We start from the raw sequence: 71,536 nt of genomic DNA, 5'->3' as shown, positions 1-71,536 counted from the left end.
AAAATGTGTGTGTGTGTGCTTCCAAGGGAAGGCTGCAATTTTTTAACCTAATTTAAAAAAATATAAACTGGTCTCAATTATTTTCTCTGTGTACAAATCTTAGCTAGTGACTGGATAATGGCTGAACACTCACCTAATGACGTAGCATCACTGAGGGGGCTCTGGGTGGGTGTTTCTGCCGATGGAACAGTAGTTCTGTCTGATGTTTCCTCATGTACCTGCACAATGGGTGTTTCCACAGCCATGGTGGTCACTGGGGTGAAGAAATTGAAGCTGAGTGACAGGTTAGTGGCCTGTTGAGTGGACTCCTCCCTTTCTCGGCTGCTCTGGCTGCGGAGAACTGACTTCAGGCTGTCCTTGACACTCAGGAAGCCAAACACCCGCTCTGTATATCCATCACCAAGGGGCCCAAGGCCAGCTGCCTCCATGTGTTGCTTTGTCTCTTGCTCACGCTCCCGCAGCATCACGTCCGACTCCAGCAGCACACTCCTATTGCTGTTACTAGCTGTCACCTGTACATGCAAGGACTCTGCACTCTGATTGGTCAGTTTTCCCGCAATCACAATCTCCGAGCCATTGAAGTAGTGGCTGAATAGGTGCTCGGTGACATATTCCACGGCGTCCTCGCTATACGCAAACCGAATGTCTGACAGGAGCGGTGTGCCAATCTCATCATAGAAGCTGTCAGGGAAAGAACAAAGCCTCATGTTAGGGATGAAACTAAAAGGGCCAAATATTTTATTTACAGAATATTTAGTCTGTGGTTCTATTCAAGTCATTTTTTTACAATGGCTAGGAAATGAAAACGTGAGTATTCTGTGAATGACAATGGAAAGAAACAGATTGAGAAATGAATGAGACAATAATAGTGCAGCATAAAAATAGTTATAATTCTGTACTGTATATTATTTTATGTTAGTAGCATAACTGTATAGTAACATGAATAATTTGTGAAATAGTAAAAAATATAAATCCCTATTATACACGTACCATTCGTGCATCTGAATTGTTTATATATTCTTATGGAAGTAGACTATGACAAGACTATCAGAACGGAGCCCCGTCATAATTGAGTGCTATTTAAAAACCATGTCAGTACAAGAAAGCCACAGACAGAGAGTGTGTACCCATGGCTACATGACTGTATAGCTGTTATCACAAGGATACACTGCACTGTACCTTGATTTTTGATGGCAACACAAAATGGTTGCTACTGATGAAGTCTTGTGACCTATCTGCCCAAAGTGGAAACAGAGGGGCAGTTATTGAGTGGCATTAGAGGAGAGAACATACCCCTTGAGCATGGCACTGGCATCTGCCTCCTCTGGAATACGTCGCATCGTTCCACAGTTTTCAAGTGCCAGCCGCTCGAGCAGATGGTAGTCTACATCGTCACCTAAGCCAACGGTGAAGACACAGAACTGCTCCTGCACCGCCGACCGGGCATTACTGAGGATCCTGGAAGGCCTAACTTCATCTACGGTGGGCCGTCCATCCGTTAAGAAGATGAGTAGCGATACACTGTTGTGATGCAGGTCTTCGCTGGAGAGATGGCTGCTTAGTAATGAGGACCCTGTTTTTATGGCCAAGTTGATATTCGTAGCTGGAGAGAGCAAGTAATTTTTTTGTTTTTACAAAAATGCTTTAAAACAGTTTAATTTTTATTTGCTACAGTCAGTCATCTAACACTGCTGTAGCTGCAAGCCATTGACGCATTTCTGTTACATGTAATGGTATAACATATCTATGGTAACCACACAGCAATGTCACAGGGGGACAGTCTTAGAACTTAAGTGTACCACATATTATGTGCATAACTGACAAGGTGCACCATAACAAAATAACAAAATCCAGTAAAAATATTTGCTTTGCAAATCTGTTACTGGACTAAAATTATAAAATTTCATTCTGTTTTAAGATGTAGTCCACACCTCCAGAGGGAGAGAGCAGATAGATGAACTTCTTGGCATCTCGGATGTTGTTTGGAGTGACTGGCACGAGCTTGTCAGGCTGCCACACCTTCATCCGACTGGAGAAGCTCACAAAGTTGAAGTGGTCATTTGGTCGAAGGTCCCTCAGGATAGTGAAGAGGGCTTCCTTTGTCTAACATGGGTGAGAGATAGTAAAGAAGAACGATGGCATTCAGAAGAAGCTTAACATTGTACTGAAAACTTATGTGATAATTACATGTTAAATGAAAGTTTATGGCCTGAATATGTGTGCTCAAAGTGCAATATTCTATACATAGATGCATCATCAAATCTCTGCTGGCAAGACTCATGGAAAAGTCCACATCAGCACTGACATAAACCAGCGAGGCTCTTTTTTTTCAGATAGAAGAGAGCTCACACTCACAGATACAAGACTGAAAAAAAAAATCACTTGGAAGCCAAGTCACTTAACACTAATGGAATGACAATGCACTGGCTTGTCGACCTTGATGGCCATGAAGGCCCAACCTACAGTGATAGAAATAAAATTCCATATGCATTTTTTGACACCACAGATTGGAAGGGGAGAGAAACTGAAAAGAACGCAGAATCACTGTTGGCATTGGGTTGTGATCTGAATGTCAGGGTCCTGGTCTGACAGTCCCACCATGCAGATATCAAAGCCCTGTTGTTCTGTTTTCTGCTGTGATAGGGTTCATTAGCATGAGGGGTTGGTATTATGCATCCAAGGTTTCCATTCCTTCAGCCTTTTAGGGAGATTATACTTGGATTAATGATAATGTTGTAAAATTGGGCCCAGTGGAAGTCCAGCACAGACAGTATTTATAACGACAGAAAGGAGGGAACTCCCTTTTACACAACAGCACGGTCACTCAGGGGAACGTGAACACAGCTCTTAGGGTGGGGAGCTCTTGCATGCTCTCATTTCTTATCTCTCTGTGTTCTCCTGGCTATGGCTTCTTTTGTACACAGAATTTCTCGGTAGAGCTCCGAAAGGCTAACAATCTATCACGGTTATGTCCCACCTGTCTCATTTTTGTTCCCATCATGGATGCACTGGTGTCAATCACAAAAACTACATTCTTTGGGACCACAGGAAGATCCTTCGGAGCGAAGTAATGCACAAAATGTCCATTCAAGACCTAAAAAAAAGATTGGAAAACATTAGTGAATTTTTTTTTTTTTTACATTAATCAGGCTCTTAACTTTACTCCTGTTATCCCCTTTTTTTAGTGGATAGACAGTGTTTGGTTTCAAGACCCCTTCCAAACTTATACTTGCACGGCTGGTTTCTTAGTGTGCTTTTGCTCAAACTCGGAGTATTGATACATTTTCTTGAAAGTGGACTGTGGATGGAGCTTCTAATGCTGAACAAAAATTTCTGTACGTACCTGTATTTCTCCAATCCCCAGGTCTCTCTCAACATCATACTGAACAATAAAGTCTCCTAGGATGCCATTGGTTGCAATTGTGGCCTGCTGCTCAATGTTGGGGCTGAAGGAGATATTGCAGAAGGTCTTATTCTGTTGGATCACTGTTGAAATTGGAGGCATGACTTTACCTGGTAGGGATGGGAACATATTTGAGTATTAAACAAAATATGGAGTTAGGAATTCTTACTAGATTTAAGAACTGATTACTAAAAACTGTACAGGAAGGTGTGAAGATACAGGAAGAAATATATCTTTTAATTTGTTGATTCTAATCATGGCTACTACAGAATCACACACTTGTATTTTGACACTTGCTCTGTCTGCACACCTCACTCCTATGCTTTACTACACCCTGGGGCCATACCCTGGGTGCCAGCCATGCTGCTGTTGGTGGGAGTCCGGCCATTACGTAGTGGAAGCACCTCCAAGTGTGTGATCTGTGACTGCTCTACAATGATGACATGGACAGACAGCCTCCCCACAAGCTGAAGGGGACGCACACTGGTCACATGTTCATATAGGCCATGCCTCCTTGTGAGTAGCTCCTCATACGTGAGCAGGAACACGGCCCTATTCCGCCCAGGGACCATGGCTGTTGCTCGAAACGTCTCCACCTCACGTTCACTGCTGGAAAATGCAAGTGACATCATCGCAGTGACATCATTACTAGGAGGAGCCCTTTCCTGGCTGCTGCATTTCCTAAAAATTCATAACATATTTTTCCAATCATTTGAAGAAAAGATGTTATATCTGCCCCAAATAACCACGCTTTGTTGTGGATACTGAAATCTGAAAGGCTTTAAAACATGGAATTTTTCTCTATGGCCCAGGAGTTTTGTACAGAGTATGATATAGTTTGAAATGCCAGTTTCACATTTTGTAAACAGGGTAGCCTACTGGCCTAAATAATTGAGTCAAAGGTAAAGGGAGAAGAAGGGTGGATGGCTACATTATGAAATATGGTTAATATGTGACTTACCTAACAGATATATAAAGGTGATTTATATTAAATTGTGACAAATATACAAAAAATGGAGAAGGTACAAGAAATCATCTGACTGCAGTACCCCCTTCCTTCTTGATCCTCTTTCAGGGTTTGACTGCTGCTCCCATTCTGCTGCTTTGCCTTCTTTTCCTTGGCTTTGATCTGACTGGGGTAGACTCGCCCTGCAATAATCCTGTAGCCAACAGAAGGAGGTGTCTTCACATCCCAGCTTACACGTCATGTGATTGAGTCTGACTCCAGTGTCACCAGAAAATCCAATCACTGACAAGATTCACCTTTTAAGAACTTTGAATATCTGCCCTGTATTACATACAGTTTTGCTTTGGAAACTGTCCAAATACAGAAAATACACAAGAACAAAGTGAAAAATTAGGTAACACTGTTTTGTGCCTTTGAATTTTTTTTGAGTGCTGAAGTAGCACACAGAAGACCCAATTTAGCACTCTTCACTGACCTTCTTCTGCCACTTAAGCTCCTCCCATTGCTCTGATGATCTAAGAGCTCTGCTACTGTCTGTTGTGTGGCTTCAAGTGCATTTTAAGCCACTTGATATCCCCACACCAGGAACTGTGTAGCTGTCAATACAATGTATTTCAAATAAGGCTATAATATACTGCATTTGCAATTTATGGTACTTAAAGTTTATATCATGAATATAGGGTAGCATGGTGGCCTGACGGTTTTTGGGTTCTGGATTTGCAAGTGGGCTCGAAGCTGGTTCAGTCAGTGCATTTGTATGTTCTCCATGCAGGTTTTCTCTGGGTGCTTTGGTTTTCTACCAGACCCCCAAAGACTTGTTTCAGGCAAACGTGCCTTTATGTGTGTATGCATAAGTCAATTTATGTGTATGATTGCCCTGTGATGGACTGGACTCCTGTCCAAAATATACCCTGCCGTATGTTGTATGCTTCCAGGATAGGCTCCAGACCACCACAACTCTGCACTGAATTATTGATGATGGATGGATGGATGGATGGAAATTGTCAGGGAGACAGTGATTGTTTAAAATTTTGTATTCTCATCATCATGGTTAGAAGCATAAATTATGTACTATCTTGGTACAAGTTCTGGGCCAGTAAGTGCTGTATCAGTCAGAGCCCAAGACTTGTAAAATGAAGGTTCCCAGTTAAAATACGCAGTCCTGTTGTAGTACCCTTAACCAAGGTACTTGTCCTAGTAAGAATATCCAGCTGGATAAATGGTTAAAATTTGTAAATTACTTCTGATAAAGGCTTCAGATAAATCAGTGATTTCACCTGCTCTGATAGGATGAAGTAATCATACCATCACTGAATTACAGGGTCTCGCTCACATGGTAAAGTTGGAGACGAATGCACTGGCGGGGATCTGCATCTGGAAGACTCCCTTTGTGGCAACAGATTGCCTGTTGAACATGGTGCAGGACACGGCTGTGAAGGCATAGCGTGAGATAATGGTGGTCTTCACAGACAGTTCCTGGATGAGCGCTTTAGTTTCCTGCAGAGTGGCAGACGCCACAGTTAGTGCTCCAATTTCCTCACCATCCAGCGGACATAGCTTGAGTACATAAATATATACCGATTCTGTATTTCTATTAATTTTGTACAGAATATGCAGTACATTGAACCCAAATTTTAAAGTACTGTGGAAACACTGTCTACATTCAAGAAGGGTCTGAAAGCTCACCTTTTCCGGACCCATTTCGCCCAAGATCTCTCCAGCTCATGTACGGTGTAAATGTTCATGCACTGTAACTTCATGAGCATCACCAAATAAAGCCTTTTATCAGCCACTACTCTGGCATTGTATTTGCTTGCTTGTGTATTTTAATATTTTTTTAAAAAATGGTAGGAGGGTATCAGGATTTGTCTATGCACCTACTTGAACGATGAACCTCAGTGCAGCAAGTGGTAGGTAACAAACTAGGCTTACTTGAATCATATGTCTGCAGCTATGTCTCTTTCTCTTAATGTAATGTATAAATTGTACTTTTGCTGCGATGTATATCGCTTTGGACAAAAGCATCTGCTAAATGAATAAATGTTCTTTTACACATTTAGCTGATGTTTTTCTCCAAAGTGACTTACAGTATTAATCTACCTATAACTACTTGCTCATTTGTACAACTGGGTAATTTTTACTGGAGAAGTTTAGGGTAAGTAACCTACTCAAGGATACTACAGCCACAGGTTAGATTCGAACCTAGAACTTTTGGGTCCAAAGGCAACAGCTCTAAGCACGATGGGATGGGATAGGATGGCTGTAGGAAACACACCTCGAAGACTAGAGACCATAGCTTTCTATTTCTATTTGGTAATATTCAAAAACGGGCTACATCTAGTCTTAACTTCGTCTTAACTTTTTGTCCCCTGTGCATTGAGCGCTACTGCTAGTGATTTTTAACCCTCAATAGCTGAGAAGTTGTGTCAGAACTAAACGTTAAAAATATGGTGAGAATAAGGATTTTTCCAGAACACTTGGTACGTGTAACGTTTGCTGGGCTTTACAAGCCGACCGGAGCACAGCCCTGAAGCAATAGGGCGCCGCAACGCATGCCAAGGGGGCTAAATATGAAAAAGAAAGAAAAAAAAAAAAAAAAAACGCGGTAAAAGGATGCGAGGGAAACGTACCTTACTGAGTAAGTCTCTGACCTGCCTCGAAAGTCGGCGAGGAGCCTGAGGTAAACAAAGAAAGCAGGTCAAGCGATTGAGTCCATACCTTCACCGCGTTCGAGAGCCAAGAAGCGCAAAAAACGTACAATGTCCACGGCCAGGGCCGAGAGGACATCATGATCATCCTGAGCAGCGCTGTCTGTCTGCTGACCCCACACCAGCGGCCCGAAGCACAGCAGGAAGTACAGGCGCATCTGTGGTCCTTTTCGCGGCGGGGAACAAAGCAAGGCGACCGTCCGCAGCCAGAGTGCGAGGCTGGATGTGGAGCGAAGTGTCACGCCGAGTGCGCGAGACCGAGCACGCTTGCAGCAGCGGCGGCACGCCCACCCCGCGCGCCCTTAGCGCCTCGCGCTCTAGCTCCGCACCGCGAAAGAGCCGAAAGCGATGGTTTTCACGTCAGCAAAACTAAGTCCTCGCCGTGAACACACGCACTGTTGTTACTCAGCGAGCAGCCGCCTCATGCGAAAGTGCGTGTTAATCGGCTGCATTCCGCAGGTGAGGAGTTGTACGAGCGACATAACTGCCGTTCGCGTTCCTCACATTTCTGGTCACAATTGCGATCATCAACCTGCAGCCTGCGCTCCTCCGACAGCCGAACTGTGGAGCTCAAACAACAAGTCACGAAGAATAATGAGTAAAACATCCTGCCACACACTGTCCACGTATATAACAGGAACGCTATGCAACGTATCCAAAACCAAATAACTCATTATTAACGTAATGTATAAGCGTTTAAGAGTCATTACGGTGTTATTTAATGACACCTAATATTTGGAAGTAAAATTTGAGTGCAACTCAGACGATCATCATCATTAGCCTAGGCTTCATACTCCTGCTCCTAAATTTAAAAAAAACTCTTAACACCTTTTGAAAACAATAAGGTCCATTACGTTATTTTACTGTTAATGTACCTTTGACTCGTAATATAAACCATGCATTATGTTCTAGGTCATTTCTATAAACCAGGTGCGTTTGATGCGTTCAAACCTTACTTCAGATAAATGTTATCTACAAAATATGCGATCCACTCTAGAATAATACAATAAACTGGATCATCGTCCGCATTACTGTTTTCTCCGGGTCAGCAAACCTGACAAAGTGATGACCTCATTTAAAGCTGAATTATGTGAAAGCAGAAAATAAACATGAAACAGCATCCAAGCTTCTGGGTCTCAATTCCTCCTGAATTACCTTTTCCTGTGCTTGAAAAAGTTTGGAGATACAGCAGAAATGTAGAGAATGGCAGCACCTCGAAGATCTCAAAACGGGATTTGATCTTTAAGGTTAGCTCTTCCCACCACAGTTGGGACTCACTCTCTGTGATAGGATGAGGAGTTTGGACATTCAGGAGGAATTCAGAGTACAGCCGCTACTCCTCCACATTGAGAGGACCCAGCTGAGGTGGTTTGGGCATCTGATAAGGATGCCCCCTGGGCACCTCCCTTTGGAGGTATACCAGGCATGGCCAACTGGGACGAGGCCCTAAGGTCAGCCCAGGACCCGCTGAAGGGATTATATTTCACAGCTGGCCTGGGAACGGCTGGGGATCCCCCAGACTCAGCTGAAGGAAGTTGCAGGGACAGGGGCGGCTGGGCCTCTCTGCTCTCCCTGTTGAACCACTACCCTGCAGCTTAACTGCCACGCCTCCAACAGCTGCGCAACAGGGAACACCTGCTTCGAATTAGCAAGCACAAGCTTAAAAAGGGGCTGTGGAACACAGCCCAATGTAGAAACTTGTTCAGCCTTATTGATCACTTGTGCTCCTTGTGCTGACTCACTGGTTTGCCTGATCACTTGCCTGTTTCTTGGATTACGGTTCTTAGATTTGCCCCTTTGGATTCTGTTTGTACATCGGTGACCTATTGTGCCTATTCCCTGACAATGTCTACCGAACCGCCCTTTAACCAAGCTTCCTGTGCCCCGCGCTTAGGTCCGATGCAACCACGCCGGGGGAATAGCATGACATTAACATCCTCTACAGATGTAAAGGTGACATATCTATGCACATTTTCCATGTATAGTTACTATTTATTTCCTATATTTACAGACTGAAAATGTAAACCAGTGAATCTGACTGGCACAAAAGGGTGGACACCCTTACAGGTGATGAATTAATAGTTTTTTTTTAAAACAATAAATTTGTGATCTATGGGACACTTCTGTACATTACACTAGAGAATACACAAGCATGGAACAATAAATACATCAATTCATTAATTAAAACATTACACTATAAACACTCACATAAACACTAATAAAAATGAAGATGTAAATAAATACAAGGCAATCATAATTTTTAAAATTTATTTTATCAGACAAGTCCTATGTCTCTTTAAAATATTACACAAGTCCCATTAATCACAAAAGTTGTAAACACTATAAAAATGTGTCAAACATTCAGTAACAATGCCTGTGCACAGGGAACACAGTGGCACTTGGCAGATTGCTGAGACCCCTAACCCACATTCAGGCCAGTTGATAGTGTAGTAGTTAGAGCCGCTGCCTTTGGATTCAAAAGTTGCATGTTTGAATCCTGTATAAATAGATGAGTAATTATAGGTAAGCTTGTAAGATGCTTTGAAAAGAAGCATCAGCTAAATAGATGTAGAAGGAGACTCTCGCAAATTTCTAGATCTGCAATACCTTCTTAGCTGTTATAATAGAGAGTGAAAAAAAACTTTTGGATGTTTATGAGAGCAATTTTCAGTTACCCCCAAAATGCCTGTGAAAGAATTTGGCTGCCATGTCATTGAATACACCCTTTTAGGTATGTGCAACCAAAATTTTTTATATTCTGGCATGACCAGAAGGAGTGAAAAAAATGTACTTTCTGTTGTATTACATTTATTACATTTAATACAAATTGTATTTTTGCTGAGATGTACATTGCTTTGGAGAAAAGCATCTGCTAAATGAATAAATGTAGTGTAATGTAATGTATTACACAATGGTGATATGTCTGGATAAATCTTGTGTAATCTGGACTTTGAATAGTGGAGCCTGTGCAAAACTTTGAACATAAAATTATGGCCTGTACTTTTAGGGCTTCAAAGCATAATTATGTCCCTGTTATCCATAAAATTAAGTCAGGTGAAAACAATTCCAGAACATGAAAACATACTCTTTACACTTGTAACATTATAGGATGTTGTAGGGGTAGCACAGTGAGTAGCTCTGCTGTTTCACAGTGCTTGGTGGTGTAAGAAAATGTGGGTTCAATCCCTGCTCAGTCTGTGTGGTGTTTGCATGTTCTCCCTGTGTCTGTGTGGGTTTTCTCCCACAGTCCGAAGACATGCTGTTCAGGTTCACCCCTAGTGTGTGAGTGACAGAGAGAGTGTGGTCCACTGATGTATGGATGAGTGACCCATTGTAAGTAGTGTATCTAGCAGTGTTATCAGCACACACACCTTGGTGAATAAGGTGTGTGTGCTGATAACACTACATAGAGTTTGCTGGAAGTTGAAAAAAAGTGTCTGCTAAATGTATGAACTCTCCTCAGCAACTGATTGAGGACTTAAAACTAACTGACTCAAGGGGCAAGAGAAGGCTATATAAAATGATATGTCCAAGGGTGCCCAAACTTTTGCATATTAGCACTGCAAGGACACAAATACAAACAGTGCAACACACATCGTTTTTAAAAGACAGTTTCATTGTTAAATCAGATCACTCCACATGCAGAACAATATTACAGACCTAAGAACCATGAAGATATTTTATCCTGGTCTTCATAGCTTACTTTAGCAATTAATAAAATACATAAATGCCAAAATACTATACATTTCATTAAATCTTACAATCCCATTTCAATAAAAATAAAAAGTACACTATATGATAGCGAGTATGTACAGGCTTGCCTCTTATAACAAATCACATTTGTTCATTTTACCTCATATTACCTGAAAGGTTTTAAAGGAAATGTTTTAAGGGCTGTGGTTCTGTGAACAGGACTTTTTCTGTGAAGTGACCCAGTTAAATCTGAGTCATTGACAAATCTGTCTCATCCTGTTATGTTGTTGCTTTATTTAGATCAGATTGCATTGCCACAGCCTTCAGGTATTTTCTGTCTTTATCAAGGGCAAGGTAGAAACAAGGCATTGAGCCTTTTGATTCAGTCAGTGCACTGCTTAACTGCGGTTACGGTCTTAATCTCTACATGTATTTGCTCAGAAGAAATCTAACACTTCTCCCTGTTTATTGTAGCACTTATACACCAAAATGCTACTGAGGTATAGAACCTCAATTGAAGGTACGGCAGGTGCATCTCATCTACAGTAAGGAACATGGATCCTCTGTTTTGTGATTTAATTCTGGAGCCATCTTCTCCGTCTGTGTTCCCAGCAATGATGTCAAAGCCTGAGACAAAGATGTGATCAACTGGTGCGTCATTTTACTGATGCTGTTGGGGAGCCATTGACTTCAACATAGACAAAACCGTGAGGAGCAAGGTCAACAAGCTGACAAGCAGAAGAGGTCATGAGTGTGAACACTGGGAACAAGCTAAGGGGTCAGCTGTATGGGAGTTGTATCTCTAGTCACCAAGCTTTTACACAGCCTCACACAAGCTTTACTTTTGGGCTGTTGGCCTACATGTCTGGTTAACTGTTTCAAAAATTTGCGTTTAAAAAGTTGACAATTTTGTATGTGCTCATACAAGCATAGTAGGGGGCGTGGTGGCGCAGCAGGGTGGCTGGGTCCTGCTCTCTGGTGGGTCTGGGGTTCGAGTCCTGCTTGGGGTGCCTTGTGATGGACTGATGTCCTGTCCTGGGTGTGTCCCCTCCCACTCCAGCCTTGCACCCTATGTTGCCAGGTTAGGCTCTGGTTTGCTGCAACCCCACTCGGGACAAGCAGTTTCAGCCAGCGTGTGTGTGTCATACAAGCATTTCATTAATAATGTTTCTATGCTTACTTTCCGTAGGGGTGCCGTGGCGCAGTGTGTTGGACCACAGTCCTGCTCTCCGGTGGGTCTGGGGTTTGAGTCCCGCTTGAGGTGCCTTGCGACGGACTGGCGTCCCGTCCTGGGTGTGTCCCCTCCCCCTCCGGTCTTATGCCCTGTGTTGCCGGGTAGGTTCCGTGACCCCGTATGGGACAAGTGGTTCTGAAAATGTGTGTGTGTGTGTGCTTACTTTCCCATAATTTTTCGCTGGCAAGTCTTAGTTTATGTACGCAGCGCTCAAGGAAAGCTAGCTGTGACATTTAGTTGGTGAGCACAAGAAACAAAAACAGGGGGTGTGAAAATGTTATGGTTCTTGTTGTCTGCAGCTGAGATGACTAAGAAGCTGATCTTCATATTCACGATCAGTGGTCATGCTGTGATCATACAGTAAGCCACTGATATCTCTAGAGCAGCTGTATGAATTGTAGTGGGGGAAATTGAACATATCATAGGTATTAGTTTCATTTCCCTGGATGGGCCCTGCTTGAGTATCTAATCAATATCTCTTGCATAGACTAGTGAGTTAGTTCTTAGTGAGTACATGTACATGTGCCTTTTATTATTTATCAAGTATGTAATTCTCTCAAACTAGTAACTTTTTGGCATTTAAATCACACGTTTATAACTGCATTTTTGATTAAATTCAAATCTTTTGAGTGTTTTTATAGATATGAAAATTGTGCATTTCATTTGGACAACCAAATTTGAGCTGAATGTGCTGCTTTTGTTTGTCATATTTCAGATATCTGACAGGAGTAGCTATATTGCGCTTACACAACCTCTACTAACTGCAGATGGGTTTATGTACATTTGTGTTTCTGGGTGTAACCTCTTGAGTTTTATGTCTGTGTTGCATCAGTTTTTGAAGATAAACTGTGTTCTTAACATATATGAAATGGTGACACTGGAAATCAACCATGTGATGAATATTTTATATTTGCTTTTGGAGAAAAAATTGTGATTCAATGTTTAATTCCATCCACTTTGCCAATGACATTTGACTTTTAACATTTTAAAAAACATTGTCTCAAATGCGAGGGGGGTGCGGTGGCGCAGTGGGTTGGACCGCAGTCCTGCTCTCTAGTGGGTCTGGGGTTCGAGTCCCGCTTGGGGTGCCTTGTGACGGACTGGCGTCCCGTCCTGGGTGCGTCCCCTTCCCCCTCCGGCCTTACGCCCTGTGTTGCCGGGTAGGCTCCGGTTCCCCGTGACCCCGTAAGGGACAAGTGGTTCTGAAAATGTGTGTGTGTGTGTGTGTCTCAAATGCTCCAGCTAAAACCCAGGGATGATGACTGAGTTTTGATTCTTTCTTTTTCTTAAATTAACCTTAATCATAACAAAAAATGCATACTGGAAATATATGCATCAGAGAAGTGTAGTAACCAGTTCCATTCACTGTTACTTGTACTCATGTTGTGTAGGTTTTAGCAGTGATTCTTTTTACTTTTACTCACTTTTGCTGACTTTTTTCACTCCTTGTTGCTTTTTTTTTGTTGACATTTAATATTATGAAATTCTCTCCTGATAACCAATCCTCACTTTTACTGTGAATAATAGCAACACCTCAGCTCACTTTTGCAGATTTTGTTGGCTTCAGTCACAGATTTCCCTTTAATTTTGTCATGCGTAGTCACAATTTTTACCAATGACTGTTTAGGAAAGGGCAATTTAAACATTTCACTAATATGATATGCTTTCAATTGGAGAGATTGAGAAGCATGGAGGAATTACTGAGCAGATTGGTTTAGAGTGAAAATCCATCCATCCATCCATCCATTCATCCAATCATCCATCATCCATCATCCATAACCACCTAAATTAAGTCTTTCTTGATGAAAAACAAAGTTACATCATTATTTTGTCATTTAGATTTCTCCCTTAACTGAAGTAACTATCAACTGTTTGAGCATTTACACAGGTGGGTAAATCCATTGCTCAGTTTATTGCTTAGCAGTTAGAGCCTGTGCTTAGTAATGGAAGGGGTACAGTGCCTTGTAATCATTTCAGCCAGTCAATGTGCTTGTAGAGCAGTGTAGGGAAATAAATGTAAACCAGTCACATCAAACATAACGCTATACTCCAGAGTATCACACATCATATATAAGTCATCATAATTACCAGCATAATACAAAATACGTTTAAAATGGTCTCCTTGCACAGAGACCAATTAAGAATCTGTTGCTGACCAGTCAGTTTATTGAGTTTTGTTCCCATCTTGACCGAAAACCTACAACATTCAGCAGCAGATGTCGTTAAGTTGAATAAAAGCCACAGATATAGCAACAAAACAAACTATCAAATGTTTTAACTTTGGACTGCATTAAAAAAGTAAGACTGTGTAGTCTCTACAAAGTCCTGCTGAACACCGGACTCCAGATCGCTTCTCATCTTCTTGCCACTTTAGGCCTGGTTTACAGTGTCCTCTTTGGTTTCCATGGTAACAGCGTGCCTCAGGTTACTAACGCTCTTGGAATCAGCACCACGAACAGCGGGCACGAGCTGTGCACACTGTGGAAATGTAGAATTAAGGCGGTTCCACACTCCTATTCTGTTTGGGTGCGCTTTAGTGACATCTACCGACTAAGCAGGTAAACAGAGGTTGCGCGCGCTCCACTACCAACACAAATTTCAGAAAGGACAAGAAAGAAGACGAAAATATGTAGTTCTGGGGGCAAATATCTTTTAAAAATCGTAACTCTACCGTTCATAAGTGTATTATTGGTCTAATGTACTTTATTTAGCCTGCAAACGCTACTGGAAAGTTGGGATTTAACATCTAATAATGGGACTGCCGCGTTCTACGACGTTCAAAGGGATGCAAATATTCTTCATGAATATGCTAATCACACACATCTCTCGAACGAGTGCAAAATTGCGGAGAGGACGTTGGATGCTCCCCTGCACTACAAAAACTGCACCTTGGATAGTATCGGGACAAATATTCACCTATGACTGTGTGACTGATTATTTAGCGGACACCTTCTCCAAAGCGACCTACAATATTAGGCACTTCAGAGGATTTACTCATTTACATAGTTGGGTAAGTAGGGGTAGGGTACCGTTTGTACCTTGCTCAAGGTACTGCAGCAGGAATGAGACTGGAACCTGGCTTCTTCAAGGGCAAGTTAGCAGCTCTGACCATTGCACTACTCTGTTTCACGATATTGTAACAAATGTTTATGTATTATCTATATGAATTGTAATTGAATGTTGAACTTAACCAGTGGCAAGTTTTCCTTTGCCCCATTTTGGTCTTGTTCCTGATTTTTATGGGCTCACTACTAAACAGGTAGTGTTTGTGTGCGTTATCCATACTGCTTACACATCCATTGTGATCCTACCCCAAGAGTGTTCAGGTTACACATGTACCCATGGTCTATAAGGTATATTGAGTACACATCCACCCTAAGTCCTGAGCGGGCAGGTGAGTGTCGTGGTTAGAGTCACTGAGTAGCAGCTAAGGTCTCTCCTGTCCACCTCCTGCTATAGTACTCCTGAGCAAGGTATTTACCCTCGAATGGGTCCATTAAAATTGCCCAACGGTTAATATAAGGTGAATAATTAAGTAGCTTTGTATAATATACAAATTGTACGTTGCTTTGAACAAGACAAAGGCCTCATGTAAATTAATAAGCGTAAACGCCTATACACAGACTGAACATGAATCGAACCTACGTCTGAGCGCACAGCCAAGGTCCTGTGCTGCCAGAGACCCCGGACCGAATGTACTATGTAGCAAGTGAAAACAAAGTAGTTTTATAACGTGTTTTCAAGTCAAAATGAGCAATTGCTTAGTAGGTTAATTAACAGCAGATTTAATTATAAATTTTACCAGCTAACTCTCCTCAGATTGCATAGTGTGGTTTCCATATTCAAATCAAGGTACTACAGATAAAAATGCGCGTGTATTTTTTAAAAATATATCAGTCAATTATTTTGCTTATGTGAATTATAGTCTCTCCCACAAGAAACACGAGCAGTGAAACAACAACCAAGAAAAACATAAAATTCCTTTATTTCGCTGTGTTTAGGGTCCCATTGTCCGCCAGGGAATATAGTCGTTGTCAAATTATCGAGTCACCACGTATGCGCATGTCCGATCGATTCTCCCGACAATCGTAACAGGAGAATCAAGATGGCGGCTCTTCCAGTAGCGTCAATGTGTTTATTCTTTTAGATATCAGTATTAAAAAGCAATAACTAGTTCTGTCATAAACTCCCATGCTTTCATCCAACATGAAGATAAAAAGCAACAATTGCAGACGGAACTGATTGAAAAAGGGCTTTTTCGACGTCGGCGAAATGTGTGACAGCTATGCCCGCTCGCTGCTGCGGGTTTCGGTGGCGCAGATCTGCCAGGCGCTCGGCTGGGACGCCGTTCAGCTCACTGCCTGCGACCTGCTTTCCGATGTCCTGCACCGATACATTCAGCAGCTGGCCAGGGGCTGTCACCGCTACTCAGAGCTCTGTGAGTGTTTTCCACTGCACTGCTGCAGCGTCCCGCCGTGTGTTTGTGTGCGGAGCAGGCGGACTCTTCCCTGAAAGGAATTGGGGAGTGAACTGCCCTTTCTCACCTGCCCCTTATATGTTTTGTTTATTCGCAGGCAGGGTTTGTAAGTGTTCATGAACTAACTTCTTTTTCTACCAGTCCAGTGTACGGGCCTGTAGTAATGGGCGGGACATGTAATAAAGGGGCGTGTCGATAGGGCGGATGTATCCGTGACGTCATTACGGGGCGTGTCTGAAGTGTGGATATTGCCTGGACGTCCCCAAGGGGGCGTATCTAGGGGGGCTGAGTGTTGCTCAGTTTTCATCTCTGGTTTGATCTCAGAGGCCCAGCGTTGCTTGGATGCTAGCAAGGGGGGCATGTTCAGAATCTGGGTGTTGCTAAGATATCGACAAGGGGTGTGTCTAAACGAGGGTTGTTCTTGAGACGTCATTAAGGAGGCGTGCCGCTTGGTGAAGGGGTCCAACGTGGTCAGGACAACTGAAACTGTTCTTAATATTTGGGGCTACTTAGATGTAATGTATGAATAATTCATATTATTTCTAGTTATTATGGACTCAGCATAATTTGAATTATCACTTTGTTCTTTGAATGCTGTATTTTGTATAGTATGGGCTGTTACAAGATTGTTAAAGAGGTCTTCTTGCTATTAATATTAATAAGATAAGCTTTTTAATTACACACTGAATGAATGCAGTTGTGTTCTTAAAAAGTTAAATTTGCCATTAAGCTTTTTTTATTTTGTGTAACTAGATTTGTTCAGTGTGTCTAACCTTTGGTTGGCCCATGTTTGTAATTATTAGTGACAAAAATAAAAATTTTGCCATTTCTTCAGTTAGGCCATAGGCCTGGAAGGTGCTATAATTAAAGTATCAATTAAAAGTCTAATTGAATGAGTGCATTTCAGGTTTCTGTTTATAGCTATATAGGGGCAGCTCTTCCAGTTGTGGTACCCTTGAGCAAGATACTTAACCTAAATTGCTTCAGTAAAATAACGATGCTGTATAAATGGGTAAATAATCGTAAGTAGCTTAACATTGTAAGTCTCTTTGGAGAGAAGTGTCAGCTAAATGAATGAATGTAAACTATTTGTTTTGAATGTGAGTGATCCAAGGCTTTAAACTCTCCAGACATCCTGTGCAAATACTGTAAAGAAACAGACCTACTGTTGACCATCTCCCTTGTCTTAGATGGCCGGACCGACCCAATGCTGGACGATGTGGGCCAGGCCTTCAGGATGCTGGGGGTGAACCTGAATGAGCTGGAGGATTACATCCAACACCTAGAGCCCGTGGGGTTCGCCCACCAAACGCCCATGTTCCCTGTCAGCAAGAACAATCTGCTGCAATTCCCCCAGCTTGGGGCCCGGGATGTCGAGGAGAGGAAGGAGTACATCCCCGACTACATGCCACCCCTTGTCTCCTTACAGGAAGGTAGTTTTTTGCACTGTTACCTATATTTTTGAAATAGGTTTTTATAGGAAGTATACCTGGCTGCCTTTACCTGTTTTTAATTATTGATACTGCTCAATGAAGGAGGCAGGGCTGGCTGCACTTTTTCTCACATTATCCCAATAACTGTTACTACTGTTACATAGTAACATGTGGGTTAAGGGGGAGTTCAGGATTTTTAATGGGACACTAGATACGACTTAGCTTTTTACAGCTGTTTTGCCTTTGAATGTACAAGCAGTAAACTGACAAACATTTAAATTTGTTTGGCAGTGCATTGCTTCATAAATCTGACAAAATCGAGTAATTTCTTTTCTGTTTAACAGGTAATTTTTCTGTCCCATTGCATTGTCAGTTTTATTGCTTTCTTCACCATCTCTGCAGTTCTTGTAGAATTAACCTTTGAAATTTGTCATTCTAAGTTGTAAGTGATCTTCTCTAAAAATGTTACTGCAAACAACTTATTTCAGCATTTTTTTTTTCCTTTTTTTGATGTTTATGGTTTGTGGCTTTTGAGGAGATCGGCATGCCACTGAATTTTTGTGGCTTGATTGACAAGGACGATGTAGCTGTTAAGGTACATAGAGGGAAGATCTAACACGCTGTTTGTTTTTACAAGGCTGAAGGCATGTGTTAGATGTTAGACTCTGTTAGGGACAGAAAAGCCTGGTCTCACATGTGGTACTGTATGGGCCCTGTTGTGTTTTGTTGTTTTGTTTGACCAGGAAAGGTTGTGGACATTGAAATTACTGTAAATCAGAGGTGCAGCTAAAGCCCACAATGGACAGGATTTTGCTTGTGGTGCTGTTATGTTTTACTGAATATAGAACATTGCGTCAAGTATGAAATTTGATGACTCTGTCACCAGGGGGCGCAGTTTCCTCAAGCACTGCATGTGTGTAAACTACAAAACTGGGTCTCCACTCTGACACCTATAGAAAAAAGTGCAAAATGGAGCAAGAAAAGTGCCTCTTAACAGTGAAATAATATATACCCGCACTGTTTTCTCCTAAAAGAAACCATGAAAAATGTCATAAATGTAGACCAATGGGATATAATTCGGTAATTTGAAAGCATTCAGACCTAAAAGCTCATGTTATGAAACAGAGGAAATATAAAATGCTGGCTCATACTGTATAAATCTGCTGTTTGGGCACAAACACACAATTCAAGACACTTGCAGCACTGAGGTCGGAAGCAAACTGTAGACCAAGATGAAAGAAATGCTCCCTGGAGGCGGACAGTGTGGGATGTGCAGAGCGTTAGAAATTATTCTTTTACCACATGGTTTTTTCCAAAGCAACGTACAGTTGTTATTGTGTAGTACTTAGCTGACACCTTTGTCCAGTGTCACTTGAAATGCTAGATATCTTAGCTTTTGATTTCAAGTTAAATTGCATCCTTCTGTATGTCTAGTGAAATATCTATGGGGTCAAAATGTTTCACAGAGACACGGGCATTAATATGAGCAGATGTGTATTTGTAGCAGACGGAACAGATTTGTATCTTTCCTTATTAGCAGAGAGAGTCCCAACCACAGCCAAAATAATGTGTGATTTCTGCAAATAGCATAGTGATTGCACTCCACATCAACCAAGTTGTCTGTTATTTCCAACTCTCTGCTGCCATTGCAAAGAAATAGTTCCACAGCACTGTTGCCTTTGTCACATCTTTATTTCTTTGCCTTCTCTTTCGGAAAGTTCTTTTTGAGGAACAAAGAGCACGTGTGAACCAAGGGAAGAGTGCAAAGCCTTTAATGCTGAGCAGAGTGTTAAAAATGTTGAGAGGTGCAAAATGGTAAAAGTTATGGTAATTTCTGGCAGTTTGTTGCATGCACTTTTGATAGAAGAGATGGTGCAAAGTGATGATTTCGTATGTTGATGTTCACTTCTCCAGTCCCACAGATTAAGGTTTGACTTTTCCCAAAACTCTGCAAAACTCCTGATCCTCTCAAGGTGTCCCTTATGTGTGGGTGTGCCCAGTGGTGCCAGTAGTGGGGAGGAATAATGCCCATCTCTGTGACACTCATACTGTTTCAGTAATGCCGCATTATCGCACTCACCCCCACTGGCTCTTATCTCCACGCTAGTCCCTCCAGAGGAAGACTTATCTACACCTTGTACTTTCTGACAGTTTCTGTTGGACAAGGTCGGGATCATTTCAGTTTCTATCTCTTCTGTAGATAAGACTGGGAAAGGAGAGGGTGAGAATCAGTGTTGGCTACCACATTTACAGCAATTGGTCATGTTTTGTTTGGGACTAATTTTTATTGAGTGTCACCTACAAATTCCGCCTTCTCAGTGTCCACTGGCTGTTGCTACCTGTCTGTTCTGTACATGCAGTCTATTACTTTAAAGGTTGTGTGGCACCTCAGCTGACTACAGCTTCATGTTCATTCACCTATGGATCAAAACGAACAGCATATTCAGAAGCATCCAGGCGCATCAAAGTGTCATGAATGAAAATATAGCTCCTGAGTTTACCGCCTTGCATCTCACATACAAGAACATTTTTGTTATCAAGGCTTCAACAGGTCATGGCTTGTTGGGTGGCCCAGAAATCGGAACCTAGCTCAACCGTTCTTGAGTCCTGACCCTCCACAACTTCTGACCTCCCTGTAGAAGACATGGGCAGGCTTCTTGGTCCACCACTGTCTGAGACAATCTTGTCTGCCTCAACTTGGGATTGTGGTGTTTGCAACCAAACGGGACTTAAGCAGTCATCTGACTGCTGCTGTGCTTCTTTCACCCTCTTTTTGTTCTGTTTGCTTCCTCTCACTCTTATTTCTAACCCTTCACTCTTCTCTCTTATGTTCACTGTACTTCTCTATCACTGTCCCTTTCTCCAGGAGCTTCTGTGGCTTTCAAGTTTTGGGTTTGAGTGAAAACTGTCATGTCTGGCACTGTCTGAATTGGACTGATCCGTTTTATGCCACATACTTTTCTCAGTTTTTAAACGTGAATTTGAATTAAATAACCTTGAATTAAATAGGGAGAAAAATTAGTAGCAGGAGGAATATTTGCACCAACATGTTTAGTAAAATTTCCTGTTTCATTTGCATGATAAATGTTTTTGTCTTTTTGTTTTATAATACTCACTGGATATTTACATTCAGTTTCATCATCAGTGAGTTGTTTTGGCTGTGAAACCCTTGCTGTGTTTGCAGTGATGAGATGCAATCAACTTCCTCCTCCCATATTCCTTGCAGGGTTTATTTGAATCTGGTTTACTTACTCTGTGTTGAGTAATTTGTCACAGACAGACCTCTTGAGGCTTTTGTGTTTCTTAAAGTAATACTACGTTAAACTGGTATTTTATCCAAAAGCAATATGATACAATGATAACAAAGTCTGTACTACTTGTAAATTCTATAAGCTTTTAAGTAATTTTAAAAGAAGAATTCTAGTCATTAATTTTTAGTAAGCTTTTGACTATTTGGACTTGTGGTCTGAGGTATGGCAGGCCACTAAATGGATCTGGACAGGTACCTCCTGGACTGGAAGACCATCCACCTTAGACACCGACAAACAGAATTAATCTGAAAAGTAATACTTTGTAATGGGGAGGAAACAATTGCGCAGAGGAAGTCATGCAAAATGGACACAGGAAGGACAGTGGCTACATCTGAACCCACCACAATGCAGCCACCTCCTGAGCCGCTGGGCTTCTCGAACATAACACTGGCTCTTCAGCTTATGAACGTAGCCAGAATCAGAGGGCTGTTTTTAACTATTTTTGTTCACTTTTACCCCTAAATTTCAGTCAATAAACATTGGATAACATTTAAAAATACTCTGACTACACATACGGGAGAATGAAATTTCGTTTCTCTGTGTGATCTCTGTGCCACGTAAGACATATAGTGCAAGACAAGTGCAAATTCAGGCCAGTGCGGTACACAGGCCAGAGTCTGGCGACAATATGTAATATACACAGACAATATAAATAATACTAAAAAATTCACATTTACAGTACATAGAAAAGTATACAGGAAATATAATTTACATTGTCTTTGACTTTAGTCATTTTTATCAATTTTTGGAAATATTGCAATGACAAATGTTCAGTTGTTGATTCATCTTACAAGAAAGTGCAGTGTCTAATTTTATTAATGTTCACTGGTACTCAGCATTAACAGACAAAAGCTGTAAACACTTTAAATGATTTGAATTAAGCTGGTCCCACAGCCCTCTGTGAGTGCCTTTTACTGCCAGATTTCCTCTACACACGTTAATATGGATACATTTTTTCACTGCAGCAGACATATCTTAAGGTGCATAAGTGAAGTAAATACAATTAAAAATAAAATGGAGAAGGTTGTATCATGAAATTTTTAATTATTCGTAACTTGAGCCAGTGTGCTTCCTTTCTTCAGATAACATGATGTAATCTTGATTGTTTAATCTATAAATGTATTAATTTAATATTTTAATACATTTTTCATTTCAACACAAAAATAAACAACTATACATAATTACATCAATAATAAAAAATTATTTGAGCACAAGTGTGACTTACATGCTGGACTGTTATTCTCTATACATGATGACCTCAAGAAGCCATTAAAAATAAAAATTGTACTTCAGCTGAGCACCTGTCGAGTGCAGGCTTTCTTGCAGTACCCGTTGCGGTCGCCAGGTGGCGCCATTGTATCGCTCAGTGTCTGGGTGACTGAACATTTCAGCTTCCATCTCAGCCAAGTGGGAACGCATTCATTTTTTATGTAACAGAAAAGGCCCTTTTCAGTGTCTTTCATGATGTTTCTTTTTCATTCTAACTAAGCTGACCTCCTGCTTCTTGGGATTTTCCAGGTTATAAGCAGGCGTTATTTGTTGTGCATTGACTCAGATGAGCTGCTTGAGTTTTGGCTCACAGTTTAATTTTATCCCCTTGTTGGTTTTGCAGAAGACTGTGAAGTGCTTCTCCTGAAAGGTTGAAAATGGGAAGTGGCGTAATTCCTCCTGCTTTGCCATCGATAGCTTGTTTTTCTTTGTGTGCTACAATAAGTGGATGTGACTGCTTCACAAGTGCGTTCTTCAGATATATACACCACAGACACACCGTAGGTAATCCCGCCCACTCCAAAGGCTGACAGGGTGACAGGCTTACAGCACCATGTTTACTGTGTGCATTGCCAGCTTTGCGCTTTAACACAGGAGAGCGTATAGTCCATTGCACGCAGAACACAGTGTGAGTGTTTAATCATTCAGCGGCACCCTGTGTGGTTGAAGCTGTAGGAGCCCTTTCCTCCATGATGATCCTCCCTGCGAGGCTTCGGGATTCAGCCAGTACCCAGAACCCTCTCTACTCTCTCCACCTCGATCTTTCCCGGTCTTGCTCATGGTCAGAGGTGGGGAGTCTCACCCTATAAGGGGCACACATCTGGTGGTCTTCTTGAGCATGTACACTAGTTTGCCTTTCTATATATTAAACAGACCACACGGTGATACAGCTTTGTTCTCATTTGCACAGTGGTTCTTTTTAATGACCAGAGGCAAGACCCTTGGCTGCATGAGCAGCTGGTGATGTTGTGGTTAAACGTGGATTTGGGAATCTGAGTGACCCCGGGTCAGGCACCTGCTTGAGTTCAGTAAAAATGCCCTGCAGTGTTAAATGGCTATTGAAAGTTAACTGGGGAGTCAAGTTATTAGTTGGATTTTAACGTATTTATTTTACTTAGGTAATTTATAAGTGAAAGTAAATGACTGACTCTGGAGAAGGTGGCTTGTGAGTTGAGCAGTTCTGCTTCTCTTTGTAGCAATCGAAATGGGCTGCAGTAAACAGCGATCTTTTTTAACTTAATGGCCTTTACTTTTCACCACCCATTTCCTCCCATTGGCCACATCCCACGTAAAGCGGTGTCAACGCAACGCCATTTTGGTTGTGTTGGGGGGAAGTTGAACAAATTACACATGAATGTTCTCTCCAGACTGTTTCCCCGTCAGCATCCCGTCATTTCCAAAGAAATGTTTTAGTAAATCATGGGACCGTTTTCTGCAGACAAATATGAGTCTCCTAATAGATGTTGGCTTCCGCTGTGCCCCCACGCCCCTATGCCCTACAGCCCCTCCTGGAAGCCATTAGATTCTTCTGGGTATTTTGCGTGTGTTTGTTGTTTTTGGAGGGTTGGAGGCTCGGTTGGCCCATGCTGGCCTGGAACACGGTCTCTCTGGTGGGAATAAGGAGAGACCTCAACTTCAAAGCTTTGTCTGGTTGGTAATAAGACAAATACCTCATCTGTACTCGTGCGCTGGATTTTATAAACAGTTCATAATTGGAAAAAACTGGAAAAAGGCAGCAAGGGTTCAACTGGAAATGTAGAAAAAAATCCAAAAGTCTTTCTTTAGTGGTAACCTGTATTCAGGAGCTACGGTTACCAGAAGTAAGAAAGGGGGGGAAAAGAAAAACAAAATAATGCAGAGTAGCCGTGCATCAGCACCGGTGTGGGGTGTCCACGCAGGCCCGTTTGCCAGAGTTGTCTTTCTCTGAGTTGATGCTCTTGGAAACCTCTGGATCTTTTTGGTTGAGTCCAGAGGGCCGCTCACCTTTTCATCGGCTGGGAAGGTGGACCTTCTGAGGGCCCGATTGGCTCATTAGCTGAAGTAGCGTTGAAGCTCGGCTCTCATGCCTTCAGCAATGCTCAGAGCAGAGGCGGGGACGTGGTGGCCTCGTTGCCTCATCGCGCCGTCACCGCCACCATCTCTGTTTCCTACCCCCAGTACGAGCATTCGAGTGTTCTCATAGAGAGTGGGGCTGCCGGCCCAGGAGCAAGCTGTCGGAGTTCTCTGAGGGGCAGCTCTGAAGGCAGCTCCGGCACACCTTGCACACGGACACATACAAATTGCCTGTTTAGAACTCAGGTGACTCAGTAAAGAGAAAAGAATTAATTATCCTCCAGTAACATAATGAGTTGTACCTCTCTCTGCAAACATTCAATTAACTTTATAGTGTCTGCAGCCTAATGTGGTGTTTGACCGTCGGACCGCGGCAAAGAGCCTGCTGTAAGCACTTCATCGGCGGGGTCAAAAGTGTGTTGTATGTGTGTGCATGCTTGTTTCTTCTCTGTGAAAAATTGGTGAAAACTTGCCTTTAACAATATCATGCATCTTTCTCACGACATGGTGCGGCTGTGGCAAACCGGAGGTTTTCATCCTTACAGACGCTTAGGAGCCAACTCTTATCAGTGTTCAGTTTCCAGGTATCTTTCTTGTATTGTTCTTTAGTGCCTTTGTCACCCGTGTTCCTGAGTGCCTTTGGAGCTCCTTTATTCCTCAACCTCAGTGTTATAGCGATTGTAGCATCAGGATGAGGTTTGGGCCACTTTTGTCTGATCGCCCTTCCTAAGAGCTTCCACTTGAGAATTCTGCTTCCCCAAGCGATAGCTAACAGTCATGTAGGGACCACAGCCTATGCTCCTGTCACACACACACACGCACAGAGCGAGTTTCAAGTTGTTCTATGTGATTTCTGTTAGCGTGTATAATTTGAGTTTCTTGGTGACAACCCAAAAGCTGGGCAGGTGCAGGAAAAAGGTTGCGCTGATCAGACTGGCTGATGATTAACTACAGCTCAGGTGGAAAACCTGTCCAGTGAAGCACGATAACTAACGGCTCTGGGGATATTGCGGGCAACAGTCGGCACTGTTAGTTTCTGCTCCAGTGGAAGAGAGTTTATGTAAGAGATGCTGTTCAGCTTCGCAGGAGTCGAAGACGTGTACGGCGAGAGGTGAAGCACAAAAGTCTACTCATGACCCATATGGTGACCAAGGAGCGGCACAGAGAACTTTTGCCAACTGTGGCCAGTTACATTTATCACTAGTAGGTTGCTCATTCAGATTGCTCTTTGTTTGTTTGTTTAACAGCTTAAACTTTTTATTGAATTGCATCATTAATTCTCCAGCTGTGTAAATGGGTGAGAGTGTAAGTTATGTAAATCACTTTGGATAACAGGGTCTTTTAAACAAGTTTTTATGGTGCCCATTACCACATTTTCACAGAGTTTTTTTTTTTTCCATGGTCAGGAGATGGTCTGAGGAGATTATGCGGGACTGTGGTGGAGGAGGATCAGGAAAAACGTATGCAAACGTGTACTCACACATACACACTCGCTTCTGTTGTGCTCTCAAAATAACAGCAGTCTTGCCCGCTCATCTGCCCTTCACAAAACCCATTTTACACCCGGCTGCTGGACCTCATCGTTTGCTTTTATTTCCAGCCCTAAAGCTGCCTCCTTTTTTTCTGCTGTCTGTATGCACATAACAACACACATGCTGATTGGGACTGGACTGTAAATTAAAATCTCTATACGATGCGAAGACGGTGAGTGAAAACTGCGGAGAAAAATAGAATTCACTTTGATATGTATATGTGCTTAAAAGACCTTATTTGTCTGTTTAATTCAATCATGCAATAAATTATTTACAGCGCGTTGAGGAGCAAAAAATGCTGTTTTTATCGCTGACATCTGTGCGAGCTGCTGTTGCATTTTGTTTCATCATTTCTCAGCCCTTATCTGTTGTGTGTTCCACACACACACACACACACACACACACACACACACACACGCTGACTTCCTGATTCTTCACAGGCCCTGCTCTCAGTGGGGACACAGCCACCACGTGCAATGCTTTATTCCGTTATATGGACGGGGTGGACAAAATAACAGAAACATATAACCGAATAAAGATTACAGCCATTCTTTGCTTTCAGAACAACTTCAGCACTTCTTGGAATGATACTGTACAAGTTTTGATCTGCGTGTAATGGGATATTGCACTGTTTTTCAAGAAGAAAAGCCTATAGTTATTTGACAGATGAAAAAGGTCTAAAATTTGCTTTGCTCTCTGCTCCAGAACGTCTCATAAAGATTCAGTAGTGTTTAGACCTGCTGATTAAGTAGCTATGAAAGGCATTTGTCATCATCTTGGTGTTTCTGGGGATGTTACCCTCCTGGAGCATGAGAACATCCTGAGGGGGCAGTGTTTTCACCATAAGGTGTACCTGGTCCTGTAACATGGATCATGTTCCCTGGCCACTATATTATAACCATGGACAGCAATCGTGAAATAGAATGACTCCCATGAGGTGGCCACCCAAAACGCTGCGGAGCCCCCACCGTGTTTCATAGCTGACAACGTGCATTCTGGGTTGAAGGCATCCTTTGGCTTTCTCCAAATCGAGCTAGGAAATAGGGTAACAGATGGCTCATCAGACCGTATTACCCTTTTCAGTGGTCCAGGTTTTGTGTGACTCTTATTGAGACTGGGTCACAGATGTGCTGATTCAATATTGTGGTAATTTTTGAGACTCTACATTTGTGGCATTTCTCCACTATTTTGTGACATGTCCTTCAGTCTCTGTCAGTGTCCACTTTTCCTTTTAGCTCATGCAGTTTGTCTGTGTTTGGATTATTATTTTTGAGACTCTTCTCCTTGACACATAAAGTTATTCTGCAGTGTTTGTGACCGATGCGCCTGCTATTCGGGCATCAGCTGTTGGCCTCTTTGGAACTCTTGTTAATTGCCTCACGTTGCTTTGAAACATGATGTATAAAAATGCTCATTTTCACACCTCTGCTAATAGGCAGTCAACCTCGCATGTGATTCACCTTTATAGGTGCATTTGTTACTGCAGTGTAGTTTCTTTAAAAGTGACTCCATTTTCATGTGGTGTTTCTATTATTTTCCCCACCTCTTTACATCTTTGTCTTGGTCCTCACTGCCATGTCTCTCTCATTGTCTTTGAAGTCTACCCCCCCCCCCAAAAAACACACACACACACACACACGCACTTGTACTCTTTAGCCTTTACTTAGCATTTGTTGAGATGATCTCTCTACCTTCAGACTGTCTGTGGACTGTTCAGCAGTCCCCAAGTAAGTGTGTTGTTTCTATGAACTCCAGAATGACATGCTGTCTTTAGGTTTCCCCTTGCATAAGTCCTCTCCGCCAAGGGTACGAGAAGTGTCCCTAAAAAAAACCAAGGGTTCTCCTTGTTCACAGACAGACAACTTCTTCTGGTTCTTGGACAAATGCTTTTTCCCTAGAGGCGCCTGTTTGTTTGTTGTGTCTTTGTAGGGGGTTTATCCTGCCATCTCCTGCAATGAGGAACACGTCACGGTGTGTGTATTTGTGGGGGGGGGAAATGAAAGGCTGGGGTTTAGTTAGCAACTCGTTGTGCCACTGGGACTCACTAGAACTCGCACTGAGAGTTACTGGGATTGTTGTGCATGAGTGGGCCAATAGAAATACCTTCCTGGTGTATGCGACAGATGAGCATTGCAGTCAGTCTCCACCGTATCTCTCTTAAATCACATACACATTGCTCAGTGCCAGCGATTAATTCACAGTTGTGCTGTATGTCTGTATTCCCCACACACACTATAGTACTTTGTTAGCATTTCACATAGGAGTCTCATATTTATGAAAGAAATCTCATGTTAACAGGTTCTTGTTGTGGCTTCTCGTATGGGATTCAGTATTGCAACTATTGGGTATCCCAAAAGCCCAACTTCCCGTATGTCAAACCAGAGGAGGGTCGGACTCGAACTGCTTCACAGGGTTCGTTTCACGGGGCACAGCTGCCGATCATATGGCGAACGGTGTAATTGTGCCGGCAAGTTTCGCTGCAGCCCTAATGGTTTCCGATGCTGAGGAGGAAGCGAAGGGTTTGGAAATGCTGCCATTATGAGTCGTAATGAGCGCAAAGAACACAAATGCTCTGCTCCCGTAGCCTGTTATTTATAACCTTAATGACTTTAATGGGACCTGCTTCGGTCGCCCTTGGGGAATTAAGTCAGTCTAAACCACGACTTGTACTGTTGTGTTTGTGTTGGACCCAACCTCTGTGGACTCGGAGCGGCCTCCTCCTTTCCCCAAGTTGCCAGGGACGCATTTCCTGTGCTTGGCAGGGCTTATGGGCTTATGCTCCGATTGGCCTCTTCTACAGCCTTGTGTTTCTAACATTAAATTCTTTGATTTTTTTTTTCCTTTTTCCTCTGATACCATCCCTGTCCCACCTTCGGTGTTCTTGGGCACAAGCTGAAACGTGTGTATACACACACACACACACACACACATACACACACACACACAGAGTCTGAAACCACTTGTCCCGAGTGGGGTCACGGCAAGCCGGAGCCTAACCCGGCAACACAGGGCACAAGGCTGGGGGGGGAGGGGACACACCCAGGACGGGACGCCAGTCCATCACGCCAGTCTATCACAAGGCACCCCAAGTAGGACTCAAACCCCACACCCACCAGAGAGTCGGACCCAGCCAAACCCACTGCGCCACCACACCCCTCAGCTGAAACATAGTCCTTCAGAATATAGTGTTCAGACAATGAGATCATACACCCTTAAAAAGGAAATATTGATGTTACGGTGAACAAGCGCTCGATATTTTAGATATTTTTGTATAGTTTCTTTTATCAGAGAGGATTTCTCAATTGAGAATATTACTATGGATCCACCACGTCCTTCACATTTCACTTAAGCATGATGTATGTAATATCTGTTTTACTCTAATTCAGAAGTTGAAATATTTATGCATACTAGATAAAATTCAGATATATTTTTGTACAGAGAATTTAAAATATATTTTCCTTAAATATAACATTTATTTAAATTTTTGATTTCCAATGTAAGAAAGTAGTCCATAAGATGAAATAAATGTAAGAGCACAGGAGGTCCTTGGTGACTTGGCACATCAGAAGTGTTTGTGTACCTGTTCAGACAGAGCGGTGCGAAGTGGATGGTCCTTGTGGGACAGCGACTGGTCTGTCTCCAGCTGGTCTGTGCCTGTCACAAACCTCTCGACCATATGACTCCCACACGTGGAATTTTTTCAGTGAATCACTCGTGTCATCACCTGGCGGAGTCCTCGGCTTACGCACTGCACTGGCGCCGAGCTGTTTGGGCTGCCGCAGCCCATCCATTCTCTCGCACGCACGAATGCATACACGCACGCTCGAAAGCAGCTTGTATCACTCAGTCCATCAAGAAAAAATCTTTGAGGCGATAGGCACGTCCTCTGCGGGTGCAGCCCACCCAGAGGTGTTTTTTTCATTAACTTTTTTTATGCTTTGAGTTCAGACTGCGGTGAGAAGGTAACACACTTAGATTCAGCAGAACCAACAAGGTATGAAGGCCAGCAGAGGGTTCGGGACATGGCGGCTTACTGACCCAGTAATCATTTTGTGATTGTTTTTCTCCTTAAAGAAATGCAGTAATCGATAAACAAATAAACCCATAAACCCTGACCTCCCAAATCCATGACGATACATGCATTTTATAATCTGAGGACCTTTGTGGTAACTCACCATGTTTCACAGTAATAATGTTAACAATATCCAGCATGTTCTATCTAATATACAGTACATAGTGATATGGATAAGTTGAGAGTGCAGCACTCAGAGATGCTACCTTCGGATCCAAAGGTTACCGGTTCAAATCTCAGCTGCTGCTCTAGTACCCTTGAGCAAGGTACATACTCTAAAATGACCCAGCTGTATAAATGGGTAAATAGGTGTAAGCAGCTTAACATTATAAGTCGATTGGGAGAAAAGCGTCAACTAAATAAACAAATGTAAATGTTTTAAAAATTTCATGAGCAAATTAGGTTAAATTCACTTTGATATTTATCATCAGTGGAACAGACAAAAGATTACTGAAGTCTGTTAACAACAAAACTCAGATTTAAAGCACTTAGAAATAAATGGCGTAATTGTTACTGTTGGTTTTGTAATGTTCCGTTAATTAGTATTTTTTTTGTTTTAATTTTAATTGGCCAAAATTTAATTTGTCAAAATGTCTTTAAATGTTTTAATGTTGTATGCTGAAAATGTTTATTTTTGAAAAATTAATACTGATTTAATTGTTTTTTTCTGTTTGTTTTATGTATAGTTGTGTTGTTGGGTATTTTTAAGTTCCTGTTTGTCTTCTTGTATTTTGTGAGTTTTGGTTAGTCAAAGCTTTTACAAAAATTAAAAGGGACATTGTTGAGGTCATGTAACTGATTGGCAGTACTTTCAGTTCACCAGGAAACTTGATGTAATCTCGCAATAATTTGTTTGAAACTTTGCATTTTTTCTCAGTATTGTTTCTTTATTTTGTAAGCTTTCCCTGTTGAAGTGGATTCGGCGTTGAAGTAAATATTTCTAACGAGTGTGACAAATTTAAATGTTAAATTAGCTCATTTATGATGTTAAAATAATTCAAAAATAATAATTAATAAATAAGCAGCTGGAAAGTTTTCACCTCTGAGGAAATGTGTGGGGTTTGTTTACACTTTTCCTACCTGTTAATGAAATGTGTGATGCTCATCATGGTGTGACTTTTACATTTGTTTTAACTTCTGGACCTGTCACTCAGTGCAGTAGGGTACTTTTGTGCTCGCAAGCAACGAGCCAGCATGGCCCTCAGATATCTCATCACTTATCTCCTTCATTTCATACCTTACATTTTTCAACGTACATTTGGAAATTCTTAGCAGATAACAATCAGAGCTTCTAATTGCTTCGTATTATGGCTGAAACAGAGGCAGGTCCCTGCTCCTCTCGTAGCCGTGCTCTGCCTCTCCCTCTGCTGGCCTTTGTGAAGTGTAGATGAAGCATTTTCTTTGGAGGGCATAAAAACTGAAGCGCTTCAGGCCTTAAAAAGTAATAACATGGTAACAATTGACATTCAGTAAAATAGGTCTTGCCCTGATACAAGTGGTTAATGATTCTTCTTGCCTTGTACGTGTGTGTAATGGGATGAAAAGCATAATGGGACTTTCTTTTTTGCTTTTTTCTTTCACTACTGCTGTCGGGAGCTCAGCCTGCAGACCTCCCCTTCGAACCCCCTAGCAGACTGCAGTGTTTTCTTCGGCGTCTGGGCTGCCTTGTTGGCCTGATGTTTAAGGGCTTCTGAGACTCCCTGGGCGATTCTCAGAGCCAGAGCAGCCCCTTTAACAGCATACTTTACAGGGTTCATTGGCAGTGCTCAAGTAGGTCCTTTTCAAAGTCTAATTGCTGAAAGACATAATTTGTCCAAGAGTTTGAAGTGAAGTTAATTCAGTCTGGGCCAACTTTGAGAGGCCACTCTTGCACTGGAAAGATGTATAGTTTAGACAGGAGGGGATACTGAATTTTATTTTTGTGTTGCAATAAATAAACAAACACACACAAGCAGATTACTGTGAAAAGCAAGACTTTTCTTTAATGGAATTCAAGCAGAATTTGGGCTGTTCTCGAGTAAACAGGTTTCACAGTTCTGAGCTCAGGCGCCATGCAGCAGGTGAGTGTGACGGTGGCGGCGACAGGCCAGCTGGCCCTTTTGTGCTGTTTCCACAGCTTCCACGGTTGGCAGCAAGGTTGTTGGATGCTTGAGGCTGAGGCTTTTCAGCATGTCACCTGTTCCGCGCTCTTCTGAGTCACGTCAACATAACTCGTTGCGTATGGCAGTGGGTGTCTCACCAGGACAGCCTGAGAAAGAAGAATGGAGGAAAAAAAAAACAAAAATGCTCTGTCATCAGCCAGTGTTTATTGTTTACTGTTCTGCTGGTGGCGCCAGGCCTGTGAAAACAATCCGGAAAACACTTTGTTTTGGGGAGCTGAGTTCTGCAGTTTTGCTGTTGAGATGGTAATCGCAGCCTTCGTCTGTGGCACTGCAGGCTGGGCTAGAGGTGTGCGCACGGCAGACAGAGCGCACTCCTGAGAGATGTCACCTGAAGCGGCCCTGCTCCCAGTCTCGCTCCAACGCTGCCTTTCTCCTCCTGGAGCCAGCTTGGCGTTGGTCAAGGGGAGGGCTTGCTGGGGGGGGCCCAGGTGCCAGATCACCGTGCCCCACGTCCCTGTGGCTGATCTCCCAGTGTGAAACCATGCGCTTTGTCCCACACACCGGCAGGTTGAAGCATACAAAAAGTACCCTTTGCGATTTAAATTTCAGCCTGCGACTTCTTTGCTGTTTTTCAGTTTCGTGCCAAAACAGCGCTTAGAAAGCCAAAAGAAATTAAATTACTTCTGACTCAAGTGAATAATTGTGGTTGATGTTAGTAAAACACGAATGTTGCAGTTGTGATTTTTTAGGGAAAAAATTTTGCTCGTAAATCCGTTTTAGCTGTCATGTCAGTTCAAAAGTTAATATTGATCTAACTATAGTTTGACATTGATCAACTAATGATAAAGTTGAACGTTAGTAGGAACTCCTGCAGTTCTGTACAGTACTTAATCATTTAAGGCAATTGTTTTCTTATGTATTTGTGGCTGAGCTATTTTTTCCAGTTGAATTTGCTATGAATACATTACATGAAGAATTTTAAGAGTAAAAAGTAAAGCAACAAGTCAGTCAGTATGAATATCAAATAAATATGTAATTACATCGGAGAATAAACGAACACACAAATCATCCTAAATTGCATTTTTTATCATGAAATATAAAATATAACCATGAAAGACTTAAATTGATTTTTCTTTCGGGGAAAAGTATTAATTGATTTGACATTTCAGAGTACTTCAAAGCCATTGTGCCCTGCTGGCTCCGAGGCAAATTACAATATAAAGGAGAAGATTTACCGTTAACTGGGTATCAAGTGCAGAGGCCTTTAAAAAAGAACATTATCCTAAAGCACACCGGTCTCTCTGTGGTACCGTGGATTAGCATGTTTCGCTCTGTGTGTCTCGGATAAAAGGAGTGATATATTGACACTGACACTATAAAAGCTTGCCTGTTTATCTGGAGAGACATTATTTTCACTCGTCTAGGGTTTTGTATTCTTGTTTTGTTTTTTGTCCTCTCCTTTATGCTGTTGTTTATTTCTTGTAACAGCTCTTTGGGCCGGGGTGGCACAAGGGTACGAGGATACCGCTTTCATGCTCGGAGACAGCAGTGTGTTCCTACAGAGGTCTATTTATGGCCTTCAGCTGTCCAGCACTTTAGTATGGTATTTTGCTGGTGCAAGTAAAGTATACCACATCTTCAGCCAGAATAATAACAGAAACTGCCGGCAAAACAGCCTTTACCTGTGTCAGCATTGTTTTAGTACTGCTCACTCTGCGCAAATGGTGGCACGCTTCAGTTTTTTGTTTCTATTGTTTTCTTTGAATAAATTGCATTGTATGGCTTCGCTACATTCCACATTTCACTCAGTTTACGTGACTAATGAATGTCAAATGATGATTTTTTTTTATTTTATTTTATTAAAAGTCAGATTTTGGGTTCACTAGAGCATTCATGTAATTGTACATGTGTTTTCTTGTTTTATGTTGCGCTTGTGTTGAGATTTGTGTTCAGGACCATTTACCTCAGCAGCATGTGTCTTTTTCTAAAAGATAGCTTTTTTTTTTTTTGTAGCTACCTTTGTGGAAAAGAACACAGAAAGGAGGTGTAAGGGGGCAGCATGTGCCCTAGTCATTAGAGCTGTCACCTAGTACTCCAAGATCCCAGGTTTGAATCCCAAATTCTGCTGAGTACATTTCAGCAAGGCTCTTGCCCTACAATTGCTTTAGTAAAAATAACCCTGCTGTATAAATGGGTGAATCATTTTCAAATAGTTTAATATTCCAAGCTGCTTTGGAGGAAAATGTCAGCTAAATTAAAAACTAACAATAAGTAAATAAATAAATAACGTGATAATGGGAGTATTGCTGGACATGTTCTTCCCAATAGGAGTTATGGTGGGCTGAAACACCCCTAAGCACTGGTCCTTACAGACTGGTCACCTCTTTACAGGTACCAAATCACCGGGGGGAATTTCCTCCATTTTATTTGTATTTTCAAAGCAGCATTTGTTACGAGAACAGGAGACTGCACTTGTCTTCAAATGCTGGGCAAACCATCATTAAATAATTAGAGCACTCATTATCATTAATAGACTGTAAAGGGTTATCTGTTGGTTGCTACAGTAATAGAATGGGCCTTATTTCCGTCCCTGGCGCCTGTGCCCCCCCTACCCCCCAGGCCCCGCCCCCCGCGGCAGTCGCGCGTAGTCAGACCGGCACACAGAGGCGATTATGAGGAATGAGCGGCCGGTCACTCGAGGCCCCGCTGAGAGGAAAGCAGCCCTTATCTCAAGCAATTAATCAGGGAACTCATATTGCAGGACAATTATTCAAAGCTTATTCTTGAATAACTTATAGCCTGAAGGTTCTGAAACTTTTCTTTTTTTCTTATTCTTCTTTTCATACCCCACTGGACTTTCTTGTGTGTGTGTGTGTGTGTGCGTGTGAGTGAAGGTCACAGAAGTGGTTTAGTTCTGACCATGTCGCTCTTTAAAAGAGAACATAGTTCCACAGAAAGGAAGAGAGGAACTGTATGTGCTGGGTAACCAACCTGCATGCGAACTTGAACCTTCCCTTGTTCTTTATTACGTATTCCATTTTCTGAACTGGTGACAAAGTGACGGTGAGGCTAATGTACAGTTTTTGTTTGTTTCTGTATGCCCACAACGAATGTAATTAGCATTCCTCATTGGCAAAGGCGAGACAGTAGTGGAGCACCAGGAAAGGAAAAGGGAAATAATTGTGCTCTGTCTGCTTGCTTCAGTGGCCTATGATCTCAGGCCTCTCATACTTGTCATCTTGTTGTACTGGCTTACTATACAGCACAAACAGCCTTTTGATAATGATCTGGCTTTTTTTTTTGAAGTTTACAGGAGCCCCTTGAACCTAGGGTACAAACATTGAGCACATCTACACAACCTGTTGAAGTTACCATAAACCTTCAAGCCTGGATTTTGAGTTTTTCTTTTCTTCTCATTTTGTCATTGTTTTTGCGTTAGTAAAACCCTCTGTTAACAGATGCAGATCCATCCTGTTTTTCGTTGTCATAACCGTTTGCCCAGTGAAGAGATGCCGTGGTCCAGAGGCTAAACCACAAGCACATGGTTTGGGTGAGGGTACACTATGGACAGGACACCAGTCCAACACAAGGCCATAGGTGCAAAAGCACTTTGTCAGTTGGCATACATGCGTATATTGAGCAAAGGATTTACCAATGTATGATTCAGCTTCTGCCAGCACGAACGTGGAAACCATTATGTCATTTCCCTCTGGAGCTGGAACATGAAAGCGCCTTATCTGCCCTGTTTAACACAGCATCTTTCACCTTGTATCGATTGGAGTTCCGCACTCCTTCCTCAATGTTTCTGACTTTAATTGCACAGTCCTCATCCAGGTCGTTTGTTTTATTGTTCAGCAGGAATGAAAATAAGGAAATTGTTGTAATGGGACCAGTGCGAGACGGTGCAGGGAGGCCTGTAAAAGAGTGTATTATAGCTGTTTATAAGCAGCCCTCTCATGCCAGCTCATGTCTGAGTTTTCGCTCGCAGCGCTGAGGCTGACCGGGTTCCGGCAAGGGCAAGCGGCCATCGGCATTACCATGTAGATACATTTGTGTTCCACTGATGTCTCTCTCCATACGGGGAAACCCTGCTTTTACTTCATCAACTGTACAGTCCATGTCTAAGCTTCTTCTGCTTTCACTTCTTTTGCACGTTTTTCTGCTCTTTCTTGTTTCTGAATGACAATCAGTTAGAAATTGTGTGTGGGAATCAAGTGAGGCAGATTGCTTTCAAGAAAGGGAATGAGTAGATTTTCTTCTTTAACTTGGAAAAGAACTAAGCTGTGAGTAAATAAAAGCAGTTTTGATAAGAAGGGAGTTTCAGCTGTGAATGGATCCATCACATCCACACGTGATCTCCTCATCTCCCTCCCAAACTGGGTGGGGGTGGGGGAGTGGTTGGGGGGTTTAGCGCAGTCTTCTCATTTCTTCCTTATTGCACCGTAATCTCACTAATGTCACCTACACTGTTCAGATCTGACAGCATGAAAAGAGAAAGAAAGCAATAGTTTTGAAATGCAAACTTCCTGCGTGAGTGCTTTACAAATTAAATGTCAGGACATGGAATCCAGAGTCTTGTTCTGCTATAGGAAAGCAGGCAGTGCCCACGTTCTTCTGAAATAAAATTCTTATTACAGCTGGCGGTAATCACAGCGGAACAAAGAACCATGATTAACGATAGCAATTTATTGTATCTGGGCTAGAAAGGAGAGGCAGGCTGGAGAAGAGACATCATGGTTATCATAATTCATATCATAAATAACACATGGCAGCCAATCACAGGGCTCTGCCGATGTCAACCCACATAACCTTTGATAACAATTACTGCAGAAGGAGGTCACAGGACCCCGAAAGTCACAATGTTATCTTATCCCTATTCTGTGGTTATAGAATACAGCAGTATTACCATATAGATTAGACTATTTATAATAGTGGATGTCATTCATGGTCCCCTTGCTTAAAGGGATGTTTTTAATGTTTCCATTTGAGGGAGAGGGAGGTGTAGCTGGCTTTCTGATCATCAGGCTATCTGTGCGCATAGCTACAGGAATGATCACACTGGAGTGGGTGGGGAAAGGGATAGAACTCGAGGTAATAGTGGGTTGGTTGGCTTAAGAACCTGTGGCATTAGTGAGGAGTCTTAGATCTGGACCTTAGACCTTTGTTTACAGTGTATTTTTATGGTGATTGTTTGGCTTGCCAAGGTTTATGTTTACGTTACTTCACTCAGCAGATACTTTTCTCCAAAGTGACTTCCAGTGAACTGTACGTAGTGTTGTCACCCCACACACCTTATTCACCAAGTTTACTTACACTGCTAGATACACTACTTACACTGGGTCACTCATCCATACATCAGTGGAACGCACTCTCACTCACTCACACACTATGGGTGAACCTGAACACTTGAACCAGAGCATCAGTTGCAACAGGAAAATCAGAATGGAGCTTCTTTGTTTTTTTTTTTGCTTTTCATTTGTAGTGTTGGTTCTCATGCCTTTTTTGTCTGGAGTCACCTGCAAAGTTACATTTGTTGGGAGTTACCTGATTCTGAATGAATGGTAATTCTTAATGAAATTTGTACTGGGTTTTTGTGCTAGGAACATTTAAGAAGCAAGTTTTCAAAACCACAAACATTTTTTGTTTTATTTATATTTATCTTAAGTTGTGTCGTCTTCACATATAATTTTTCAAGAATTTGTTTGTTGTGCAGCTAATCTGACCTGTGTTTCCACAAACAGTTGGCAGTAAAGAGCAACAGTGACTCTCTGATGTTCCTTAGTGTTGGTGGTCAGTAACATAATGTCTAACAGGGCATGTTTATGGGCATCAGTCAGAACTGAATAGTAACTTGTGGTGATGACATAATTTTATTTTAGTTTTAAAGTGTTTTTAATTGGTACGGGTTGGACCGGGTCCTGCTCTCCGGTGGGTCTGGGGTTCGAGTCCCGCTTCCGGGGCCTTGCGACAGACTGGCATCCCGTCCTGGGTGTGTCCCCTCCCCCTCCAGCCTTACGCCCTGTGTTGCCGGGTAGGCTCCGGTTCCCCGTGACCCCGTATGGGACGAGCGGTTCAGAAAATGTGTGTGTGTGTGTGTGTGTGTGTGTGTGTGTGTGTGTGTGTGTGTGTGTGTGTGTGTTTTTAATTGTTTGAAGTTAAAAAGTGTTAAAATCAGGCAGCACAGAGGCACAGCGAGTAGCACTGCTGTCTCACAGCACCTGGGTGGTGCATGAGGACGTCGGTTCGATTCCCACTCAATCTGTGTGGAGTTTGCATGTTCTCCCCGTGTCTGTGTGTGTTTTCTCTGGTTTCCCCCCCACAGTCCAATGACATGCTGTTCAGGTTCACCCACAGTGTGTGAGTGACAGAGAGTGTGTTCCACTGACGTATGGATGAGTTACCCATTGTAAGTAGTGTATCTAGCAGTGTAAGTCACTGTGGTGAATAAGGTGTGTGGGCTGATAACACTACATAGAGTTTGTTGGGAGTCACTTTGGAGAAAAGGGTCTGCTAAATAAATGTCAATGTAAAATGAGTCCAAGAGCATGTTTTTAAAATAATTTTAGTAAACTTACAAAATCACCTAGCATTCATCCATCCACCCAATTTCAGTAACCATTTGCCCTGAGCAGGGTCATGGCAAACTGGAGAATATTCTGGAAACATTGGGTGTAAGGCATCTACCCAAGAATTAAACTGAAATAAATCATTACTGGGGGTGCAGTGGCGCAGTGGCGCAGTGGGTTGGACCAGGTCCTGCTTTCCAGTGGGTCTGGTGTTCGAATCCCGCTTGGGGTGCCTTGCGGCGGACTGGCGTCCCGTCCTGGGTGTGTCCCCTCCCCCTCCGGCCTTACGCCCTGTGTTGCCGGGTTAGGCTCCGGTTCCCCGTGACCCTGTATGGGACGAGCGGTTCAGAAAATGTGTGTGTGTGTGTGTGTGTGTGTGTGTGTGTGTGTGTGTGTGTGTGTGTGTGTAAATCATTACTATTATTTTTCTTTTTTGACTGTATATATAGTAAAGCACACTGAAAGTGGTCAGAAGCTGAGGAGCATGACATATGCGTATGCAATTAATCAGTTGGAATTAAAAAAGAGGTTGTGGAGATAATGTACTTCTTATTTTCAGCCATTTTTAAGTATTATTTTTTCAAGTTAATGAAAGTTAGAAAAAAAAATAAGTCCTGCAATGAATGTTTTCTTGTTAAAGGTGAAGTAAAGGTGAGGTAAAATAAAGGTATGCAACTATAGCTACAGTATGGGAGACTGGGTTTCAGTGTGCCCCAGGGATGGAACTTCCATTTTTTCCTTGAACACTTGCTTCCATCTTCACTTTCCTCTATCCTGAAGTAAGATATACTTTTCCTTCATTTCTTTCAAGTAGTTCGGCCCTTCGTGTTTTTTTTTCCTGTAACTTTCTACTGTAACTACAGAGAAAGTTGAATTATCTCAATTTACCACTGTCCTCATTGGTTTCTTTTTTACGCTGGGTGCTTTTAATATGAGAAAGCAGTTTGGCCCATGGAGCAACTGTGTTTTGATTGGTTATATTACATCTCTGTGTTTGCTCTACATGTTCTTAAACTGTTCTTGTTTTTCTTTTTCCCTCATCTTTACAGAGGAAGATGATGAGCAGTCTCTTCCTGACATGGGCACATCCGCTGAAGCCATGCAGGTCCCTCTGGACGAGGAGGCTGACGAGGACATCGATGACAGTGAGGCAGTCAACGATGAGAACTATGTGGCTAAGCGGCACCTTGACAGCCCCATTAGCATGGACATGATGCCTGCCGCAAAGAGGCCTCGCTTCCCGGGGATGAAGTCCCCAGATAGCCCAGAGTGGGGTGTAGAGCCTCGGGAGCCACTTAGCTCCCTCAATCCCCAGAAAGTACCCCCTACCATGGCACCCTCCCTGCACCGCCATGACAACTCATCTCCCCTCTCCATGTCCCCTGAAGCACCAGGTCTCCCCTCATCCAGAGTACAGTTGCCCATGCCAAGGCTTCCCACTGCTTCAAATCGAAAGCCTAAGATCTCCTCACCTGGCAGACAAAGAGTCAAGTCCCCCAAGAGGGCCAATTCCGCCACCACCCCTGGCAGTCCTGCTTGCTCACCCAAAGCCTCTCAGAAGGAGAGGAAAAAGTCACCCAAGAGCCCCAAGAGCCCCAAGCTTGGTTCAGCAAAAGTGTCTCATCCTCCAGGGAAGGGTGATACTCCACTCAGACCACCCCTGGTTACTCTGAGTGACAAGATGGGGAAGGAAAATGTTCAGCTCAAGCATAGTCAACCCTCAGTGCTGGACTCAGAAAAGCTACTTGAAGAAGCCCAGCCGAGGAGACTGGATCCTCCAGACAAAACTATTGAAGACTCCATCAGTGCAGTGATCGCCAGGGCCTGTGCTGAGAAGGAGCCTGACCCGTTTGCCTTCTCCTCTGGCTCAGAATCCGAGGACGATGTATTCTCAAGTCCACGGCTTACTATTTCAGAGCCAGTGATGCCAAAGCTGATGCTCAAAGACACCTCCACACCGCTTCCTCAAAAAACTGGTGAGACAATGACCGTGGACTCATGGACAATGGATGACTCCATCAATGAAGTCTTACGGAAGGTGAACCAGGGAGGTTCCACTGGCACTCCCCCAAATCCAGCATATCTTTCATCACCTTCTGCTTCCCCACCAACTCCAGAACCCCTCCTCAAGGTATACGAGGAGAAGAATAAAATGGTAGCCTCAATGGATGTCAAGAAGAAGCTAAAGAAGGAATTGAAAAGCAAAATAAAGAAAAAGGAGAAGGAGAAGCAAAGAGAGAAAGAGCGAGACAAAGAAAGAGAGCTGCCCAAGGAAAGCAGGCTTACCTGGAAAGACTTCTCCATGAAGGAGGATGAGCATCATGACTTTCTCAAGTCCTGGGACTTTGGAGAGCCAGACTCACTTAAGGTAAAGTCCAGAGACAGCGGGAGCAGCTCCAGAAAAGAGAAGGAGAAGCACAAGGACAAGAAGAAAGATAAAGAGAAGAGCAGGAAAGATCGAGAGAAGAGAGACAAGGGCAAAGACAAAGTCAAGGAAGACCGACAGAAGTCTACAGCTTCACTCCTCCTTGGCCTGAAGGAGCAACAGATGCCACTGTTCAGCCCAGCAGCATGTCTTCGCCTGCACTCCATGCTGCCTCCGCTGCCTCCTATCCTCCCTGACAAGCCTCCTCAGGAGAAAGACAAGGCCAAGGAAAAGGAAAAGAAGAAAGACAAAAAGGAGAAAAAGAAAAAGAAGGACAAAGACAAAGAGAAGGATCGGGAAAAGGAGAGGACCAAAGACAGAGAACGGGAGAAAGAAAAAGAGGAGAAGAAGAAAGAAAAAGAAAAGAAGGAGAAGGAAAAAGAGAAGGAGAAGGAAAAGGAGAAGGAGAGGCAAAAACTGGAAAAGGTACTGGTACATCACTATTGTGCTTTGTTATGTGAAGCTCACTTTGTAATGATGCTGTCTTTACAACAGTGGTTTTTCCAGTCTCCTCAAGCAATATTTAGACCTTAGTTTTGTATTAAATGCAAATTTTACTTCATGTTTAGATTGTGTACTTCTACCCAGCAGGGTCCCTGGGGACCTTAGTGCCCCTCTGAGTGAGTTACTTAACCTCAATTTCCTCTGTAAGTAATCTTGCTGGATGCTTGGACTGCTGTAAAACCTTGCCACTATGTAAGTTAGTGTACATACAAGGGGATGCAAATAAATAATCATTTTGAATGTATTATTATTAACCCTGGGGGGTGCGGTGGCACAGTGGGTTGGACCACGGTCCTGCTGTCCGGTGGGTCTGGGGTTCGAGTCCCGCTTGGGGTGCCTTGCGACGGACTGGCGTCCCGTCCTGGGTGTGTCCCCTCCCCCTCCGGCCTTACGCCCTGTGTTGCCGGGCAGGCTCCGGTTCCCCGCGACCCTGTATGGGACAAGCGGTTCTGAAAATGTGTGTGTGTGTATTATTAACCCTTATTTTAGCGGATGCCTTTTTCCAAGGTGACTTACGATAATAGATAATCAGCTCTTCAGTGATTTGCCCATTTATGCAGCAGGGTATTGTTACTGGAGCAATTCAGGGTAAGTACTTTTTTCAAAGGAAATACAGTTGGGATCAGATCCTTCATGGTACAGGGGAACAGCCCTTACCACTGCAGCACCTGTTGCCCCTGAAATGAATGCTTACATGTCTGAAATGAAGGAAGGGCCAGCAGGCTAACCAAACTCACCCCAGTGCAACCCAATCCAGCAGAGTCTGGTTCTAGCCCCACTGGGTGTTTTGAGCAACTCTTCTGCCTCTTTTGTCCTGTTCTGTGATTTGCAGGATGTGTGCTGAGTGCTTAGGACAGTTTAATTAAGATGAGCAAGTTTTGGAAGTCCCCTGCTGCATTTTTTTTTTTTTGACTGCTTCAAGATGCAGTTCTGAAAGTGGTTTTTCTCTTCTCTCAGAATCTCTTGATCACTTTAATTTTTTGCTAGACTGCTTCAATGGTGTCCTTGGCAGAGGGGGAAGCTAAACTCGGGGGTTAAGTCTTTATCTGCAAGTGCCTGGAGGTATGTGACGAGGGAGCTAAATCCTGAGAGATTAGTAGAAAAATGCAACACGCGGCAGTAAGGGGCTTACGTTACCACTTGTATTGGTTCAGGTGAAAGGAGTATTGCTTTTACATAAAAGTGGACAAATCCCCCTGACAATGTATTTCCCATTGAGGTACAATGCAATCTACTATCTCTGGATTTCACCCCATGTTCCATGACTTGAAATGCTGCCCCAACTCAGTTGTTCAAGAGAGGACAGTGCAAATGTGCAAACTGATTTTAAATGTAACAGGGGGGCAAAAGAAAACTTCTAGTAGCTTAGTTACAAAACATAGTTGCTTGGTTTCTGTCATTCCGTGTTGAGAATGTGCTGGCCTTTATAGCTTATGATCATACCTTGTAGTTATATGTCTTTTTTTAGCAAATGACTGCAATCCTTTGTATATGTTGATGCTGGATAAATCCTGATTAAATGGTTATATTGCACTAATTGACTGCTTCGAGAATTGTGTGTCTATGTCCATATCTCTCTGTCTGTAGGTGAAATGTACTTTTGCTTTCTGAGTTGTGCGTCACTTTGGAGAATATCATCTGCTAAGTGAATAAATGTAAATGTAGAGGTTGGTGCAATAATGTCATGAGGAAAACAGTTGGAGATGTTGTGATCAGTCAGTTCCAGTCTGAAGCATGGCTCTGGCATCCTCCTACCCTGGTTAATTCTTGGTGAATGAGAGCACAATGTGGACATGCAGCAGAGGCTGAGTAAAGAGTAGATTTTGGGGTGATTCAAGTTGTTCAGTTGTTCTGAGCCATTTTACTCTTTTGTTACCATAGACAGCAGAACCAGCAGATTTGTCTTCGTGCCACATTATACTGAGGGTTACTGAACACCATGGCGCCTCATTTGCAGAAGTTTAATTGACTGTACAGGGCTTCATGTATTACATAGGACCTCTTTCATCACAGAGGACATCATTTACCAAGGGCATTGTTTATTGCAGAGGGCCACATTCACTATACAGGGTCTCCTTTATTACACATGACTTTATTTACACAGCTTCTCATTTGCATGGCAAGTAGAATATTGGGGAAAGTACTGGTAGTTGCAGGTGTACAACAGAGCTGTTGTGTTTCCAATTCTGTGCTACCTTTGTTTTGAGGTTTACAGAGATTGTAGTCTGAATCTTTGTGTTGTGTGTACGTATGTGCGTAGTGTGAGCATCTAATAGTTGCGTGTATCCATATATATTTTGTCTAAATGTATCATTTGTGTGCATATGATCAGTTTGTATGTATATTTGCACGTGTTTGTGTATGTATATGTAGCATACGTGTATATGTACATGTTTCTTTCCACCCATTTGCAGCGTTATATCTGGAGATAATCTGTAAATCCACAAAGGTGAAAGTAAAACTAGAGACAAAAAGATGAACTTAACCAGAACAACAGTCAGAGCTGCACTGTTATCCTTTACCCCTGGTTACCTGAAGCTTACCATTGACTCAAGTTAGGTGTAATATGCAGGTTGAGTAGAATGTGCAGAGACCACATGGTCTATGTTATATCCAGTAAACCATTTCAGTGTCTGTTTGTGTGTCTTTGTTGTCATCTGATTGGCTGTCTGAATATCACTCTAGATGTCAGTGTGATGTCTGTGTGTGTATGTCTTGTGTTTGCGCTTGTGTATTCTGCTGCACTGGGCAGTCTTTCAAAGCTGTATCACTTTCCCATTTCAGGTAGACAGAGGATCCAGGCACACCACCCTTTCAGTTCATCCATTAATCTGGCTGACACTTTGGGGGGCTTTTGGGGGTGGGGGGCCTCTTCCAGTATTCTTCACTGTAGGAATACTGTTTCTGAGCAACGTGAAGTGGAAGGACTCGGCCTGTGCACCATCGGGGGGCTCTGTGTGTCAGTACAGGCTACTTACTTCCTTTCAGGTTGTATTTCTTTGGCTTTGGCCAGGCCAGTCTCTTGCTTTTCAGCTGCACTTCAGGCAATTCGTGCTGCACATGCCTGTCCTGGCCCCATCTCTCCCTCTCATGCTCTCCGTCTCTCCCTCTTAAAACACACACTCTCATGCTGGATGTCTCTTGATCTGCGAATTTCTCATGTGTCCCTCTCATGCCGCCCTCCCTTTTCTCTGTTCAGGGTTGCGTGTCTCTCTTCTTCTTGTCCTGTGCTCTGTGTATGGTAATTATGCCTGACTGAGGATGTAAATGATTGTCAGTATTTTGAAACCCTGTAATGCTCTAGTGAGGCTGGGAAGAGTGTGGTGTGTAAAGAGAGACCATACAGTGGCGTAGTAGTTACAGCTGGTACCTTTTTGTGTAAAGGTGCCCAGTTCAAATCCTGTTGCTGCTGTAGTACCCTTGATCAAGGTACTTACCCTGAATTCAATCAGTAGGAATGCCCTGCTATGTAAATGTGTAGATCATTGTAAAGTTAATTATCTAACACTGGAAGTTAATTCAGACATACAGTAGGTGTGAGCTAAATAAGGGTTAATAAACAGTGTCTAATAATAAACAGCCAGTGGGTGCTGTGCCTTACTTAGCTGTACACACCTGTGTAATAAAGTTTCAGGAAATGCAGAGGTCCTCTGTCATATGTTGCACTGACCTCAAAAATGCAGAACAGATGGATCCATTTCCACTGTGTTGCCATATTGAATCAAGCAAAATGTTAATGTTTCTTCCCCCCTACCTGACTTTTATTTGTCCTCCAGGTGAAGATAGAGCCTCCTGTTCCTGCTCCGTCTCCGGTCATACCTCGGCTAACCTTGGTTGTTGGTGCTGGCCAAGACAAGATGTGAGTACTGATGAAGAGTGATGTGGTTATTGGGAATGAATGCTCTGAGTACCAGTGAATACTAACTGGTGTGAACATCCACAGCTGTGGGATTACCAGTAATGAGTGACAGGAGTAACGGCGTTATATCTCACAGAAGCCCATTAGCATATTGGGCAGAGGAGCCTTTGTCCTTGTTTAGACTTGCTCATTTTGCTACTCACTCTGGTCTCCCCTTGCTCCTCACTCTGTGTGGCCAGCAAGTGTACATTTCAGCCCCCTCCCGTGTCCCCGGGGGGGCTGGCAGGGTGGTTGGGAGTGGAGAGTCCCCCTATAGAGACTTCAGTGCCAGCACACTCCCATCAATGATCCTAGTGTGGGGGCACTTAACTCGGCCGACCCAGATTGTAACCTGAGCTCTACAGGGGCCTTTACCCACAAAGCCGTGCGATTAAAGCCATGGCTGGGAGGGGGTGTTCAGCACATGCGCAACCACCACCATCCCTCTAAGGCAGATATCTGCTAGCACTGTGTGTGTGCGTGTGTGTGTCTGTGTGGATCCATGACCCTCTGGGCTATGCAGCCAACAGTACTGCAAAGAGGAATAGCTGCTCTCTCTGAGGGTATAATTACTGCTGTTAATCTGATAATAACAATACTTAATAATCTCCATCAATTTGTGTGGTCGGCATATGTGGTTCCATGTTGTTGTTCCCTTTTACACACCCTGAAGCACTCACTTTAACATTCCCAGAGTGTTGTCACTGAGCTGGCATTACTACATGTTTGAGCTGGTGTGTGTGTGTGTGTGTGTGTGTGTGTGTGTGTGTGCGCGTGCGCATGCGCATGTTGGACACTTGTCTGGTGATAGGATTACTGCTTCTCTTCCTTCATTTCTCCTCTTGTTTCTCCAGAGTCATTAGCAAGGTTGTCCCAAACTCAGAGGACAAGACTCCTCCACCCAAGACCCCTGTCCCAAAGACTCCTGCAACAAAGACCCCACCTATCAAGACCCCACCTATCAAGACTCCGCCTACAAAGACCCCAGTTTCCAAGACCCCAGCTTCTAAGACGCCCGCTGCCAAATCTGGGCCTGTCAGTCGGCCACGGTCCCCACCCCCTGCCCCAGTCTTAGCACCTGTACCACCCCAAGTAGCCCCTGTATTGCTTCCACCTCTCCCAGTGACTCCCGCTCTGGTGCCACCCCCATCACCTGCCCTGCCCGGGGTCGGATCTTCTTCCAAAACACCTGTGCGCAGCGTGGTGACTGAGACTGTGAGCACCTATGTGGTGAGTCCTCCCTGCCCTCTCACCTCCCCCCAACATCCCTCCTGCACACTCATCTGTAGAAGTTCAGCCATGTTTCACAGCAAAGAGCACCTTCAAATCAGCTGGCAAGGGCATACCCTTGAAGTGTGATTCTGCGCTTGTGATTTTTTTCTTTAAATTAAACATAGCTAGCACAGGACAACGTTCTGTAATTTTGAATTTGTGTCACCAGAGGTAGAGCTGTTGTATCTAAAAGAGTCCCTAATGTAATCCAGTGTGCGTGGTTCTGACCCTAGATCCGAGATGAGTGGGGGAATCAAATCTGGATCTGCCCTGGGTGCAATAAGCCGGATGATGGCAGCCCAATGATTGGATGTGACGACTGTGATGACTGGTACCACTGGTAAGAATACACCTCCAACTACTCACTCACGCTGTGGTTAACCACTTGTCTGGGCCACGGGGGACTGGAGCCAATTCCAGAAACACAGGACACCCATCTCCAACTAGTTCATTTTAATTTTAGTTTTTGATGCACCAGATTCTATCCATTACACAAGGAATGTTTAAAGTAAAGAACATTTCACAGATGTAGAGTTCCTTCCTTCTACCCTTCAAGTTCACAGTCAGTTCCTCAGGCAATTTGCCACCTAGTGTCCTCAGTTCATCAGGTTGGTCCAGTTAAGCACTTGCTGTGGCCTTCGGATGTCAGACCAGGTGTTACCTGCGTAAGACTTATGTTGCTGGTGCTTAGCCTGGAAAGGAAAACCCATGAAATACAGAAGAGACACATCAAAAAATCCCATCAGTTTTCATATTTTAGATCCTGGGAGGAAAGAACACAGATATTTTTGTGTATTAGATTAATTTTTAAAACATTATAGATAAATATAAAATGTGTTCTGAAACTAATGTTGCTTTCTCCATTTTTTTCCTCCCTCCTTCTCTCCTCCTCTTTTCTCTCTGCTCATTTCTCATTGCTTTCTTGCTCCCATCTTCCTCTCTCCCAATCCTTGAATTTCCCTTCTTCTTCTTTCCTCTCTCCATTCCCACTTGTTCTCTCCTCACTTTCTTCTTCCTGTCTCTTCTTCCCACCCCCTTTGCTGTCCTTCCCTGCATCTTCCTTTGTGTCTTTTTTCATCCTTGCTCCTTCCTTCCTCTCTTACTTCCTTTGTCTCTCCATTCTTGCTCCTCCTTTCCTTTCCCTTCCCTCCATCTACCCCCCCCCCCCCCCCCCCAGGCCCTGTGTGGGATTAGTTGCAGCCCCTCCAGAAGATGTCCAGTGGTTTTGTGTCAAGTGTGACAGCAAGAAAAAAGACAAGAAACACAAGAAGAGGAAACACAAAGTGCACTGAGGCTCTGCTGAACCGGTGGGCTCTGGGCCATTGTGAGGCCGTGGTGTCCCTCACAAAGCCAGGCAACGCTGTTCCCACATACATCCTTCCACCCTGTCTCAGAAATATTCATTTGCTGATCTTGTGTTCTTATTTTTACACTGATTTCAGTTAAATCATTGTTTTCCCTGCAAGCCTTATTGGTTGCACAGCTTCTTCGCAGACCCACACTCTGCGGTGCGTGGCTGCAGTCACCAAGGTGTCGCTTCCTCAGCTGCTGCGTCAGGTGTCCTTCTCTACGTGTTTCTGTGACCCCACCAAGTTGGGCCCCTTCATCCAGCATTTATCCTCCTCTTTTTTGTTTATTTTCATTCAGCAGCAAAAAAATGTGAGAGACACTTTGTAATCTCCCATGAAAAATGCAAAAGGAATAGTTATTACTGTGTTTTGTACATACTTGTATATATAAAATTTCTCAGACTGTATAATCATTTCTCATGGTTTTGGTTATTTTTTCCCAGATAACCATTTTTAACTTGAATTGTATTTTGTATATTTTAAATGAAAGATTCTATTTCTTTGCTTTCCTTTCTATCAATTTTCCATGAGGAATTTGTAGTCCTTATTGCTGTAATATATTTTATTTCATTGATATTTCCCTATTAAAATGTACTCCTTCAAAAAAATCCCCAAACTGCTAATAAATGTCATTGTTATAGAAAAATGCTAATGATGTTTTTATTTATTTGCTCAACATAATTATTATTGCGCTTGAAAAGTAGTTTTTTAATTAATGCAGTTATTTTTTATTTTTTGGAGTTGAACGCATTGACTGGAATCTTTCATTAAATGACTCATTTAATAGCTTCATACTTTATTTGTTGATGATGCCCCCTTCTGTAATTAGTTGTGATAGAGTCCAGCTTGTGGCAATAAAGTAACAGTGACCTTTTTACTGAATGAGTCCCTTAGAAATACAGGGATACACATTTGTCCTACAAACACTTAGAGATATGCATTTATTGTGTGACATTGTCCCGTCAGTCTGAAGCAGCCGTTGTAGTTTTTACGAGTGTTTGTGTGAGGAGAAGAATAAAGGCTGATTAATGTGTTTATAATATTGCATGGAAACTTGATTGCCATAGCAACACACTGGTAGTAGGACTACAATTGCTGTTAAATGTTTGTCTTTAATGTCCTATAGCCAAGATCATTTACTGAGACGATAAGATTTGGTGCAGCCCGAGCCAGTGCCAAGGGCACTGCTGATTCCTCTGGAAAGATAAGTTAAATGAAGGACAACTTTTTTCTTTTTACTTTCAAAGGAAGGCCTCTTTGCCAACACGAGGTTGTACTTTGCCATCAAATAAGTACTGAACAGTAAGCTTTCCCATATGAATGGAGGCACATAAAGAATATAATTAGTAAGCAATTACAGTTGAAGGAAAGACAAAACCAGCACATTTCGCATTCATTCTTTTTTAACCAGCTAGTCTTCTCTGTAAAGTTTAAAACATCCCAAAAAATATTTTTCTCAAATCAGGAATTGGTGATAGTGGAATGTTCTTAGTTTAATCCAAGGATGGAGTGAGATTTTTACCCCAGCTGTCCTCTTGTAGAACCAACAAAAACCACTGAGGGGGGATAAATGACTTGAATGTGGACTTTTTTAATCTCAAATGAGGAATGTGAGTACAAAACATCACTTCCCTTTTTGTTTCACATCCTTTTTTTGGAGACCCTTCTTTATATTTCATGTCCGTTCAGAAGTGTAGAGTTACTGCTGGGAGGTCAATCCACCTAGACTGGAACAGTGGGCACAGCAGCACTCCTGCTTAGTAACCAGTTAAGGTGCTCTAAAAGGCACAGCTCTTCCTCTGATTTTTTTAAATACATGGATGACCTCAAGCTGAAGGACCTGGTGAGCTTGACCACTGCCACCTGACCAGTCTGATGAAATTGTTGAAATGCCTTTTTTTTTAGCAATGCTTTGATAGTTATATGCATCATTGCAAATAAATTACAATCCTGGATTACAAGATTTAAAAAAGAAATTTTAAAAATCTTACTATACATATAATTTCAATTTTACAACTGAGAATTATCATTTCCAAATAGAACGTACACTGAAATCGGCCTGCTGAGCTTTCAAATAATACGAGATGCAGCTTCATATTTTAATTTGCATCTTTTGAATCAGGTCCGTAGCCATTATATAGTATCTTTGAGTTGTTTTTTCCCCTTTTCCTCCAGACGCCCATCTAGAATCTACGAGTTTTCCTTGAATTGTTTTGAAAGTGAACTGACCGATGCGTGTGTCTCGTCTGGCCCTCTGTGTGTACGTGTGTCCTGTTGAACCGGCCGCGGAGGCGCAAACGCGTCGGTTTACTAATTAACGCGCATTTCTAGTAAACTGCGGCCCGACACACGTCCTACAAGCGCTTCCTGAGAAGAGCAGCGCAAGAAATATCAGTCCGCACCTGCGCTCACTTGGGGGCTACTTCGCGGTCTGTGCGCGCGACCCCTTCACGCGCTTTAATCCGGCGCTGACGAGAACATGAGGAGAAGTGCGAAGCTCCGCGTTCTCGACGGCCGCGGCAGGACGCTATTCGGACTCTGCATTTAACCACGAACAGGTGTGTGTGTGTGTGTGTGTGTGTGTGTGTGTGTGTGTGTGTGTGTGTGTGTGTGTGTGTGAAGCGCCCTCACCTTCGTTGCACTGCCTCCCTCCCTACCATGGCATGGTAAAATAACCCTCTCAGCTCCAGTAATAGCACAATCATTGTGGTTTGTCTCTACACTTCGACACGACTTTGGCCTAATTTCTGTGTCCTGGGAACGAGCGCCGTTTGGAAAATACACCACTGCTAGGGTACAATTTACCGTGTTGTACCGTGGTTTAGGTCTGTTGCCTCGAATCTCACTCCTGCTACCGTGCCCTAAAATGCAGGTACTACTGGTGACAGTAAAAAATACCTTGCTGTAGGAGTAAATCATTGAGGTTAATTCTACCACCTCCCCCCGCTACACATATTGCATTTTGGAAAAATGAGATGAGATTTTACTGTTTTCTTGAAAAAAATGTTTTGTAAAAGAAAAAAAGTTAAGATTTAAACTTGCTCAGAATAATAATGGGCAGAGAGAGACGTCATGTTACTGGGCGCCACTCGGAAAATTAAACCAGGAATCGCTCGGGTGGAAAATGTGCAGCAGCTCTAAGAGCGGTTTCCCAAGGCAGTATTTCTGAGAATAAGTCGCAGCGCGTACAGTATTGGGACAGCAAGGTCACCAATTGACGCATTAATTATGCACACTAGCGAAGTCTGCGCCAGTAATATTTACTGTATTCTGCTCCGATTTCTGTCTTTTTTTCCATTGACTCGACTGCGATTTTAAAGCTGCTAAAAAGAGACTTGAAACCTCCACATTAGCAAAACGTAATGTTACAGCACGAACAGTTACAGAATGAAACAAAATAACAAATTATAATAACAAATATGTGAGAACACAGTGACAATTTACGCAGTGCACGGAAAAGTGCCAGGACTTTAAATTTGAAAATCTAATCTGTGTTTTCGGGCCACGCAGACTTTGGGTTATTTGTCAGGAATTTCCCCATTTTCCTGCAGAACCCGCTCTTGTCTGATCCGTGTGATCAGGCGTCCAACGAACGTGAAGGTGATGAGGAGCTGTGATTTAGAGCCACGCCAGGCGGTGTAGTGCCTAGGGGCTGCTCCTTTGTAACCAGGAGGTTCCCAGTTAGAATCCCGCTTCCGCGGCGGTCCGCTTGACGAAGGTACGTGCCCACAATGGACACAGTAAGAAAATTAGTGGGTAAATTAGTGCATAGCGCTCATTATAGAGGAAGGACACGCAGGCGGCGGCGAAGTAAAGACTAGTAGTGTCGCTTTTATGCGTTGTGTCACTGCGGCCCCTTCTGTGAATTTGCCTATTCCGTTACCAGTTCCCAGATGTCACCCGCCGCGTGTACGCGCATGAGCACGCGTTAAGTTAGGGCTCGTTTAGGAACGCCGACATCCGAGTCATTATTTGCAGTTCGAGTCGAGTTTGCTGAGGGACGTTTCTGCCCCGGGGGGCGCGGTGGCGTAGCGGGTTTGACCGGGTCCTGCCCTCTAGTGGATCTGGAGTTCGAGTCCCGCTTGGGGTGCCTTGCGACGGACTGGTGTCCTGTCCTGGGTGTGTCCCCTGTCCCCCGAGCCTTGTGCCCTGTGTTGCCGGGTTAGGCTTCTGGACGAGCGATTTCAGATTTTGTGTGTGTGTTTCTGCCCCGATCATCTCGCCTCTTTTCAGCAACAGCACCAGGGGACGAACCGCGAGTTTGTTCTCGGTCTGTTCCGGAAGCTGCATGGCCCCCAGCGAAGAGGGGAAAAAGCTGAACCTGGACGTGCCGCTGCGGGGGGTCAGCGAGGGTGAGCGGGGCCTCCGGGGACTTATTCTCATTAGATAAGTGAACAGGTAAATAAATAAGTAATTAAATAAATAAATTAAATAAATAAGAGTTAATTAGCGGCTGCAACGCTACACCGCAAGTAAACGTTTTCTCCTGCACGAGAGCGGCTTTGCGGTGTGACACGAGCGCGGTCCATCCCTGCCGAGCCGAGACACACCTGCATCATTGTGAGCCTTTCATTGGAGGTGTGTTGGCGGGAAAGCCTGTCCCACCGGGGGGCATCATTTCACGGGCTGCCTTCAGCACCTGCAGTCCACACAGGAACAATTTGGCGCTTCTCCACCACACTTTTGATGGGAAAGAAGGACGTGTTTCTCCCTTGTGCCCGAGCACGAGTGTCTGGGAATAAATGCCCCACGCCAGGCTGTCCTGTCCTGTGCGTGCACAGTGGACGCTTTGATGGGGGGCGTTCATCCTCCCACTTAGAGGCACCGGCTGATGCTGATGCTGCTCGCGTGCTCCACCTTCTCAACGGGAGAGGAGTGGAAAGAAGTGGTTAAATCATAAATGTGTGTCTGTGTTGCGGATGACTTTGTTACGACCTCTGTTGCAAATAGGCTGTGCGCGCGGAATAGCGGCCTCCTAGCAGACGTGGAAATGGCTTAGCGCTATCGCCGTTTCCGTGGCAACCATCAGAGTCCCCATCTCGCGGAGAGAAATGAGTTATGAAAAGGCTGGAGTGAAGCAGGGATTAAAACATGATCCCGAGGACAGCGTGTCAATCAAAAACCAACTCGGAAGTCTATTTTTGCTATTATAAAACTGCGCTCTGAAACGCGGTATATATGTGACTCCATTGCCGCCACCAACTATTTTATTTATATTTTCGAAAAAATGAATAATGGACCCAGAGCCAGAATAAAAACAGAACTTTTGCCGTCATCTCAGAGGACCCCTGAAAGAGATTTTTATGATAATTAAGATTAATACTGGCAATATAATTTTTTTTTAATTTCAACAAGGTAATATAGATTTTTTTAATTTCCCTCTTCGATTATTCAGATATAACGTTTAACTGTATGCATAATGCCGCTTTATTGGATATTTATGTTTAGTATGATATAAATATAGTTTATTGCCAGTAGCCAGTAATAATTCCCCTGAAAGCCAGCAGCCGCAACATTGATACCAGATACACCGGGGGCTTTTCAACATATCATAGGAGAATTACGACTATCGCAAAAAGAGTTGCTATTGTCTGGACCTTACGTAACACTCGACAAGTTTCTAACCTTGCTTTGAGTCGTGATTCTTCTGAGTGCTTTGAGGGACGCGCCCTAAATGCACGTCGGATTTCAGGTATATTAAGTATCTGATCCCTTAAGCACATTTTTTTTAATGTCAGTTTTCATTCCCGCGATTTTCTGAGACAAACGAAATGCAAATATAACAATTGAATGTCGTTGATTGTTTGGGCTTTCGGAACATTTCACCAAGGAGATGAGGTCTCGAGGTCTCTCTTCTCCCGTGTGCTGCTGGTCCAGCCCGAACCCGAGGCCGAGCTCGTGCGCCGCGCTCCTCCCCAACAGGCCTGCAGGGACTCAGCCGAGGCGGAGAGACGCGCAGGAAAACTTAACCAAATTGGCTTGACCCCGCTGATATTCGATATTTGCCTCTTTGACACTCATTTAGAAGCGCGCGCCAGTAAAGCAGAACGCGGACAGGTCCGGTCTGAAACCGAAGCCCTGAGAGCGCGAGGGACGCGGAGAACCTGATAGCGCGAACCGCGCTCCCTCCAAAGGCTCCGCGGACACCTTAGACCGGGCGGCCGTCCTTGGAGCGACACGGCGTCGCCAGGCACCGCACCGCACAGCGCAGCGCTCCCGTCTGCTCTTTCTTTCTTTCTTTTTTTTCTTTTTCTTTCTTTCTTTCTTTCTTTCTTTCTTTCTTTCTTTCCTTCCTTCCTTCCTTCCTTCCGTGAGGCTGTCTACATTCTTACAGCTTCTCACGTTCACTAAGCTGCTTAAGGAATTCATTAATGATACTTTAATGAATTCCCAAATGAATAAAAGCGAAACTTAGTTTGCAAAGACACGAAAAAGTGTAAAAATGACTTGTAGTCTTTGGCACTGAAGACAGACGTGTTGGCGTGCGGTACACTTTAAATGTGTTGGCATTTTAAACGTACGTTTGCCTAAAAGCGAAAGCGAGGGAATCCGTATCGTGCATTGTTCGCATTATTTAAATATCTTTCCCACCATGATGCTCCGTGGGGGGTCTTATAATCCCAATGGAAGCGTTTTCACTGTAATTGACACGTTGGTCCTTTTAATAAAAACTGCGTGAAGGCGTCAAAACAAAAAGGCTTTTCGTATTTAGTACATAACTATAAGAAGTCTATTTATCGTATTTTCTGTATGTTCGTCCCGTCCAACTATTCGTTCCAGTCTCCATTGCTGCCCTCATTCATCCAACTTGTAGGCATGACGCCACGTTTTCGCGCAGCTAATTCCACGATTATTCGACTGTTTGGGGGGGTAGGACTTTCACCAAAGTATACACATATATTTACAAGTTTTTTTTCGCACGTTTCCACACGTTTGGTTGTGGTGCATTTGTTGAAACAGGCAGAGATAAAATCTGGGATGCTGCGCCAGGACAGAAAAAGACGAATCCCAGGGAGATCCCATGGAAAAAAGGGTGTTTCGGATGGGAACGAAGGAGGAACTGAGGTGCCCATCGGGTAATCGCAACGGAAAAATAATGCTAAATTATTCTAGAGCGGGGAGAGAACCATGTTTACCATGAAACGGGACTGGCATCCTGCTTTATTGATATGTTTGGAATGGTGGCAATGATTAATTCTTTATTATTTGTATCATTTGATCTGTTATTTCAGGGTGCTGTTATTAAATAACTAGTGGCATTGTTATGAGTGGCACAGTATGGATAATTTTGTCCCTTGTATCAAATGTCAGCGTTAAGATATTTCCTAATATAAAATACATTAGTATCATATTAATAGCAACAAAATATTAAACATATTCACTATGTAAAATATAACGAACAATATCAACTGTAATTGACCTGAAAGCAATTTTAGCATTGCTCTGGAGAATTTTAATATGTGAATAAACACACTTTAATGTCAGGATTAGTGTTTTAGTACTTTGACTTGATGGACGAGCGGTTAACGTGAGTGAGTATTTTTGTGACCTTACGATGAATTCGTACTGAAGGGAGCAAAGATTGGCGTACCTAAAAACTTGAACTTTTGTCTACCTGCACAGTTAATTCATGTCCGTGTTGAATGTGGTGAAACACAAAGGTATTGTGGACAACTCGGGCGAAATCTGACGGTTTGCTCACGTGCTCCCCGCTCACCACGCGCCCCGAGATCGAAGCCGCAGGAGGCACAATAGGCTGAAGCATCCCAGCCTAATCTCCCAGCACAATTACAGGTTTAACTTCTCACACACACTGTAACATCTGTACAAGTAAAACAACATGCCCCGCTCCAACTTCATGATTAATTATATTTTCGCCGAAGATTAATCATAGAAAATTAACAATCTTGGAGGTTTTCAATTGGGGAGGAGGGGGGTGGAGGGTGGGAATTTCTTCAGAACGAATTGGCTTCATCGAATCTTTTTAGATGCAAATATTTTGTTATCTCCGCTTTGCTGCTCTGTTTTCCGTGTTTATGATTAATTATCGCTCCTTGGTGGAAAATAAATCATGCGAAATTAGGATCTCGCGGCTTCCACCGTTACAGGCGGCGCGGGCAGGTTGATCTTGTTCATTTCAGGTTCAGTTTGACGTACTAATTATAGATCAGAATGACTGTAGAACACTAGAAGGCAAGATTATACCTATTTTATTTATGTATGTATCTATTTATTTATTTATTATTCTTATTATTTTTTTATTTATTTGGCTCTTTTGTTGTCTGTTTGTTTGTTTGTATATTTGTCGGACCCCTCTTATATTCCACCAATTAAAAATGGTAAAGGCATTTTGTCGCCTGAGGATAAGAAAACATCCTTTCTTGCAGCATTGGCCATCACTTTCCACCATCAGATTCATTGTGATGTATTAGATGCAATAAATTATCCCATGTAACAAAACACAGGGAGCTGAAAGGCTGATAATCTGGAGCGGCGAGATAAGGACTCATTATTCCGAATCATTATGAATCCGACGCTGGCTGTGACTTCTTTCTTAATCAGCTTCTGTGATCCTGGGTACGTGAGCCGGGCTGATAAGCGGAGAGTCGTTTATAATTCTCCCCACCTCGGCCTAATATTTTAAAATAAAGTCGGAGGAGAGGAACGCGCTAAAACATTGGGCGCACGGCGCGACAATAATAGATAATAATATGAGGGGTGGAAAAGATGCCGGATCGCTGCAGTCATGGAAGATTTAATTAACGTTTCGCAGCTCACACGGATCTATCCCACAAACACACATGCGAGATATCAAGTGTTGATTTTTTCCCCCGCACTTGTTAAATGGTAATATTTAAAAAGTAGAAATTACATTTAAAATTGACCCTGTTAAGACGGCTTTCCCAAGTGGACTAAGCCAACACATCCACGGAGCAATGGGGGGGGGTGGGGACTGCAGATCAGTATTGATTAATAAAGGTATAATAAAAGAAAATGTTGTTTAATACGGATGCGAACGATGCGAACAGCTGAAGTGGGGAAACAGGGTTGCAAGAGCAGTACAATATAAGACGGGTAAAACCGAATAAATAGGCAATGTACGATTCCCCAAAGCAAAGCAGGTGAAAATTCCTCTCGTGAACAGAGCCAACCAGGAGTGAATAGTCACAATTATTCAGAATTTCCATTGTAAATACATAACTGGTATCACACCCCTTCCTCAGCCGATGTGATGCACAGTGCGCGTAAACTGCCAGCGCAGATATTAAACGGAAGCAGACTTAACACTGAGGCTTCATGTCGCTGGTTCCCAGGGCAGGTTGTGGGTTCTACACCTGGACTAGGTAGCGCGCGCTCCGTTCATTGGCACTGTAAAATAATCATAAGAATATAATGGTTAAAAAGTGTGTTTAACCGCAGCACTGAGAACAAATCGCCTCCTTCGCACATTATTTAAAAAATCGGTGGAGATTAAAAATTGCATTTGAACGAAAGTGTGAAGTCAAATTTAGGCTATGCCTATTTAGCATTGATGTAAAAGTGCTTTCACTGATATAAGTATTTTCGAAATCAGTTGTATGTAATTACATTCCTGAAAAGGATTAAACTAATTAATTTGCAAGAGTTCCCTACTTTTTGTTGCATTTTAATGTGACTTAATCATCTGTGCAATATACAAAGATCTGACCTTTGTGTTTTATTATATCAAAAGCATCAATATGCCTATTTGTCCCTGACGCATATTAACTAAATATTTATATCAAAGTAAGGAATGCTTTTATTTTTAAATAAGCACTTTATTTACGTCTAAGAGAGCTTATTAAATCATTATTATCTGGATGTGCTTTTACCTAATTCTATTAAAATATTGAAATTCTAATTCTTTAAATGAAAGCTCTTGTTGCCCTGGAAACACTGAATTATTAATTTTTTAAAAGACACGATTTGGCTCGCTGCTTCTCTGTAAGTTTATAGAGCCACGTTGGCTGCCAGTTATCTTTAATGTATTACTTTAATTGAATTTGTTTTCCAAAGATAGATATTGGCGTGATCAGTTGACGTTCTGCCTCCCAACCCGAGACCCATCCAGCCTTCGACGTCAGCACGTTTTTTTTTTCTTTGTCACCGAAGGAAAAACGATCGCTGCCGAGCTCACCTGTCTGACACAACACGTAGAGATCTTTTTCAAGACAGTACCTGAAAATACCTTGTGCACACAGTATTCACGATGGGAGAGGAATGTTAAGCATGTCTGGGAAGAATTACGGAATGCTATGAAATTTTAAGTTTAGCGGGGAATATGCTGCGATTACGAGTGTCTAACGTGTGCTTTTCTCCGCCACTTGTCAGTCTTACTGGACTGTCCCTACACAAATGTGAAAGCAAATCAAATCGGCAAACGAGGGTAATTTATATGCGCGCAAATAAACACGAGTTTGTTGTGTGTTCATCTGCGATCAAATATATAATAATAGTAATGGTAATGATAACGTGAAATTGTTGTTGTTCTTGCTGTTTCACTACAATAACAGCGATAACGATTCTTATCTATGTATTATTTACAGTACATCCGCAGAACATGTGAAAAAAAAACGAAAAAAACGATGACTATGGCTCGCCTCTGCCACAGTGCGCGCACAGATGTGCAACCTACAGCGGAGCGCAGGCACACGCCTGGGGAACTTCTCTCCGTTGACATCACAGAAATCCAGTATGATTGCCAGGTAGCTCGTTTTAAACGGAAACTTCATTTTGCAGCGACTAGCACAAACAGCCAATATTTGACGCGCACAACCTCAGACGGCACATGGTGAAAATGAACATGCGCGCGCACGGTACAGTACTGCTCTGATTGTACGGCGGCTATTGTCATGTTCTTATTATAATGGAAAAGGCAGCCCGACGCAGTACAGTACTGGGATGTACCTGCTCCATAAGGAAGTCCATCTTTCTCTGAGCCCTAAGTGCTACAGCAAGGCTCACTGAGGCTCTGCTCTAATTCGACACTGCCCGGCTGAGCCGCGCTTTTTCCTCCTCGCCCAGAACCGACCCGGAAGAGCTCTGGCCTCTCATCTGATGTACAGTAAGAGGGCCGAGTGCGTTGGTTGGTCCGCGCGCGTCTCCGTGGGCTGGCGGAGGAGAACGAGTGCAGCGCTCCGGTTTTCCCCCCTCGCCGCTCGCGCTCTAAATGCCATCAGCGCTTCAATCTGTAAGTCATTCTCATCCTCACATCTCTGGGAGATCAGAAAAAGACAAAGCACGCAAAACTCTGCTGCCGTCGTCAGCTCCACAGGTCAGTAGATATTTCGGTATTTGTCCGCTCTGTGAGGCTGCGCTCAGAGACAAACGTGTCTTATTATGTTCAAGGTACAGGGGACGCTGTCCGAATGCTCCCTCAGAGTGGACCTGTCATTCCTTACCGGTCCGCGAAATGTGCTTCTACTATCTCAACAACAACAACAAAAATACGCCATGTTCCGCAAATAAAACGGAGGTCTTGTGCATGGGCAGCGCACTTTGTCTGGCCATGTCCGCTTTTGCTGCCGGAAAAGTGTAGAAGTTGTTGCTTTGTTTGTTTGGAAACGAAGACCTCAGTCTGCGCTTGAGCTGTGTGCTGCATCGAACGCTTATTCGAAAGGCCATCCTTCCTGTTTATTTAATCCCGTCGCCGTGATTGCGTTTTTTGCCACATATATCTGAGCAGACTGCTGTGGGGTTTATTCACGCAGACACACCGGAGAGCTTCTCAAAGAGTCATTTACCTACATCGCTTTCCCCGAAATACCGCAGATTTCCGAAGGCTGTTTAATGATCTATTACCACCTGGCTTGGTGGTAGGATGAGTCCTATAAACCATGAAATTGATCAGATTAGCCCGCAATGGGCCCTAAAAGCACTAGGCTCTGTTCAAACTGCATTTGCACTCATAAATGGGTGTGTAGCGGATTTTGGCTAGGTTTTTTTTTTTTTTGTCAGTGAAGCAAATGAAAATTAAAGATTTTACGGGAGGCCCGCTGTCTTACTGCCTCCAGAGAAGCCATTGATTAGTAGAGAATATGTCTTCAGCAGCTGCCTTTACAGATAGTGCTGCAGCTGCGCTAATCGACGATTTATTAATCACTGCATAATATGCTTTTAAATGATTATGATGATGATGAAATGTTCCTCCTAAATCCATATCCTTTCCCTCATAAAAAAAAAACATCCGAGTTTATTTTCCAGTTATTTTCGCTTGGACTCTCGAAGCTCCATTGTTGTCTCAGCTATTAATAACCAGAATTTTTTTTAATGCTGCCCTTATTTTTAACTTTGCAATTTGCCATTTTCAGCGTCACTGCTCCTCAATGTCACGATGGTACAGACTGTATTTGTGAAACAGAATTTTAACTCTGCAACACAGCTCATCTTTCTGAATTGCAAGGCTGAACAAAGGCTGAAAACTTGCGCAGCATGAAAACTCCGACGGTTCATTATCTGATAGTCTCTTGAAAGGTGGAAAGATGGCCCCTCGGAGAGGCATCACTTTCTCTATCTGGGCAACGACGGGCCCATTGATTTTTCTTGTTTTCTTCGGGTTTTCACAAGAGCACAAAGCGGCACTCGAGATGCATTTTTCTTTTTATTTCAATCATTCTAAGAAGAACACATCATTTCAAGCTTCGTGCCCCGACATTATTTTACGCCCCCATCAAGATTCTAAGAATCAGATTCTAAACTTGTTTTCTATTCATCACCTTTAGTAAAAAAACAACTTGGCTCGGCTTTTGTTCTTGAAAGCACCAGTAAATACATCTGTCTATTACTCATATATGCCTGGAGGAGATGTCTAATTCACCAACGGCTCTGCAAAAAATATTCTCCACCATCTTCGCCGTTTTTGGTCGCTTTATAAATCATCGCAATTTCTTTCTGAAAAAAGCTCCACTGAAATATCCATCCTAGATGATAAAGATATTATTTATATTTCATCTTTGACCTTAAATTATCTCACGAAGCGGCACGTGTACGCGTTCCATAATTTCCAAAAAGGCGAATATATATATATAGATATACAGTATATATATTTTATCACCTAGATAATTTAGTTTTCCTGAAATCTTGATAATGATACCGTTGTAGCACATTTGCGACAACATATTGACTATGAGATTTTGTTTTTGTAACAATAACAACAACAATAATAATAGTAATAATAATTTCCACGCAACGTTGCATCGATGCGCGGATCACTGCGCTTCTCCACGTCGTGTGCTCTGGTTAACCTTATGATATGTACAGGAGCTGTTTGCACAGTTTTTCTTGGAAAATTAAAGTAAAACGGAACAACTGAAAAATCCATTAAAAGTCCCCTGATTCGCACGCCGTCGCTTTAATTCTGTGACCTTCGGAGCACAAACCCGATTGTGAAACGTCTGTGATTCTCTAGCGTTCCCTTTCGTTTTTATGAGACACCTTTTTGCCCTTCAGCGTGTGTAATAAAGCGGCCCGAATGACAGGTACGGCACACAAATACTGACCGTTTGAGTCCAAACAACAATGCAGGACTGGATTCACACTCGCTCGTTTCCTCATCGTCCTGTCCAGTGATTTGCAGGCTATTGTCCGTCTCACTTAATTCGCTGTTGGACAGCGGGCGTCTTATCAAAGGCCCATCTACACACTGTAAATAAAATAAACCAGAAGTGTGTTGTATTCAAAGCCACAGCGACATGTGTCCAGATATTAATCAGTGATGCCTTGCTGAACAATCTCAGTCGCTGTGCAGTTTTCAGAGGTACTAACGGTTCCACGCTGAGCGGGGCAATCTTGATTTATGGCGACACAGTAATTGTCTACCAACGACACAGACTCGTTTTCATGAAAATAGTTTTATTAATTACTATTTGTATTCACATATTTATAATCGCTGTATGACCCGAACTTCCAATTTTTTGTGTCGGGGTGGGGATTTAAAATAACCTGCGATTGACAGCACAGAATCCGTTTTCATACACTGTCAAAGGATCAGACTAGAATGAAACGGCCCATGTAGTGTAGTGGTCAGTGGTCAGTGTAGTGCTTAACGCTGTGGCCTTGGGACCCAAATGTCGCAGGTGCGAGTCTCACCTCCAGCTGTAGTACCCTTGAACAAGGTGAAGGTACTTGGCCGAAATTGCTCCTGTAAAATTACCCAGATGTATTAAATGGGTAAATAGTTGTGAGAACCTTAACGTTGTAAGTCGCTTTGGGGAAAATCGTTAGCTAAATGAATAAATGTAATACTGACTGCATGACCACGCGCTGTGATGATTCTCCGTTTTGAGGAGTCGAGTCTTGGAATATGTTCTGTGTTCTCTGTAAGATTGCACCAGTCAAACAAAAAATAATCTGGATTTCATATTTACCATCATATGTTGCCTCGAAGCACCTATAATGCCTACTTGCAAGATAAAGCACACAATACTTTTCAAGAGGATAATTACACAGGTCCGCTGACAGCCCGACAATGGCAGCGGGATTGTTTTGTTCAAGACAGTACAACTGTTTCTATCCAAGTTCAGGCTTAGGTTCGTTTCACTCGAGAATTGGTTTCTCTGTATTCTGGAGAGGAAAAGTAGAACGTTACGCCAACTCAGCAAATTTACCTTTTTTCTCACACAATACTTGCAGTTTGTGCCCGCGTGCGGTTACAGGGAGGCGTGAAACGGCAAGGTATCAGTGAGCCTCAAGTAAATTACATTTAAGTAGGGCAATGCATTAACATTTACGTCTGCTCTTCTGAAGACAAACATTTCCGAGGACCCCCCCCCCCCCCCAACAAACAGATAAATCATTTTCCTAAACCCCACTGAAATGTCACCTGTATAAGAATGCATTTCTAGTTACTGCTTTTGAAATTAATGTACACAAGTAAGTCGTGCTCTTCCAAATACAAATACATTTAAATGCAATACATTAAAATATGTGCAAATACACCATTTAAAACATTTCTCCGAGGCTGGTTTGCATTGAAAAAAAAAGTAACGTGCTGAGAAACTTGGCATACATTTTTCTGTGTGCACAATGTCCACCAGGTGCTTCAAGCGAACTACACATATTAAGAGTTGTATAATAGTGTCATTTACTGATGGCAGTTGATGTGACCCACCTAAAAGTGACGTCGTGTAGGAAAAGTTGCCTATAATTGGAGCGCGCGCACGCGACATCCTTCCTCTGAGTGCGCGCGGGAAGAATTTGGTTTCCCGGCTGTTCGCTGGGCGATGACGTCACAGCGATTGGCGTCGGTGAGGCTGGCCATTTCAGCGCGTTGCATAGCATCAAAAGAGCACCGCCCTGTCCCCCAATTACGTACCGTCAATGTGGGGCAGCCAAACTGGGAATTAGACACTAAATGTCGCCCCACAGGGCAGGTCCCAATTACTGAGCAATCAAGTGTAATAATTCAGAGGTACAACAAGACAATACGCCTACCTCACTCGCACATGGCGGCTTGCAGGACAGTCTCAGTGTCAAGACATGAATACATTTTCATCAACTGGAGTTGCGATTTAACTCGAAGAGGAGCTCTCAAGTGAAGCATGACCTCAGTTCCAGTTTGTTCAATGCACTGTGACTGTTGGCTTGGCAGTGATGCAATGAACACGCGTGTCATTTCCAGTTCCTGTTTATTTTCTACAGTGAAAAAATGTAAATTAATAAGATAGAGCTTTCCGCTCTCCTACTTTTTTAACGACGTGCCACAAATCACGTGTGACACGGCAATTCACACCTTGGAGCAAGAGATCCGTGACCGCGAGAGGACGCACTGTCACAGTTTAAAGAAAACCCTAGTGCTGTAGCTTGCTACTGCTAGTAATTTTAAAGACAAGCGAAAGACTTATCGTCCGGCAGCTGAAAGTATGCCGCATTTCTACGAAGCGGTTCCTTCGGGTTTCAATGAAACCTGCCCACAAGGCAAAATAACTGGCAACAAATTGCAGTGAATGTGATGGGCGCTACTCTGTTGCAGGTACTTACGCGGACCGCCGGGGGCGACCCCTGGGATGCCGAGCCTTTCCAACATTTTCCAGTCTTTTCAATCGTACTGCTCAACACCCTAACCCTCGGATTTAACACAATGTCCCACCTCTCCTTGAATTTTATTTTTCCCACAGAGCAGTGTAAATACTAGAAAGAAACATTGAAATTTAGCAAATCCCAGTGACCATTCCCCGTCCACTTATTTCAATCAGGCCGAAGCGGATAGGCCCCTCCCCTCTTGATGACACCGATGGGACCCTCCTTAAGTTGCGTCGCGACACAGCTGTCTGCAAGCATTGAGCTGCCTGGCGCCATCCCGAAAGAATGCCTTCACTGTCAAAATAAGAGAGACAGCGTGTGTGTGTGAGAGAGAGAGAGAGAGAGAGAGAGAGAGAGAGCAAGAGAGAGAGAGGGGGAGAGGGGGGAAGAGAGGGGTGTTGCTACAGCTTAACACGCAGATTTGATCTTTGAGTTTAAAACTCGCTCCTGGCCAGTGTGGACTAAGCCACCCCATGCGAACAAGCCTGCTCGTGAACACATCGCCGCCACTTGTTGCGAGAGCTGCTCGCTTCCGAAACTTTGTGGAAGACGCGCCGCGCCGCGCACCTCAAAGTGGAACTAGACACGCCTGTGGATCTACACATGCCAGCGTGCGAGTCTTGTCATGTGTAAATGTATGTAGCTTTTTTGTACATTCTCGAGCAACTGCGTTTTCAAATAACTGTATAAGTCGAGTGCTGATCGCTGTGATAAAGCAGATGGAGTTAAACACTTAGCACTTGCTTTTCTTCGCAGGTCACCAAATGCCATTTCTCTGAAGGGAAGACACCTGTGGATTTAACATCACAGGACTTGGACAAAAACTTTTTCCCCCAACTGTCTTATACATATTTGTATGCATGAACGTTTGGTGTCGGCGATGGAAGTAAGCACGGATCAGCCCCGGTGGATGAGCCACCACCACCCCGCAGTCCTGAACGGCCAGCATCACGACTCACACCACCCGGGCCTCGGCCACTCGTACATGGACCCTTCGCAGTATCCGCTCCCCGACGATGTGGATGTACTCTTTAATATCGACGGACAGAGCAATCACGTCTCCCCGTACTACGGAAACACGGTGCGGGCGGTGCAGAGGTACCCGCCTCCCCCCCACGGTGAGTGTCTGATCCGAACCCGTCCACGCGTGTCCGTACAGTCATACGGAGTGGCTGGTGCACAAGTGTGCACTTCCACGGAATTCATAGACCAAAACCCCTTGTAACGATGGCCTATTTTAAGCGAGGCAGTCAGTTTTGTTTTGTGCACAAGCATGCAAATAATCGCCGGGGTTTTGAAACCTTACCACTCATGTTCAGATGTGGGTTAACCTAGACGGCTTCACACTGGTTTCACAACTTTCCAGTGTTCAGTCGTTTTATATTTATAAAATGCCACTCAGGTGACTGATGTACCTTTGGCTCATCTCAGATTTATGAAGAAAAAGCGTCAGAGATACAGCCGTCGCTTCAATAAATGAACATGCAGCCTACTGGTGAAATGTAAGATTTGTGTGCTTTCACTCGTGCGATTTTTACTGGTAAAATAGGAACTCAGTTGTACATGGGGCCAAAGTGTTTTGGGGGGGGGGGGTTAAACCAGCCCCCCTTTCTTAGTCTGGTGTAGGAAATATTAAAAGGGACTACGTGAAGCTTAAACTGAAAGTCAGATAAAGACGCGAAAAGAAAATGACATGACGGAAGAGCAATTGCTTGAATGTATTGACATGACTTCCTGAACGGAACAGAGAGCCGTGACCCTGTTTCTCTCTCCGGCTGTGCGCTCAAAGTGCGCTCCTTCTCGCTCTTCGGGCAGCGTTCGGGGCCACACACACTCGCTCGGGACTCGGTTAACTTAACTGCCAAACGCCACATCGGACACACGGCTCTTCTGTTTATAAGATGTTCTCCAACAGCACGCGTTTTCCTGCATGTTACGCTTAAAGTCCTGAATTCCAAAACTGTACACACCCAAGAACAGGTAGCAGGGTAAATGCAGAAAAAGGCTGAGCATTATTAACGTTAATGTAAAGCGTAAGGCAACTGAACGCGTTTTTTTTCGTATTTCTATTTCTGTTATTTTACGAAACTCTTCATTATAAGCGTGACAAATAACCGCGATTGTAAAACAAAGAGAAACTGGTGTAGTGAGGTTAACTGATGAGAAGATTTATTACTATATATAGTACCTGGAACTTGTTAAATGGCTTGAGAGAGTCGGCCTTGCTTGGAGACCGTCGCTAACGGTCGCAATACTGCAATAATTCATTATGAACTTATCGTTGAGCTCTTTTCAATCGTTCACTTGAACTTACAGCATTTTCTTCCATATATATAGAGAAGAAAGAAGGCAAATAAGTTAAGAAATACAGCCAGGTGTCCACAACTGACGATGGCTATGTATCTTTTCCTCACAGGTAGTCAGGTGTGTCGCCCCCCACTGCTCCATAGCTCTTTGCCCTGGTTGGAGGGCAGCAAAGCCCTGGGTTCGCACCCTGGCTCTTCCCCATGGAATTTGGGCCCTTTCCCGAAGAACCCTCTGCACCACGGCTCTCCGGGAGCGCTGTCAGTCTACCCTCCGGCCTCGTCCTCCTCCCTGTCCACGGGACACTCCAGCCCGCACCTCTTCACCTTTCCCCCGACCCCCCCTAAAGACGTGTCTCCAGACCCCGCCATTTCCACCCCTGGTTCGGGCAGCTCCAGCCGCCAGGAGGAGAAAGATGGCATAAAGTACCAAGTGTCCCTGACTGAGATGAAGCTGGAATCTGCTCACAGCCGGAGCATGGCCTCCATCGGGGCGGGGGCATCTTCCGCCCACCACCCCATCGCCACTTACCCCTCATATGTTCCCGAATACTCCCCAGCAGGCCTCTTCCCACCAAGTAGCCTGATAGGTGGGTCACCTTCTAGTTATGGTTCCAAAACAAGACCAAAAACAAGGTCCTGTTCAGGTAGGCTGCGCTTTATTTCATTTTTTGATTTATCCCCACTTCATTGAAAAACTGCTGTGCCGAACCCGTTATGCTCTTCCTTTGATATACTCTTGTTATTGCTACGTGGCGCTCCAGCGCTACCTCATTCTAGTTATGTTTAAATTTAATTTCCCATCGCACGCATCAGCACGTCACCTTCAGGACTGTCTCTTCAGTGACTTTTCAGATCACGTTTAATGTGCACCGAGACGACGATACTACAGTTGTAATGGGTACGACGGAGTTCTGCAAAATGATATTATTATAAGGGTTCCTTCACGCTATGATCACAGTATATTGCAGCACCCTGTATTAACCTCGACACTAATATCAATCCATTCTCACAAATCTGTTCTGGTGCTCTTGAGCCCGTTTTCAGACTCATATGCATTATTCTCGTGTTTCACATCAAAGCTCTGTCGAAACATGTAGGATAAATTACTGGACAACAGTGGTTTAAAAATGTGCACGTTTTAAACTCCCAGCAGTGGAGATCCATTTAGGGTTTTCCCTTTCTCGCGGCTCTTTGCAGCCACTCCCGATCCCAGGCCATCCCTCTGTCGTTTATATATTTAAGCTAATCCAATTATTTTCAGACCGCTGCACGCGACAGTTGCATTGTTTGTGCAGCGCCAGAAAGTTTGACGGAGTCCGGATGCGGAGCGCATTCAAAGGAATGGCGAATAACCTCTGGTCACGGCCCAGGCGCGACTGCCCATGTGAAATGTCACGCAAACAACGCATGCAATTATTATAATAGTACTTTAATTATGGCTTTATTTGGACTGCCATCATTAAAAAATCAATAGCCTGTTTACTCTGAACCCCTTGCGACAAATACTTCACTGAATTAGTTAATGTCTTACATATATTGTATTAACCTGTTTGGCAGTTGAACATGATGCATTGTGCCATGTACCCGATCTTAACATTTTAATGCATTTAATGCTATTACTTAGCCCAAGCCCCACAATCACAATCAATTTGTGGGTCTCTATTTTGCACTAGAAAGACTGTTCCAAAGGCTACCGGCTGACTTTGTGGTCTACAAACCAGATGCCGGAACTCATTTTGCACAACTTGTAGTATTTTTTTTAACACTTGAGTGCAGAGGAATGTGCGGTTTTACATTTATGCTGTGAAAACAGCCCCAGATGCACGCACCTACCACTTTCTACCTAAGTCATCGACGTCTCTGTCACTGCCAGCAGGGTGAAACGTGTCAAGTTTGAAGCGCAATTAAGTAAAATAATATTTTGTCGCGGTGCGCATGCGTGAAAAGCCAGCGTTTTACGCACACCTCTGAGTGCCTTTCAATGCTAGAGAGAGGAAAGACACTGCTCTCTACTCTTTCGGTTTCAATGGTGAGGTAATAGTCCCAGTAAAAACACCACACTTTAATTAATACGTTTGATAGCCCGAGAAGTCAATCAAATGATGACACAAACAGGAGGAATTCCCACAGAAAGATTTAAATTAGAATCACTAGATGTAGGTGGCCTTTCCTCTAATGATAAACTGTTATTGATAGGTTCTTCTCATTGTTAATTATTTCATCCCTATCATTATCGCGTTGTTCTAGTTATTTATTCCACTGCTGTCTTCATCTGATATTTTTGGTGACTGAAAATTGTAAGGAAAATAACATACATATTAATTTATAGGGAGACAATAAATATTTGTTTCGTTCGCAGAAAGCATATAACAAGTGATGGGTTTTGAATACTGACGCTTTTAATAGTGATGATTTTTCTAAGGCACCGGTTTTCTAAGAAATGTCTACGAACCAGAACCCCATCTATATTTGGCATTTGACAGCTGTATACTTGGCACTGAAAACCTGAAATAAATTTTTATCCTCAATAAAAACGCATGTTTTATTATTATTATTATTATATGATTATTATATTATTATTATGATGATGACCATATTTTCTTATTATATTTGTTATTGTTATTATGTGGTGTTGTTAATTCACCTGATACCGAGTGCGCCCAGTTGCTTTTTGAGCTCCATACATGTACGCGCGCTGTCCATATTTTCAGAAGGCAGAGAGTGCGTGAACTGCGGCGCCACCTCCACCCCCCTGTGGCGGCGGGATGGCACGGGCCACTACCTGTGTAACGCGTGCGGACTCTATCACAAGATGAATGGACAGAATCGCCCCCTCATCAAACCCAAGAGGAGACTGGTACGTCACTGGCAGTCTTACTGTCCACTTCTTCACTCTTTCTTCTCACTTTTTCTCATCTTCTTCTGCGGCCACGTGAAGGGTGAGCTATCCAAAAGATTAACTCTCCAAATAAGTCTCTGCAAAGTCATCCTGCGTTCCATTTTTTTTCAAATCTAATAATAATAATTGTTAACCTACGCGGCAATTGATTGCTTCTCCTTGGACTTTTCTTTGGTTTTCATATTTTTCTTAAGTATTAAAACATTTCGGACTTTAAGCCTTTAAGTTTGACAAGTCACATGTAAAATGTTTGTAAACAAAATACAATTATCTTTTTTCATATTGACACAAATTAATATTTCCCCCGGCTTCGATTAGAAAGCAATCACAAATGAATTGCATATTTAATATTTGCATAGCGATTACTATTGTAGTAACTAAGTGTTTGACGTAATAAATATAAAGTAAAAGTGGCTTAAAATGTTCGGGCGAATAAATCATGGAAGCGACGTGCTCACGTGCTGGGCGTCTCGGGCGCCTCGCAGTAAACACGCGTTTGTGCTATGTGCACTTTTGAAACGGGTGTGTCCTGCGCGCGTGTGTGTGTGTGTGTGTGTGTGTGTGTGCGCGCGCGCGCCCGCGAGGGTCTCCTGTCCGTAACAAAAGCGATGACGGAGCTGCAATGGAATTCCGACCTCAGTGGCACTGCGCGGAGCCGCTCTCGAAGCAGGGAGCCGCGCGTTCCGCCGCTATTTTGGCTGCCAGCTCCTCCTCGGCCCTTCTCTCTAATGTGAAAAGCCGACTTCCTAGGAAAAAGCTGGCGGAAATGTGAGTACAGCAGATAAGTCGTTTCGAACAACATACCCGCTTCCCAGCCTAAACACGGAGAGAGAAGCAGGCAAGAAATCAGAGCAACTTCCAAATTCCTAGGAGGCTCCGCTCCACTCACAACCACAGGCGATTCCATTAGAATCCCCGCAACGCCGAGGGGCCAAATATAATAAAAATGACAGTGAAATAATTTTGATCCAGGGAAAACAATGATCCATGACTTCTTTCAGCAGCTGCACTTAATGACGCGTTTTAATCATTTGATTTGGCGTAAAATAAAAGCCGCAGGTTGTGAAACTGCGCACCGGTTTCCGCAAATATTAATAATGTAGAGCAGTTCGGGAGAATGCTGGAGATGGGTTTTCACACACTTTTTTTTTTTAAATTATTCCCTTCATAAAACATCAACGATGTCAAGAGTTTATGTCGTTGTCCCGTAATATCTCAACATGATTTAATAGAAAGAGTTTAAAATCCAAATCATGCGGTGTCAGGAAATAGCATTTAAAATTTTCCCCGTTTTAGTTAATTTTGGTTTGCCCAAAATTAATTAAATTATAAAATTTTTCATATATTTAAGCTAAGTTATTTGATATATTGTTTAGGCCTGTATTGACTACGATCACGCGTTGCCCGTTGATTTCAATTTTTCCTCGATATTATTTCTTCTGCCTCCCTGCTTCTTCCAATACACATGCATTCTTTTTTTCATTCACATGAATACAATGAAAACACATTAATTGAAGAAAAATGTTTCTGACGAAGAGCAACAGATTCTGTCTATGTTCGCCTGTTTCCCCCCTCCAGTGTCCATTCATTCTCAGCATATTTAATAATACAGTGATGAATCATTTTTACATGTCACACTCCGTTTTGTCACTTTCGGAAGACAAGTGCACTCTCAGCATATATTAAATTACAGTGATGCGTCACATTTCGGGTTCTTCATTGAAGTGAATTAATTTCGCTGTCGTTTGTTTTTTCTTCGTGGTTTTGCAGCTTTGAATAGTACACTATGTAGAATATTGAGCCGATCTTTGAAGTGGAGTATGTTCATGTGGCTGGAGTGTAAACGACCACTTGATGCACCTCCCCCCCCCCTCTTTCTGCCTACCCCCAGTCTGCTGCGAGACGGGCGGGAACCTCGTGCGCGAACTGTCAGACCACCACAACGACGCTGTGGCGACGGAACGCCAATGGAGACCCCGTGTGCAACGCCTGCGGCCTCTATTTCAAACTGCACAACGTGAGAGCA

The 71,536-nt window shown here is 43.2% G+C and overlaps 3 protein-coding genes across 6 annotated transcripts in view; 2 read left to right on the top strand and 1 right to left on the bottom strand.

Moving 5' to 3' along the window:
- LOC108931622 (inter-alpha-trypsin inhibitor heavy chain H5-like) overlaps positions 1-7,417 on the bottom strand; it is a 12,193-nt gene extending 4,776 nt beyond the window's left edge. Inside the window, exons 1-10 of one of the 2 annotated variants that reach the window (XM_018747521.1) lie at positions 7,129-7,417; positions 7,001-7,045; positions 5,704-5,867; positions 4,453-4,563; positions 3,750-4,012; positions 3,344-3,513; positions 2,978-3,094; positions 1,932-2,103; positions 1,294-1,603; positions 134-681 (exon numbers count right to left, since the gene is read on the bottom strand). In XM_018747521.1, coding sequence (XP_018603037.1) covers positions 134-681; positions 1,294-1,603; positions 1,932-2,103; positions 2,978-3,094; positions 3,344-3,513; positions 3,750-4,012; positions 4,453-4,563; positions 5,704-5,867; positions 7,001-7,045; positions 7,129-7,236 — 2,008 coding nt within the window. In that variant the 5' untranslated portion in view covers positions 7,237-7,417. Of the gene's footprint in view, positions 1-133; positions 682-1,293; positions 1,604-1,931; positions 2,104-2,977; positions 3,095-3,343; positions 3,514-3,749; positions 4,013-4,452; positions 4,564-5,703; positions 5,868-7,000; positions 7,046-7,128 lie in introns of those variants that run through there. The other variant, XM_018747522.1, reaches the window with a different exon arrangement.
- An 8,687-nt stretch (positions 7,418-16,104) lies between these two features.
- Positions 16,105-48,874, top strand: LOC108931539 (transcription initiation factor TFIID subunit 3-like). The gene is made up of 7 exons (XM_018747342.1): positions 16,105-16,443; positions 17,673-17,915; positions 39,869-41,670; positions 45,525-45,607; positions 46,501-46,876; positions 47,152-47,258; positions 48,096-48,874. The coding sequence occupies exons 1-7, from the start codon at positions 16,278-16,280 to the stop codon at positions 48,208-48,210; spliced, it is 2,892 nt and encodes a 963-aa protein (XP_018602858.1). The 5' UTR covers positions 16,105-16,277; the 3' UTR covers positions 48,211-48,874.
- A 10,047-nt stretch (positions 48,875-58,921) lies between these two features.
- Positions 58,922-71,536, top strand: part of LOC108931540 (transcription factor GATA-3-like) — a 15,830-nt gene continuing 3,215 nt past the window's right edge. The window contains exons 1-6 of one of the 3 annotated variants that reach the window (XM_018747344.1): positions 58,922-58,991; positions 59,311-59,560; positions 65,062-65,423; positions 66,722-67,255; positions 69,323-69,468; positions 71,402-71,527. In XM_018747344.1, coding sequence (XP_018602860.1) covers positions 65,162-65,423; positions 66,722-67,255; positions 69,323-69,468; positions 71,402-71,527 — 1,068 coding nt within the window. In that variant the 5' untranslated portion in view covers positions 58,922-58,991; positions 59,311-59,560; positions 65,062-65,161. Of the gene's footprint in view, positions 58,992-59,310; positions 59,561-64,540; positions 64,941-65,061; positions 65,424-66,721; positions 67,256-69,322; positions 69,469-71,401; positions 71,528-71,536 lie in introns of those variants that run through there. The other 2 variants (XM_018747345.2, XM_018747343.2) reach the window with 2 other exon arrangements.

This window comes from Scleropages formosus, chromosome 2 (assembly GCF_900964775.1).
Source record: "Scleropages formosus chromosome 2, fSclFor1.1, whole genome shotgun sequence".
NCBI lineage: Eukaryota > Metazoa > Chordata > Actinopteri > Osteoglossiformes > Osteoglossidae > Scleropages > Scleropages formosus.
Note: the sequence above shows the minus strand (reverse complement) of the source record. Positions and strands in the feature narration are given on the sequence as shown.

Excerpts from the sequence above, each read along its gene's own strand:
- LOC108931539 (XM_018747342.1), top strand. The coding sequence starts at position 16,278 with ATGTGTGACAGCTATGCCCGCTCGCTGCTGCGGGTTTCGGTGGCGCAG. Across the intron at positions 16,444-17,672 it reads TCACCGCTACTCAGAGCTCT|ATGGCCGGACCGACCCAATG; the intron begins GTGAGTGTTTTC and ends CCCTTGTCTTAG. Across the intron at positions 47,259-48,095 it reads TGTGATGACTGGTACCACTG|GCCCTGTGTGGGATTAGTTG; the intron begins GTAAGAATACAC and ends CCCCCCCCCCAG.